Source organism: Schistocerca gregaria, chromosome 3, assembly GCF_023897955.1.
Source record: "Schistocerca gregaria isolate iqSchGreg1 chromosome 3, iqSchGreg1.2, whole genome shotgun sequence".
NCBI lineage: Eukaryota > Metazoa > Arthropoda > Insecta > Orthoptera > Acrididae > Schistocerca > Schistocerca gregaria.
The window spans coordinates 111,638,113-111,710,201 of NC_064922.1; positions in this window are offsets into that span (position 1 = coordinate 111,638,113).

Consider the following 72,089-nt stretch of genomic DNA (forward strand, 5'->3'; position numbering starts at 1 on the left):
TTCAATAATAAAATCTCCAGCTGATATCTTTCCGAGCAACTAAAACAGCTACGATAACCAGATGTACGTCCTCCTGGGGGCCAAGTTGCTTGTTTCCGACGCACGACTGACAGTTAGTTGTAACCCACGCGCCATCATAATGACTATGGAACGGACAAACTGTGTCGCGATTCAATAATTCAGTCTCCAGCTGACTTCCTTCCGAGCAACAAACACAGCTACGGTAACCAGATGTACGTCCTCCTGGGGGCCAAGTTGCTTGATTCCGACGCACCACTGATAGTTAGTTGTAACCTACACTCCCTCATTATGACTATGGAATGGACAAATTGCGTCGCGATTCAATAATTCAGTCTCCAGCTGACTTCTTTAGGAGCAACAAACACAGCTACGGTAACCAGATGTACGTCCTCGTGGGGGCCAAGTTGCTAGTTTCCGACGCACCACTGATAGTTAGTTGTAACCCACGCGCCCTCATTATGACTATGGAATGGACAAATTGCGTCGCGATTCAAAAATACAGTCTCCAGCTGACATCTTTCCGAGCAACTAACACAGTTACGGTATCCAGATGTACGTCTTCCTGGGAGCCAAGTTACTTGTTTCCGACGCACCACTGATAGTTAGTTGTAACCCACGCGCCCTCATAACGACTATGAAACGGACAAATTGCGTCGTGATTCAATAATAAAGTCTCCAGCTGACATCTTTCCGAGCAACTAACACAGCTACGGTAACCAGATGTACGTCCTCCTGGGGGCCAAGTTGCTTGTTTCCGACGCACGACTGACAGTTAGTTGTAAACCACCCGCCCTCATAATGACTATGGAACGTACAAACTGTGTCGCGATTCAATAATTCAGTCTGAAGCTGACTTCCTTCCGAGCAACAAACACAGATACGGTAACCAGATGTACGTCCTCCTGGGGGCCAAGTTGCTTGTTTCCGACGCACCACCGATAGTTAGTTGTAACCCACACTCTCTCATTATGACTATGGAATGGACAAACTGCGTCGCGATTCAATAATTCAGTCTCCAGCTGACTTCTTTAGGAGCAACAAACACAGCTACGGTAACCAGATGTACGTCCTCGTGGGGGCCAAGTTGCTAGTTTCCGACGCACCACTGATAGTTAGTTGTAACCCACGCGCCCTCATAACGACTATGGAACGGACAAATTGCGTCGTGATTCAATAATTAAGTCTCCAGCTGACTTCCTTCCGAGCAACTAACACAGCTACGTTAACCACATGTACATCCTCCTGGGTGCCAAGTTGCTTGTTTCCGACGCACCACTGACAGATAGTTTTAATCCAAGCGCCCTCATAATGACTATGGAACGGACAAATTGCGTCGCGATTCAATAATTCAGTCTCACGCTGACTTCCTTCCGAGCAACTAACACAGCTACGGTAACCAGATGTACGTCCTCCTGGGGGCCAAGTTGCTTGTTACCGACGCACAGCTGACTGTTAGTTGTAACCCACGCGCCCTCATAATGACTAAGGAACGGACAAATTGCGTCGCTATTCAATAATTCAGTCTCCAGCTGACTTCCTTCCGAGCAACTAATACAGCTACGGTAACCAGATGTACGTCCTCCCGGGGGCCAAGTTGCTTCTTTCCGGCGCACAACTGACAGTTTGTGTTATCCCACGCGCCCTCATAATGACTATGGAACGGACAAATTGCGTCGCTATTCAATAATTCAGTCTCCAGCTGACTTCCTTCCGAGCAACTAACACAGCTACGGTAACCAGATGTACGTCCTCCTGGGGGCCAAGTTGCTTGTTACCGACGCACAGCTGACTGTTAGTTGTAACCCACGCGCCCTCATAATGACTAAGGATCGGGGAAATTGCGTCGTGATTAAATAATAAAATCTCCAGCTGATATCTTTCCGAGCAACTAACACAGCTACGATAACCAGATGTACGTCCTCCTGGGGGCCAAGTTGCTTGTTTCCGACGCACGACTGACAGTTGTAACCCACGCGCCCTCATAATGACTATGGAACGGACAAACTGTGTCGCGATTCAATAATTCAGTCTCCAGCTGACTTCCTTCCGAGCAACAAACACAGCTACGGTAACCAGATGTACGTCCTCCTGGGGGACAAGTTGCTTGTTTCCGACGCACCACTGATAGTTAGTTGTAACCCACACGCCCTCATTATGACTATGGAATGGACAAACTGCGTCGCGATTCAATAATTGAGTCTCCAGCTGACTTCTTTAGTAGCAACAAACACAGCTACGGTAACCAGATGTACGTCCTCCTGGAGGCCAAGTTGCTAGTTTCCGACGCACCACTGATAGTAAGTTGTAACCCACGCGCCCTCATTATGACTATGGAATGGACAAATTGCGTCGCGATTCAAAAATACAGTCTCCAGCTGACATCTTTCCGAGCAACTAACACAGTTACGGTATCCAGATGTACGTCCTCCTGGGAGCCAAGTTACTTTTTTCCGACGCACCACTGACAGTTAGTTGTAACCCACGCGCCCTCATAACGACTATGGAACGGACAAATTGCGTCGTGATTAAATAATTAAGTCTCCAGCTGACTTCCTTCCAAGCAACTAACACAGCTACGGTAACCACATGTACATCCTCCTGGGTGCCAAGTTGCTTGTTTCCGACGCACCACTGACAGATAGTTTTAATCCAAGCGCCCTCATAATGACTATGGAACGGACAAATTGCGTCGCGATTCAATAATTCAGTCTCACGCTGACTTCTTTCCGAGCAACTAATGCAGCTACGGTAACCAGATGTACGTCCTCCTGGGGGCCAAGTTGCTTCTTTCCGACGCACAACTGACAGTTAGTTGTATCCCACGCGCCCTCATAATGACTATGGAACGGACAAATTGCGTCGCTATTCAATAATTCAGTCTCCAGCTGACTTCCTTGCGAGCAACTAACACAGCTACGGTAACCAGATGTACGTCCTCCTGGGGGCCAAGTTGCTTGTTAGCGACGCACAGCTGACTGTTAGTTGTAACCCACGCGCCCTCATAATGACTATGGATCGGGGAAATTGCGTCGTGATTCAATACTAAAATCTCCAGCTGATATCTTTCCGAGCAACAAAAACAGCTACGATAACCAGATGTACGTCCTCCTGGGGGCCAAGTTGCTTGTTTCCGACGCACGACTGACAGTTAGTTGTAACCCACGCACCCTCATAATGACTATGGAACGGACAAACTGTGTCGCGATTCAATAATTCAGTCTCCAGCTGACTTCCTTCGAGCAACAAACACAGCTACGGTAACCAGATGTACGTCCTCCTGGGGGCCAAGTTGCTTGTTACCGACGCACCACTGACAGTTAGTTGTAACCCACGCGCCCTGATAATGACTATGGAACGGACAAATTGCGTCGCGATTCAATAATTCAGTCTCCCGCTGACGTCTTTCCGAGCAACCAATACAGCTTCGGTAACCAGATGTACGTCCTCCTGGGGGCCAAGTTGCTTCTTTCCGACGCACAACTGACAGTTAGTTGTATCCCACGCGCCCTCATAATGACTATGGTATGGACAAATTGCGTCGCGATTCAATAATTCAGTCTCCAGCTGACTTCTTTGCGAGCAACTAACACAGCTACGGTAACCACATGTACGTCCTCCTGGGAGCCAAGTTACTTGTTTACGACGCACCACTGACAGTTAGTTGTAACCCACGCGCCCTCATAACGGCTATGGAATGGACAAATTGCGTCGTCATTCAATAATAAAGTCTCCAGCTGACATCTTTCCGAGCAACTAACACAGCTACGGTAACCAGATGTACGTCCTCCTGGGGGCCAAGTTGCTTCTTTCCGACGCACAACTGACAGTTAGTTGTATCCCACGCGCCCTCATAATGGCTATGGAACGGGCAAATTGCGTCGCGATTCAATAATTCAGTCTCCAGCTGACTTCCTTCCGAGCAACTAACACAGCTACGGTAACCAGATGTACGTCCTCCTGGGGGCCAAGTTGCTTGTTACCGACGCACAGCTGACTGTTAGTTGTAACCCACGCACCCTCATAATGACTATAGATCGGAGAAATTGCGTCGTGATTCACTAATAATATCTCCAGCTGATATATTTCCGAGCAACTAACACAGCTACGATAACCAGATGGACGTCCTCCTGGGGGCCAAGTTGCTTGTTTCCGACGCACGACTGACAGTTAGTTGTAACCCACGTGCCCTCATTATGACTATGGAACGGAAAGACTGTGTCGCGATTCAATAATTCAGGCTCCAGCTGACTTCCTTCCGAGCAACAAACACAGCTACGGTAACCAGATGTACGTCCTCCTGGGGGGGAAGTTGCTTGTTTCCGACGCACCACTGATAGTTAGTTGTAACCCACACGCCCTCATTATGACTATGGAATGGACAAACTGCGTCGCGATTCAATAATTCAGTCTCCAGCTGACTTCTTTAGGAGCAACAAACACAGCTACGGTAACCAGATGTACGTCCTCCTGGGGGCCAAGTTGCTTTTTACCGACGCACTGCTGACTGTTAGTTGTAACCCACGCACCCTCATAATGACTATAGATCGGAGAAATTGCGTCGTGATTCAATAATAAAATCTCCAGCTGATATCTTTCCGAGCAACTAACACAGCTACGATAACCAGATGTACGTCCTCCTGGGGGCCAAGTTGCTTGTTTCCGACGCACGACTGACAGTTAGTTGTAACACACGCGCCCTCATAATGACTATGGAACGGACAAACTGTGTCGCGATTCAATAATTCAGTCTCCAGCTGACTTCCTTCCGAGCAACAAACACAGCTACGGTAACCAGATGTACGTCCTCCTTGGGGACAAGTTGCTTGTTTCCGACGCACCACTGATAGTTAGTTGTAACCCACACGCCCTCATTATGACTATGGAATGGACAAACTGCGTCGCGATTCAATAATTGAGTCTCCAGCTGACTTCTTTAGGAGCAACAAACACAGCTACGGTAACCAGATGTACGTCCTCCTGGGGGCCAAGTAGCTAGTTTCCGACGCACCACTGATAGTAAGTTGTAACCCACGCGCCCTCATTATGACTATGGAATGGACAAATTGCGTCGCGATTCAAAAATACAGTCTCCAGCTGACATCTTTCCGAGCAACTAACACAGTTACGGTATCCAGATGTACGTCCTCCTGGGAGCCAAGTTACTTGTTTCCGACGCACCACTGACAGTTAGTTGTAACCCACGCGCCCTCATAACGACTATGGAACGGACAAATTGCGTCGTGATTAAATAATTAAGTCTCCAGCTGACTTCCTTCCAAGCAACTAACACAGCTACGGTAACCACATGTACATCCTCCTGGGTGCCAAGTTGCTTGTTTCCGACGCACCACTGACAGATAGTTTTAATCCAAGCGCCCTCATAATGACTATGGAACGGACAAATTGCGTCGCGATTCAATAATTCAGTCTCACGCTGACTTCTTTCCGAGCAACTAATACAGCTACGGTAACCAGATGTACGTCCTCCTGGGGGCCAAGTTGCTTCTTTCCGACGCACAACTGACAGTTAGTTGTATCCCACGCGCCCTCATAATGACTATGGATCGGGGAAATTGCGTCGTGATTCAATAATAAAATCTCCAGCTGATATCTTTCCGAGCAACAAAAACAGCTACGATAACCAGATGTACGTCCTCCTGGGGGCCAATTTGCTTGTTTCCGACGCACGACTGACAGTTAGTTGTAACCCACGCGCCCTCATAATGACTATGGAACGGACAAACTGTGTCGCGATTCAATAATTCAGTCTCTAGCTGACTTCCTTCGAGCAACAAACACAGCTACGGTAACCAGATGTACGTCCTCCTGGGAGCCAAGTTACTTGTTTCCGACGCACCACTGACAGTTAGTTGTAACCCACGCGCCCTCATAACGACTATGGAATGGACAAATTGCGTCGTCATTCAATAATAAAGTCTCCAGCTGACATCTTTCCGAGCAACTAAGACAGCTATGGTAACCAGATATACGTCCTCCTGGGGGACAAGTTGCTTGTTTCCGACGTACGACTGACAGTTAGTTGTAACCCACGCGCCCTCATAATGACTATGGAAGAGACAAATTGCGTCGTGATTCAATAATTCAGTCTCAGGCTGACTTCTTTCCGAGCAACTAATACAGCTACGGTAACCACATGTACGTCCTCCTGGGTGCCAAGTTGCTTGTTTCCGACGCACCACTGACAGATAGTTGTAATCCAAGCGCCCTCATAATGACTATTGAACGGCCAAATTGCGTCGCGATTCAATAATACAGTCTCAAGCTTACATCTTCCCGAGCAACTAACCCAACTACGTCAACCAGCTGTACGTGCTGCTGGGGGCCAAGTTGCCTGTTACCGACGCACAGCTGACAGTTAGTTGTAACCCACGAGCCCTCATAATGACTATGGATCAGACAAATTGCGTCGTGATTCAGTAATAAAATCTCCAGCTGACATCTTTCCGAGCAACTAACACAGCTACGATAACCAGATGTACGTCCTCCTGGGGGCCAAGTTGCTTGTTTCCGACGCATGACTGACAGTTAGTTGTAACTCACGCGCCCTCATAATGACTATGGAACGGACAAACTGCGTCGCGATTCAATAATTCAGTCTCCAGCTGACTTCTTTCCGAACATTTAACACATCTACGGTAACAAGATGTACGTCCTCCTGGGGTTCAAGTTGCTAGTTTCCGACGCACCACTGATAGTTAGTTGTAACCCACGCACCCTCATAACGACTATGAAACGGACAAAATGCGTCGTGATTCAATAATAAAGTCTCCAGCTGACATCTTTCCGAGCAACTAACACAGCTACAGTAACCAGATGTACGTCCTCCTGGGGGCCAAGTTGCTTGTTTCCGACGCACGACTGACAGTTAGTTGTAACCCACGCGCCCTCGTAATAACTATGGAACGGACAAATTGCGTCGCGATTCAATAATTCAGTCTCCAGCTGACTTCTTTCCGAGCGACTAACACAGCTACGGTAACCACATGTACGTCCTCCTGGGGGCCAAGTTGCTTGTTTATGACGCACCACTGACAGTTAGTTGTAACCCACGTGCCCTCATTATGACTATGGAACGGACAAATTGCGTCGTGATTCGAAAATACAGTCTCCAGCTGAGATCTTTCCGAGCAACTGACACAGCTACGGTAACCAGATGTACGTCCTCCTGGGGGCCAAGTTGCTTGTTTCCGTCGCACCACTGACAGTTAGTTGTAACCCACGAGCCCTCATAATGACTATGGAACGGACAAATTGCCTCGCGATTCAATAATACAGTCTCCAGCTGACATCTTTCCGAGCAACTAACACAGCTACGGTAACCAGATGTACGTCCTCCTGGGGGCCAAGTTGCTTGTTTCCGACGCACGACTGACAGTTAGTTGTAACCCACGCGCCATCATAATGACTATGGAACGTACAAATTGCGTCGCGATTCAATAATTCAGTCTCTTGGTGACATCTTTCCGAGCAACTAACACAGCTACGGTAACCAGAGGTACGTCCTCCTGGGGGCCAAATTGCTAGTTGCCGACGCACGACTAAAAGTTAGTTGTAACCCACCCGCCCTCATAATGACTATGGAACGTACAAATTGCGTCGCGATTCAATAATTCAGTCTCCAGCTGACGTCATTCCCAGCAACTCACACAGCTACGGTAAAGAGAGGTACTTCCTCCTGGGGGCCAAATTGCTTGATCCGACGCACGACTAACAGTTATTTGTAACCCACACGCCCTCATAATGAATATGGAACGGACAAATTGCGTCGCGATTCAATAATTCAGTCTCCAGCTGACTTCTTTCCGAGCAACTAACACAGCTACGGTAACCACATGTACGTCCTCCTGGGTGCCAAGTTGCTTGTTTCCGACGCACCACTGACAGATAGTTTTAATCCAAGCGCCCTCATAATGACTATGGAACGGACAAATTGCGTCACGATTCAATAATTCAGTCTCACGATGACTTCTTTCCGAGCAACTAATACAGCTACGGTAACCAGATGTACGTCCTCCTGGGGGCCAAGTTGCTTCTTTCCGACGCACAACTGACAGTTAGTTGCATCCCACGCGCCCTCATAATGACTATGGAACGGGCAAATTGCGTCGCGATTCAATAATTCAGTCTCCAGCTGACTTCCTTCCGAGCAACAAACACAGCTACGGTAACCAGATGTACGTCCTCCTGGGTGCCAAGTTGCTTGTTTCCGACGCACCACTGATAGTTGGTTGTAACCCACACGCCCTCATTATGACTATGGAATGGACAAATTGTGTCGCGATTCAATAATTCAGTCTCCAGCTGACTTCTTTCCGAGCAACTAACACAGCTACGGTAACCACATGTACGTCCTCCTGGGTGCCAAGTTGCTTGTTTCCGACGCACCACTGACAGATAGTTTTAATCCAAGCGCCCTCATAATGACTATGGAACGGACAAATTGCGTCACGATTCAATAATTCAGTCTCACGCTGACTTCTTTCCGAGCAACTAATACAGCTACGGTAACCAGATGTACGTCCTCCTGGGGGCCAAGTTGCTTCTTTCCGACGCACAACTGACAGTTAGTTGCATCCCACGCGCCCTCATAATGACTATGGAACGGACAAAAGTGCGTCGCGATTCAATAATTGAGTCTCCAGCTGACTTCTTTCCGAGCGACTAAGACAGCAACGGTAACCAGATGTACGTCCTCATGGGGGCCAAGTTGCTTGTTTATGACGCACCACTGACAGTTAGTTGTAACCCACGCGCGCTCATTATGACTATGCAACGGACAAATTGCGTCCTGATTCAAAAATACAGTCTCCAGCTGAGATCTTTCCGAGCAACTGACACAGCAACGGTAACCAGATGTACGTCCTTCTGGGGGCCAAGTTGCTTGTTACCGACGCACCACTGACAGTTAGTTGTAACCCACGTGCCCTGATAATGACTATGGAATGGACAAATTGCGTCGCGATTCAATAATTCAGTCTCCAGCAGACTTCTTTCCGAGCAAATAACACAGCTACGGTAACTAGATATACGTCCTACTGGGGCCAAGTTGCTTGTTTCCGACGCACCACTGACAGTTAGTTGTAACCCACGCGCCTTCATAATGACTATTGAACGGCCAAATTGCGTCGCGATTCAATAATTCAGTCTCAGGCTGACTTCTTTCCGAGCAACTAATACAGCTACGGTAACCAGATGTAGGTCCTCCTGGGAGCCAAGTAGCTTGTTTCCGACGCAATACTGACAGTTAGTTGTAACCCACGCGCCCTCATAATGACTATGGAACGGACAAATTGCGTCGCGATTCAATAATACAGTCTCAAGCTGACATCTTCCCGAGCAACTAACCCAGCTACGTCAACCAGCTGTACGTCGTCCTGGGGGCCAAGTTGCTTGTTTCCGACGCACCACTGCTAATTAGTTGTTATCCACACGCCCTCATAATGACTATGGAACGGACAAATTGCGTCGCGATTCAATAATTCAGTCACCAGCTGACATCCTTCCGAGCAAGTAGCACAGCTACTGTAACCAGAGGTACGTCCTCCTGGGGCCAAGTTGCCTGTTACCGACGCTCAGCTGACAGTTAGTTGTAACCCACGCGCCCTCATAATGACTATGGAACGTAAAATTGCGTAGCGATTCAATAATTCAGTATCTAGTTGACTTCTTTCTGAGCAACTAATACAGCTACGGTAACCAAATGTACGTCCTCCTGTGAGACAAGTAGCTTGTTTCCGATGGACAACTGACAGTTAGTTGTAACCGAAGTGCCCTCATAATGACTATGGAACGGACAAAGTGCGTCGCGATTCAATAATTCAGTCTTCAGCTGACTTCTTTCCGAGCAACTAACACAGCTACGGTAACCACATGTACGTCCTCCTGAGTGCCAAGTTGCTTGTTTCCGACTCACCACTGACAGATAGTTGTAATCAAAGCGCCCTCATAATGACTATGGAACGGCCATATTGCGTCGCGATTCAATATTTCAGTCTCAGGCTGCCTTCTTTCCGAGCAACTAATACAGCTACGGTAACCAGATGTACGTCCTCCTGGGAGCCAAGTTGCTTGTTTCCGACGCACAACTGACAGTTGGTTGTAACCCACGCGCCCTCATAATGACTATGGAATGGACAAATTGCGTCGCGATTCAGAAATTCGGTCTCCAGCTGACTTCTTTCCGAGCAACTAACCCAGCTACGACAACCAGATGTACGTCGTCCTGGGGGCCAAGTTGCTTGTTTCCGACGCACCACTGACAATTAGTAGTTACCCACACGCTCTCATAATGACTATGGAAAGCACAAATTGCGTCGCGAATCAATAATTCAGTCTCTAGCTGTCTTCTTTCAGAGCAACTAACACAGGTACGGTAATCAGTTGTATGTCCTCCTGGGGTCAAGTTCCTTGTTTCCGACGCACCACTGACAGTCAGTTGTAACCCACGCGCCCTCATAATGACTATGGAACGTAAAATTGCGTAGCGATTCAATAATTCAGTATCTAGTTGACTTCTTTCTGAGCAACTAATACAGCTACGGTAACCAAATGTACGTCCTCCTGTGAGACAAGTAGCTTGTTTCCGATGGACAACTGACAGTTAGTTGTAACCGAAGTGCCCTCATAATGACTATGGAACGGACAAAGTGCGTCGCAATTCAATAATACAGTCTCCAGCTCACTTCTTTCCGAGCAACCAACACAGCTACGGTAACCAGATGTACGTCCTCCTGGGAGCCAAGTTACTTGTTTCCGACGCACCACTGACAGTTAGTTGTAACCCACTTGCCCTCATAATGACTATGAAACGGACAAATTGCGTCGCGATTCAATAATTCAGTCTCCAGCTGACTTCTTTCCGAGCAACTAACACCGCTACGGTAACCAGATGTACGTCCTCCTGGGGGCCAAGTTGCTTGTTTTCGACGCACCACTGATGGTTAGTTGTAACCCACTTGCCCTCATTATGACTATGGAACGGACAAATTGCGTCGCGATTCAAAAATACAGTCTCCAGATGACTTTTTCCGAACAACTAACACAGCTACGGTAACCAGATGTACGTCCTCCTGGGGGCCAAGTTGCTTGTTTCCAACGCACCACTGAAAGTTAGTTGTAACCCACGCGCCCTCATAATGACTATGGAACGGACAAATTGCGTCGCGATTCAATAATTCATTCTCCAGGTGACATTTTTCCAAGCAACTAACACAGCTACGGTAACCAGATGTACGTCCTCCTGGGTGCCATGTTGCTTATTTCCGACGCACCACTGACACTTAGTTGTAACCCACGCGCACTCATAATGACTATGGAACGGACAAATTGCGTCGCGATTCAATAATTCAGTCTGCAGCTGACATCTTTCCGAAAAACTAACACAGCTACGGTAACCAGATGTACGTCCTAATGGGGGCCAAGTTGCTTGTTTCCGACGCACCACTGACAATTAGTTGTTACCCACACGCCCTCATAATGACTATGGAACGCACAAATTGCGTCGCGATTCAATAATTCTGTCTCTAGCTGTCTTCTTTCCGAGCAACTAACACAGGTACGGTAACCAGATGTATGTCCTCCTGGGGTCAAGTTGCTAGTTTCCGACGCACCACTGACAGTTATTTGTAAGCCACGCTCCCTCATAATGACTATGGAACGTGAAATTGCGTCGCAATTCAATAATACAGTCTCCAGCTCACTTCTTTCCGAGCAACCAACACAGCTACGGTAACCAGATGTACGTCCTCCTTGGAGCCAAGTTACTTGTTTCCGACGCACCACTGACAGTTAGTTGTAACCCACGCGAGCTCATAATGACTATGTAACGGACGAATTGCGTCGTAATTCAATAATAAAGTCGCCAGGTGACTTCATTCCGAGCAACTAACACAGCTACGGTAACCAGATGTACGTCCTCCGGGGGGCCAAGTTGCTTTTTTCCGACGCACGACTGACAGTTAATTGTAACCCACGCGCCCTCATAATGACTATGGAACGGACAAATTGCGTCGCGATTCAATAATTCAGTCTCCAGCTGACTTCTTTCCGAGCAACTAACACCGCTATGGTAACCAGATGTACGTCTTCCTGGAGGACAAGTTGCTTGTTTTCGACGCACCACTCATGGGTAGTTGTAACCCACTTGCCCTCATTATGACTGTGGAACGGACAAATTGCGTCGCGATTCAAAAATAGTCTCCAGCTGACATCTTTCCGAGCAATTAACACAGCTACAGTAACCAGAGGTACGTCCTCGTGGGGGCCAAATTGCTTGTTTCCGACGCACGACTAACAGTTAGTTGTAACCCACACGCCCTCATAATGAATATGGAACAGACAAATTGCGTCGCGATTCAATAATTCAGTCTGCAGCTGACATCTTTCCGAAAAACTAACACAGCTACGGTAACCAGATGTACGTCCTCCTGGGGGCCAAGTTGCTTCATTCCGACGCACGACTGACAGTTAGTTGTATGCCACGCGCCCTCATAATGACTATGGAACGGACAAATTGCGTCGCGATTCAATAATTCAGTCTCCAGCTGACTTCCTTTCGAGCAACCAACACAGCTACGGTAACCAGATGTACGTCCTCCTGGGGGCGAAGTTGCTTGTTACCGACGCACCACTGACAGTTAGTTGTAACCCACGCGCCCTCATAATGACTATGGAACGCACAAATTGCGTCGCGATTCAATAATTCAGTCTATAGCTGACTTCTTTCCGAGCAACTAACACAGGTACGGTAACCAGATGTATGTCTTCCTGGGGTCAAGTTGCTTGTTTCCGACGCACCACTGACAGTTAGTTGTAAACCACGCGCCCTCATAATGACTATGGAACAAACAAATTGCGTCGTGATTCAATAATAAAGTCTCCAGCTGACATCATTCCGAGCAACTAACACAGCTACGGTATCCAGATGTACGTCCTCCTGGGGGACAAAATGCTTGTTTACGACGCACCACTGACAGTAAGTTGTAACCCACGCGCCCTCATAATAACTATGGAATGGACAAAGTAAGTCGCGATTCAATAATTCAGTCTCCAGCTGACTTCTTTAAGAGCAACTAACACAGCTACGGTAACCAGATGTACGTCCTCCTGGGGGCCAAGTTGCTTGTTTCCGACGCACCACTGATGGTTAGTTGTAACCTACTTGCCCTCATTATGACTATGGAATGGACAAATTTCGTCGCGATTCAATAATTCAGTCTCCAGCTGACTTCCTTCCGAGCAACTAACACATATACGGTAACCAGATGTACGTCCTAATGGGGGCCAAGTTGCTTGTTTCCGACGCACCACTGACAATTAGTTGTTACCCACACGCCCTCATAATGACTATGGAACGCACAAATTGCGTCGCGATTCAATAATTCTGTCTCTAGCTGTCTTCATTCCGAGCAACTAACACAGGTACGGTAACCAGATGTATGTCCTCCTGGGGTCAAGTTGCTAGTTTCCGACGCACCACTGACAGTTATTTGTAAGCCACGCTCCCTCATAATGACTATGGAACGTGAAATTGCGTCGCAATTCAATAATACAGTCTCCAGCTCACTTCTTTCCGAGCAACCAACACAGAAACGGTAACCAGATGTACGTCCTCCTTGGAGCCAAGTTACTTGTTACCGACGCACCACTGACAGTTAGTTGTAACCCACGCGCCCTCATAATGACTATGTAACGGACGAATTGCGTCGTAATTCAATAATAAAGTCGCCAGGTGACTTCATTCCGAGCAACTAACACAGCTACGGTAACCAGATGTACGTCCTCCGGGGGGCCAAGTTGCTTTTTTCCGACGCACGACTGACAGTTAGTTGTAACCCACGCGCCCTCATAATGACTATGGAACGGACAAATTGCGTCGCGATTCAATAATTCAGTCTCCAGCTGACTTCTTTCCGAGCAACTAACACCGCTACGGTAACCAGATGTACGTCCTCCTGGAGGACAAGTTGCTTGTTTTCGACGCACCACTCATGGGTAGTTGTAACCCACTTGTCCTCATTATGACTGTGGAACGGACAAATTGCGTCGCGATTCAAAAATAGTCTCCAGCTGACATCTTTCCGAGCAATTAACACAGCTACAGTAACCAGAGGTACGTCCTCGTGGGGGCCAAATTGCTTGTTTCCGACGCACGACTAACAGTTAGTTGTTACCCACACGCCCTCATAATGAATATGGAACAGACAAATTGCGTCGCGATTCAATAATTCAGTTTGCACTTGACATCTTTCCGAAAAACTAACACAGCTACGGTAACCAGATGTACGTCCTCCTGGGGGCCAAGTTGCTTCATTCCGACGCACGACTGACAGTTAGTTGTATGCCACGCGCCCTCATAATGACTATGGAACGGACAAATTGCGTCGCGATTCAATAATTCAGTCTCCAGCTGACTTCCTTCCGAGCAACCAACACAGCTACGGTAACCAGATGTATGTCTTCCTGGGGTCAAGTTGCTTGTTTCCGACGCACCACTGACAGTTAGTTGTAAACCACGCGCCCTCATAATGACTATGGAACAAACAAATTGCGTCGTGATTCAATAATAAAGTCTCCAGCTGACATCATTCCGAGCAACTAACACAGCTACGGTAACCAGATGTACGTCCTCCTGGGGGACAAAATGCTTGTTTACGACGCACTACTGACAGTAAGTTGTAACCCACGCGCCCTCATAATAACTATGGAATGGACAAAGTAAGTCGCGATTCAATAATTCAGTCTCCAGCTGACTTCTTTAAGAGCAACTAACACAGCTACGGTAACCAGATGTACGTCCTCCTGGGGGACAAAATGCTTGTTTACGACGCACCACTGACAGTAAGTTGTAACCCACGCGCCCTCATAATAACTATGGAATGGACAAAGTAAGTCGCGATTCAATAATTCAGTCTCCAGCTGACTTCCTTAAGAGCAACTAACAAAGCTACGGTAACCAGATGTACGTCCTCCTGGGGGCCAAGTTGCTTGTTTCCGACGCACCACTGATGGTTAGTTGTAACCTACTTGCCCTCATTATGACTATGGAATGGACAAATTTCGTCGCGATTCAATAATTCAGCGTCCAGCAGACTTCTTTCCGAGCAACTAACACACCTACGGTAACCAGAGGTACGTCCTCCTGGGGGCCAAATTGCTTGTTTCCGACGCACGACTAACAGTAAGTTGTAACCCACGCGCCCTCATAATGAATATGGAACGGACAAATTGCGTCGCGATTCAATAATTCAGTCTCCAGCTGACTTCCTTCCGAGCAACTAACACATATACGGTAACCAGATGTACGTCCTAATGGGGGCCAAATTGCTTGTTTCCGACGCACCACTGACAATTAGTTGTTACCCACATACCCTCATAATGACTATGGAACGCACAAATTGCGTCGCGATTCAATAATTCTGTCTCTAGCTGTCTTCTTTCCGAGCAACTAACACAGGTACGGTAACCAGATGTATGTCCTCCTGGGGTCAAGTTGCTAGTTTCCGACGCACCACTGACAGTTATTTGTAAGCCACGCTCCCTCATAATGACTATGGAACGTGAAATTGCGTCGCAATTCAATAATACAGTCTCCAGCTCACTTCTTTCCGAGCAACCAACACAGCTACGGTAACCAGATGTACGTCCTCCTTGGAGCCAAGTTACTTGTTTCCGACGCACCACTGACAGTTAGTTGTAACCCACGCGCCCTCATAATGACTATGTAACGGACGAATTGCGTCGTAATTCAATAATAAAGTCGCCAGGTGACTTCATTCCGAGCAACTAACACAGCTACGGTAACCAGATGTACGTCCTCCGGGGGGCCAAGTTGCTTTTTTCCGACGCACGACTGACAGTTAGTTGTAACCCACGCGCCCTCATAATGACTATGGAACGGACAAATTGCGTCGCGATTCAATAATTCAGTCTCCAGCTGACTTCTTTCCGAGCAACTAACACCGCTACGGTAACCAGATGTACGTCCTCCTGGAGGACAAGTTGCTTGTTTTCGACGCACCACTCATGGGTAGTTGTAACCCACTTGCCCTCATTATGACTGTGGAACGGACAAATTGCGTCGCGATTCAAAAATAGTCTCCAGCTGACATCTTTCCGAGCAATTAACACAGCTACAGTAACCAGAGGTACTTCCTCGTGGGGGCCAAATTGCTTGTTTCCGACGCACGACTAACATTTAGTTGTAACCCACACGCCCTCATAATGAATATGGAACAGACAAATTGCGTCGCGATTCAATAATTCAGTCTCCAGCTTACTTCTTTCCGAGCAACTAACACAGCTACGGTAACCACATGTACGTCCTCCTGGGTGCCAAGTTGTTTGTTTCCGACGCACGACTTACAGTTAGTTGTAACCCACGCGACCTCATAATGACTATGAGACGGACAAGTTGCATCGTGATTCAATAATAAAGTCGCCAGCTGACATTATTCCGAGCAACTAACACCTCTACGGTAATTAGATGTACGTCCTCCTGGGGCCAAGTTGCTTGTTTCCGACGCACCACTGACAGTTAGTTGTAACCCACGCGCCCTCATAATGACTATGGAACGTAAAATTGCGTAGCGATTCAATAATTCAGTATCACGCTGACTTCTTTCTCAGCAACTAATGCAGCTAAGGTAACCAGATGTACGGTCTCCTGTGAGACAAGTAGCTTGTGTCCGATGCACAACTGACAATTAGTTGGAACCGACGTGCCCTCATGATGACTATGGAACGAACAAAATGCGTCGCAATTCAATAATACAGTCTCCAGCTCACTTCATTCCGAGCAACTAACACAGCTACGGTAACCATATGTAAGTCCTCTTGGGGCCAAGTTGCTTGTTTCCGACGCACCACTTATAGTTAGTTGTAACCCACGCGTTCTCATAATGACTATGGAACGGACAAATTGCGTCGCGATTCAATAATTCAGTCTCCAGCTGACTTCTTTAGGAGCAACTAACACAGCTACGGTAACCAGATGTACGTCCTCCTGGGTGCCAAGTTGCTTGTTTCCGACGCACCACTGACAGATAGTTGTAACCCACGCGCACTCATAATGACTATGGAACGGACAAATTGCGTCGCGATTCAATAATTCAGTCTCGGGCTGACTTCCTTCCGAGCAACTAACACAGATACGGTAACCAGATGTACATCCTCCTGGGGGCCAAATTGCTTGCTTCCGACGAACGACTGACAGTTAGTTGTAACCCACGCGTCATCTTAATGACTATGGAATGGACAAGTCACATCGCGATTCAAAAATACAGTCTGCAGCTGACTTCTTTCCGAGCAACTAACACAGCTACGGTAACCAGATGTACGTCCTCCTGGGGGCCAAGTTGCTTGTTTCCGACGCACCACTGACAGTTAGTTGTAACCCACCGGCCATCATAATGACTATGGAATAGACAAATTGCGTCGCGATTCAATAATTCAGTCTCCAGCTAAATTCTTTCCGAGCAAATAACACAGCTACGGTAACCAGATGTACGTCCTCCTCGGAGCCAAGTTGCTTGTTTCCGACGCACAACTGACAGTTAGTTGTAACCCACGCGCCCTCACAATGACTATGGAAGAGACAAATTGCGTCGCGATTCAATAATTCAGTCTCCAACTGACTTCCTTCCGAGCAACTAACACAGCTACGGTTACCAGATGTAAGTCCTCCTGGGGGCGAAGTTGCTTGTTACCGACGCACCACTGACACTTAGTTGTAACCCACGCGCCTTCATAATGACTATGGAACGAACAAATTGCGTCGTGATTCAATAATATAGTCTCCAACTGACATCATTCCGAGCAACTAACACCGCTACGGTAACCAGATGTACGTCCTCCTGGGTGCCAAAATGCCTGTTTACGACGCACCACTGACACAGTAAGTTGTAACCCACGCGCCCTCATAATAACTATGGAATGGACAAATTGCGTCGCGATTCAATAATTCAGTCTCCAGCTGACTTCTTTAAGAGCAACTAACACAGCTACGGTAACCAGATGTACGTCCTCCTAAGGGCCAAGTTGCTTGTTTCCTACGCACAACTGATGGTTAGTTGTAACCTACTAGCCCTCATCATGACTATGGAATGGACAAATTGCGTCGCGATTCAAAAATGCAGTCTCCAGCTGACATCTTTCCGAGCAACCAACACAGCTACGGTAACCAGATGTACGTCATCCTGGGGGCCAAGTTGCTTGTTTCCGATGCACCACTGATAGTTAGTTGTAACCCACGCGCCCTCATAATGACTATGGAACGGAAAATTGCGTCGCGATTCAATAATTCAGTCTCCAGCTGACTTATTTCCGAGCAACTAACACAGCTACGGTAACCACATGTACGTCCTCCTGGGTGCCAAGTTGTTTGTTTCCGACGCACGACTAACAGTTAGTTGTAACCCACGCGACCTCATCATGACTATGAGACGGACAAATTGCATCGTGATTCAATAATAAAGTCGCCAGCTGACATTTTTCCGAGCAACTAACACCTCTACGGTAATTAGATGTACGTCCTCCTGGGGGCCAAGTTGCTTGTTTCCGACGCACCACTGACAGTTCGTTGTAATCCACGCGCCCTCATAATGACTATGGAACGTAAAATTGCGTAGCGATTCAATAATTCAGTATCTAGCTGACTTCTCTCTGAGCAACTAATACAGCTACGGTAACCAGATGTACGTCCTCCTGTGAGACAAGTAGCTTGTTTCCGATGCACAACTGACAATTAGTTGGAACCGACGTACCCTCATGATGACTATGGAACGAACAAAATGCGTCGCAATTCAATAATACAGTCTCCAGCTCACTTCATTCCGAGCAACTAACAGAGCTACGGTAACCATATGTACGTCCTCTTGGGGCCAAGTTGCTTGTTTCCGACGCACCACTGATAGTTAGTTGTAACCCACGCGTTCTCATAATGACTATGGAACGGACAAATTGCGTCGCGATTCAATAATTCTTTCTCCAAGTGACATCTTTCCAAACAACTAACACAGCTACGGTAACCAGATGTACGTCCTCCTGGGGGCCAAGTTGCTTGTTTCCGACGCACAACTCACAGTTAGTTCAAACCCACGCGCCCTCATAATGACTATGGAAGAGACAAATTGCGTGGCGATTCAATAATTCAGTCTCCAGCTGACTTCCTTCCGAGCAACTAACACAGCTACGGTTACCAGATGTACGTCCTCCTGGGGGCGAAGTTGCTTGTTACCGACGCACCACTGACAGTTAGTTGTATCCCAAGCGCCCTCAAAATGACTATGGAACGGACAAATTGCGTCGCGATTCAATAATTCGGACTCCAGCTGACTTCTTTCCGAGCAACTAACCCAGCTACGTCAACCAGATGTACGTCGGCCTGGGGTTGCAAGTTGCTTATTTCCGTCGCACCACTGACAATTAGTTGTTACCCACACGCCCTCATAATGACTATGGAACGCACAAATTGCGTCGCGATTCAATAATTCACTCTCTAGATGACTTCTTTCCGAGCAACTAACACAGGTACGGTAACCAGGTGTATGTCCTCCTTGGGTCAAGTTGCTTGTTTCCGACACACCACTGACAGTTATTTGTAACCCACGCGCCCTCATAATGACTATGGAACGTAAAATTGCATCGTGATTCAAAAATAAAGTCTCCAGCTGACATCATTCCGAGCAACTAACACAGCTACGGTAACCAGATGAACGTCCTCCTGGGGGTCAATATGCTTGTTTACGACGCACCACTGACAAAAAGTTGTAACCCACGCGCCCTCATAATAACTATGGAATGGACAAATTGCGTCGCGATTCAATAATTCAGTCTCCAGCTGACTTCTTTAAGAGCAACTAACACAGCTACGGTAACCATATGTACGTCCACCTGGGGGCCAAGTTGCTTGTTTCCGACGCACCACTGACAGTTAGTTGTAACCCACCGGCCCTCATAATGACTATGGAATAGACAAATTGCGTCGCGATTCAATAATTCAGTCTCCAGCTGAATTCTTTCCGAGCAACTAACACAGCTACGGTAACCAGATGTACGTCCTCCTCGGAGCCAAGTTGCTTGTTTCCGACGCACAACTGACAGATAGTTGTAACCCACGCGCCCTCATAATGACTATGGAAGAGACAAATTGCGTCGCGATTCAATAATTCAGTCTCCAACTGACTTCCTTCCGAGCAACTAACACAGCTACGGTTACCAGAAGTAAGTCGTCCTGGGGGCGAAGTTGCTTGTTACCGACGCACCACTGACAGTTAGTTGTAAACCACGCGCCCTCATAATGACTATGGAACGGACAAATTGCATTGCGATTCAAAAATTCAGTCTCCAGCTGACCTCTTTCCGAGCAACTAACCCAGCTACGGTAACCAGATGTACGTCGTCCTGGGGTCAAGTTGCTTGTTTCCGACGCACCACTGACAGTTAGTTGTAAACCACGCGCCTTCATAATGACTATGGAACGAACAAATTGCGTCGTGATTCAATAATATAGTCTCCAACTGACATCATTCCGAGCAACTAACACAGCTACGGTAACCAGATGTACGTCCTCCTGGGTGCCAAAATGCCTGTTTACGACGCACCACTGACACAGTAAGTTGTAAGCCACGCGCCCTCATAATAACTATGGAATGGACAAATTGCGTCGCGATTCAATAAATCAGTCTCCAGCTGACTTCTTTAAGAGCAACTAACACAGCTACGGTAACCAGATGTACGTCTTCCTAAGGGCCAAGTTGCTTGTTTCCTACGCACAACTGATGGTTAGTTGTAACCTACTAGCCCTCATTATGACTATGGAATGGACAAATTGCGACGCGATTCAAAAATGCAGTCTCCAGCTGACATCTTTCCGAGCAACCAACACAGCTACGGTAACCAGATGTACGTCATCCTGGGGGCCAAGTTGCTTGTTTCCGATGCACCACTGATAGTTAGTTGTAACCCACGCGCCCTCATAATGACTATGGAACGGAAAATTGCGTCGCGATTCAATAATTCAGTCTCCAGCTGACTTATTTCCGAGCAACCAACACAGCTACGGTAACCAGATGTACGTCCTCCTGGGAGACAAGTTACTGGTTTCCGACGCACCACTGACAATTAGTTGTAACCCACGCGCCCTCATAATGACTATGGAACGGACAAATTGCGTCGTGATTCAATAATAAAGTCTCCAGCTGACATCTTTCCGAGCAACTAACACAGCTATGGTAACCAGATGTACGTCCTCCGGGGTTCCAAGTTGCTTGTTTGCGACGGACGACTGACAGTTAGTTGTAACCCACGTGCCCTCATAATGACTATGGAATGGACAAATTGCGTCGTGATTCAATAATTCAGTTTCCAGCAGACTTCTTTCAAAGCAACTAACATAGCTACGATAACCAGATGTACGTCCTCCTGGGGCCAAGTTGCTTGTTTCCGACGCACCACTGATAGTTAGTTGTAACCCAAGCGTTCTCATAATGACTATGGAACGGAGAAATTGCGTTGCGATTCAATAATTCATTCTCCAGCTGACTTCTTTCCGAGCAACTAACACAGCTACGGTAACCAGATGTACGTCCTCCTGGGGGCCAAGTTGCTTGTTTCCGTCCCACCACTGACAGTTAGATGTAACCCACGCGCCCTCATAATGACTATGGAATGGACAAATTGCGTCGCGATTCAATAATTCAGTCTCCAGCAGACTTCTTTCCGAGCAACAAACACATCTACGGTAACCAGATGTACGTCCCCCTGGGGGCCAATTTGCTGCTTACTGATGCACGACTGACAGTTAGTTGTAACCCACGCGCTCTCATAATGACTATGGAATGGACAAATTGCGTCGCGATTCAATAATTCAGTCTCCAGCTGACTTATTTCCGAGCAACCAACACAGCTACGGTAACCAGATGTACGTCCTCCTGGGAGACAAGTTACTGGTTTCCGACGCACCACTGACAATTAGTTGTAACCCCCGCGCCCTCATAATGACTATGGAACGGACAAATTGCGTCGTGATTCAATAATAAAGTCTCCAGCTGACATCTTTCCGAGCAGCTAACACAGCTACGGTAACCAGATGTACGTCCTCCGAGGTTCCAAGTTGCTTGTTTCCGACGGACGACTGACAGTTAGTTGTAACCCACGTGCCCTCATAATGACTATGGAACGGACAAATTGCGTCGCGATTCAATAATTCTGTCTCCAGCAGACTTCTTTCCGAGCAACTAACACAGCTACGGTAACCAGATGTACGTCCTCCTCGGAGCCAAGTTGCTTGTTTCCGACGCACAACTGACAGTTAGTTCAAACCCACGCGCCCTCATAATGACTATGGAAGAGACAAATTGCGTCGCGATTCAATAATTCAGTCTCCAGCTGACTTCCTTCCGAGCAACTAACACAGCTACGGTTACCAGATGTACGTCCTCCTGGGGGCGAAGTTGCTTGTTACCGACGCACCACTGACAGTTAGTTGTATCCCAAGCGCCCTCAAAATGACTATGGAACGGACAAATTGCGTCGCGATTCAATAATTCGGTCTCCAGCTGACTTCTTTCCGAGCAACTAACCCAGCTACGACAACCAGATGTACGTCGTCCTGGGGTTGCAAGTTGCTTGTTTCCGTCGCACCACTGACAATTAGTTGTTACCCACACGCCCTCATAATGACTATGGAACGCACAAATTGCGTCGCGATTCAATAATTCACTCTCTAGATGACTTCTTTCCGAGCAACTAACACAGGTACGGTAACCAGATGTATGTCCTCCTGGGGTCAAGTTGCTTGTTTCCGACACACCACTGACAGTTATTTGTAACCCACGCACCCTCATAATGACTATGGAACGTAAAATTGCATCGTGATTCAAAAATAAATAAAGTCTCCAGCTGAATTCTTTCCGAGCAACTAACACAGCTACGGTAACCAGATGTACGTCCTCCTCGGAGCCAAGTTGCTTGTTTCCGACGCACAACTGACAGTTAGTTGTATACCCACGCGACCTCATAATGACTATGGAAGAGACAAATTGCGTCGCGATTCAATAATTCAGTCTCCAACTGACCTGCTTCCGAGCAACAAACACAGCTACGGTTACCAGATGTACGTCCTCCTGGGGGCGAAGTTCTTGTTTCCGACGCACCACTGACAGTTAGTTGTAAACCACGCGCCTTCATAATGACTATGGAACGAACAAATTGCGTCGTGATTCAATAATATAGTCTCCAGCTGACATCATTCCGAGCAACTAACACAGCTACGGTAACCAGATGTACGTCCTCCTGGGTGCCAAAATGCTTGTTTACGACGCACCACTGACACAGTAAGTTGTAACCCACGCGCCCTCATAATAACTATGGAATGGACAAATTGCGTAGCGATTCAATAATTCAGTCTCCAGCTGACTTCTTTAAGAGCAACTAACACAGCTACGGTAACCAGATGTACGTCGTCCTAAGGGCCAAGTTGCTTGTTTCCGACGCACAACTGATGGTTAGTTGTAACCTACTTGCCCTCATTATGACTATGGAATGGACAAATTGCGTCGCGATTCAAAAATGCAGTCTCCAGCTGACATCTTTCCGAGCAACCAACACAGCTACGGTAACCAGATGTATGTCATCCTGGGGGCCAAGTTGCTTGTTTCCGATGCACCACTGATAGTTAGTTGTAACCCACGCGCCCTCATAATGACTATGGAACGGAAAATTGCGTCGCGATTCAATAATTCAGTCTCCAGCTGACTTATTTCCGAGCAACCAACACAGCTACAGTAACCAGATGTACGTCCTCCTGGGAGACAAGGTACTGGTTTCCGACGCACCACTGACAATTAGTTGTAACCCACGCGCCCTCATAATGACTATGGAACGGACAAATTGCGTCGTGATTCAATTATAAATTCTCCAGCTGACATCTTTCCGAGCAACTAACACAGCTACGGTAACCAAATGTACGTCCCCTGGGGTTCCAAGTTGCTTGTTTCCGACGGACGACTGACAGTTAGTTGTAACCCACGTGCCCTCAAAATGACTATGGAACGGACAAATTGCGTCGCGATTCAATAATTCTGTCTCCAGCAGACTTCTTTCCGAGCAACTAACACAGCTATGGTAACCAGATGTGTGTCCTCCTGGGGGCCAAGTTGCTTGTTTACGACGCACCACTGACAGTTAGTTGTAACCCACGCGCCCTCATAATAACTATAGAAAGCACAAATTGCGTCGCGATTCAATAATTCAGTCTCCAGGTGACTTCCTTCCGAGCAACTAACACAGCTACGGTAACCAAATGTACGTCCTCCTGGGGGCAAAGTTGCTTGTTACCGACGCACCACTGACAGTTAGTTGTAACCCACGCGCCCTCATAATGGCTATGGAATGGACACATTGCTTCGCTATTCAATAATTCAGTCTACAGAAGACTTCTTTCCGAGCAACTAACATAGCTACGGTAACCAGATGTACGTCTTCCTGGGGCCAAGTTGCTTGTTTCCGACGCACCACTGACAATTAGTTGTAACTCACGCGCACTCATAATAACTATGGAACGGACAAATTGCGTCCGCGAAACAATATTTCAGTCTCCAGCTGACTTCTTTCCGAGCAACTAACACAGCTACGGTAACCAGATGTACGTCCTCCTGGGGGCCAAATTGCTTGTTTCCGACGGACGACTGACAGTTAGTTGTAACCCACGTGCCCTCATAATGACTATAGAACGGACAAATTGCGTCGCGATTCAATAATTCTGTCTCCAGCAGACTTCTTTCCGAGCAACTAACACAGCTACGGTAACCAGATGTACGTCCTCCTGGGGGCCAAGTTGCTTGTTTACGACGCACCACTGACAGTTATTTGTAACCCACGTGCCCTCATAATAACTATGGAAAGGACAAATTGCGTCGCGATTCAATAATTCAGTCTCCAGCTGACTTCTTTCCCAGAACTAACACAGCTACGGTAACCAGATGTACGTCCTCCTGGGAGCCAAGTTGCTTGTTTACGACGCACCACTGACAGTTAGTTGTAACCCAGGCGCCGTCATAATAACAATGGAATGGACAAATTGCGTCGCGATTCAATAATTCAGTCTCCAGCTAACATCTTTCCGAGCAACTAATACAGCTACGGTAACCGGATGTACGTCCTCCTGGGGAACAAGTTGCTTGTTTCCGACGCACCACTGATAGTTAGTTGTAACCCACGTGCCCTCATTATGACTATGGAACGGACAAATAGTTTCGCGATTCAAAAATACAGTCTCCAGCTGACATCTTTCCGAGCAAGTAACACAGCTATGGTAACCAAATGTACGTCCTCCTGTTGCCAAGTTGCTTGTTTCCGACGCACCACTGACAGTTAGTTGTTACCTACGCGTTCTCATAATGACTATGGAACGGACAAATTGCGTCGCGATTCAATAATTCAGTCTCCAGGTCTCTTCCTTCCGAGCAACTAACACACCTACGGTAACCAGATGTACGTCCTCCTGGGGGCAAAGTTGCTTGTTACCGACGCACCACTGACAGTTAGTTGTAACCCACGCGCCCTCATAATGGCTATGGAATGGAAAAATTGCGTCGCTATTCATTAATTCAGTCTCCAGCAGACTTCTTTCCGAGCAACTAACATAGCTACGGTAACCAGATGTACGTCCTCCTGGGGCCAAGTTGCTTGTTTCCGACGCACCACTGATAGTTAGTTGTAACCCACGCGTTCTCATAATGACTATGGAACGGAGAAATTGCGTCGCGATTCAATAACTCATTCTCCAGCTGACATCTTTCCGAGCAACTAACACAGCTACGGTAACCAGATGTACGTCCTCCTGGGGGCCAAATTGCTTGTTTCCGACGAACGACTGACAGTTAGTTGTAACCCACTCGCCCTCATAATGACTATGGAACGGACAAATTGCGTCGCGATTCAATAATTCAGTCCCAGCTGACTTCTTTCCGAGCAACTAACACAGCTACGGTAACCAGATGTACGTCCTCCTGGGGGCCAAATTGCTTGTTTCCGACGAACTACTGACAGTTTGTTGTAACCCACGCGCCCTCATAATGACTATGGAATGGACAAATTGCGTCGCGATTCAATAATTCAGTCCCAGCTGACCTCTTTCCGAACAACTAACAGAGCTACAGTAACCAGATGTACGTCCTCCTGGGAGCCAAGTTGCTTCTTTTTGACGCACAACTGACGGTTAGTTGTAACCCACACGCCCTCATAATGAATATGGAATGGACAAACTGCGTCGCGATTCAATAAAACAGTCTCCAGCTGACATCTTTCCGAGCAACTAACACAGCTACGGTAACCAGATGTACGTACTCCTGGGGGCCAAGTTGCTTCTTTCCGATGCACGACTGACAGTTAGTTGTATCCCACGCGCCCTCATAATGACTATGGAACGGAGAAATTGCTTCGCGATTCAATAATTCTGTCTCCAGCAGACTTCTTTCCGAGCAACTAACACAGCTACGGTAACCAGATGTACGTCCTCCTGGGGGCCAAGTTGCTTGTTTACGACGCACCACTGACAGTTATTTGTAACCCACGCGCCCTCATAATAACTATGGAAAGGACAAATTGCGTCGCGATTCAATAATTCAGTCTCCAGCTGACTTCTTTCGGAGAACTAACACAGCTACGGTAACCAGATGTACGTCCTCCTGGGAGCCAAGTTGCTTGTTTACGACGCACCACTGACAGTTAGTTGTAACCCCGGTGCCGTCATAATAACAATGGAATGGACAAATTGCGTCGCGATTCAATAATTCAGTCTCCAGCTAACATCTTTCCGAGCAACTAATACAGCTACGGTAACAGGATGTACGTCCACCTGGGGTACAAGTTGCTTGTTTCCGACGCACCACTGATAGTTAGTTGTAACCCACGTGCCCTCATTATGACTATGGAACGGACAAATAGTTTCGCGATTCAAAAATACAGTCTCCAGCTGACATCTTTCCGAGCAAGTAACACAGCTATGGTAACCAAATATACGTCCTCCTGTTGCAAAGTTGCTTGTTTCCGACGCACCACTGACAGTTAGTTGTAACCTACGCGTTCTCATAATGACTAGGGAATGGACAAATTGCGTCGCTATTCAATAATTCAGTCTCCAGTAGACTTCTTTCCGAGCAACTAACATGGCTACGGTAACCAGATGTAAGTCCTCCTGGGGGCCAATTTGCTTCTTTCCGATGCACAACTGACAGTTAGTTGCAACCCACGCGCCCTCATAATGACTATGGAACGGACAAATTGCGTCGCGATTCAATAATTCAGTCTCCAGGTCTCTTCCTTCCGAGCAACTAACACACCTACGGTAACCAGATGTACGTCCTCCTGGGGGCAAAATTGCTTGTTACCGACGCACCACTGACAGTTAGTTGTAACCCACGCGCCCTCATAATGGCTATGGAATGGACAAATTGCGTCGCTATTCAATAATTCAGTCTCCAGCAGACTTCTTTCCGAGCAACTAACATAGCTACGGTAACCAGATGTACGTCCTCCTGGGGGCCAAATTGCTTGTTTCCGACGAACGACTGACAGTTAGTTGTAACCCACTCGTCCTCATAATGACTATGGAACGGACAAATTGCGTCGCGATTCAATAATTCAGTCCCAGCTGACTTCTTTCCGAGCAACTAACACAGCTACGGTAACCAGATGTACGTCCTCTGGGGGTCCAAGTTGCTTGTTTCCGACGCACCACTGATAGTTAGTTGTAACCCACGCGTTCTCATAATGACTATGGAACGGAGAAATTGCGTCGCGATTCAATAATTCAATCTCCAGCTGACTTCCTTCCAAGCAACTAACACAGCTACGGTAACCAGATGTACGTCCTCCTGGGGGCCAAATTGCTTGTTTCCGACGAACTACTGACAATTAGTTGTAACTCACGCGCACTCATTATGACTATGGAACGGACAAATTGCGTCGCGATTAAAAAATACAGTCTCCAGCTGACATCTTTCCGAGCAACTAACACAGCTACGGTAACCAGATGTACGTCCTCCTGGGGGCCAAGTTGCTTGTTTCCGTCCCACCACTGACAGTTAGTTGTAACCCACGCGCCCTCATAATGACTATGGAATGGACAAATTGCGTCGCGATTCAATAATTCAGTCTCCAGCAGACTTCATTCCGAGCAACAAACACAGCTACGGTAACCAGATGTACGTCCCCCTGGGGGCCAATTTGCTGCTTACTGATGCACGACTGACAGTTAGTTGTAACCCACGCGCTCTCATAATGACTATGGAACGGACAAATTGCGTCACGATTCAATAATTCTGTCTCCAGCTGACTTCCTTCCGAGCAAGTAACACAGCTACGGTAACCAGATGTACGTCCTCCTGGGTGCCAAATTGCTTGTTTCCGACGAACGACTAACAGTTAGTTGTATCCCACGCGTCCTTATAATGTCTATGGAACGGACAAATTGCGTCGCGATTCAATAATTCAGTCTCCAGCAGACTTCTTTCCGAGAACTAACACAGCTACGGTAACCAGATGTACGTCCTCCTGGGAGCCAAGTCGCTTATTTATGACGAACTACTGACAGTTTGTTGTAACCCACGCGCCCTACTAATGACTATGGAACGGAAAATTGCGTCGCGATTCAATAATTCAGTCTCCAGCTATCTTCTTTCCGAGCAACCAACACAGCTACGATAACCGGATGTACGTCCTCCTGGGGGACAAGTTGCTTGTTTCCGACGCACCACTGATAGGTAGTTGTAACCCACGTGCCCTCATTATGACTATGGAACAGACAAATAGCTTCGCGATTCAAAAATACAGTCTCCAGATGACATCTTTCCGAGCAACTAACACAGCTATGGTAACCAAATGTACGTCCTCCTGGGGGCAAAGTTAATTGTTTCCATCGCACCACTGACAGTTAGTTGTAACCCACGCGCCCTCATAATGACTATGGAATGGACAAATTGCATCGCGATTCAATAATTCAGTCTCCAGCAGACTTCTTCCCGAGCAACTAACATAGCTACGGTAAAATGATGTACGTCCTCCTGTTGCCAAGTTGCTTGTTTCCGACGCACCACTGACAGTTAGTTGTAACCTACGCGTTCTCATAATGACAATGGAATGGACAAATTGCGTCGCTATTCAATAATTAGGTCTCCAGCAGACTTCTTTCCGAGCAACTAACATAGCTACGGTAACCAGATGTAAGTCCTCCTGGGGGCCAATTTGCTTCTTTCCGATGCACAACTGACAGTTAGTTGCAACCCACGCGCCCTCATAATGACTATGGAACGGACAAATTGCGTCGCGATTCAATAATTCAGTCTCCAGGTCTCTTCCTTCCGAGCAACTAACACAGCTACGGTAACCAGATGTACGTACTCCTGGGGGCAAAGTTGCTTGTTACCGACGCACCACTGACAGTTAGTTGTAACCCACGCGCCCTCATAATGGCTACGGAATGGACAAATTGCGTCGCGATTTAATAATTCAGTCCCAACTGACTTCTTTCCGAGCAACTAACATAGCTACGGTAACCAGATGTACGTCCTCCTGGGGCCAAGTTGCTTGTTTCCGACGCACCACTGATAGTTAGTTGTAACCCCCGCGTTCTCATAATGACTATGGAACGGAGAAATTGCGTCGCGATTCAATAACTCATTCTCCAGCTGACATCTTTCCGAGCAACTAACACAGCTACGGTAACCAGATGTACGTCTTCCTGGGGGCCAAATTGCTTGTTTCCGACGAACGACTGACAGTTAGTTGTAACCCACTCGTCCTCATTATGACTATGGAACGGACAAATTGCGTCGCGATTTAATAATTCAGTCCCAACTGACTTCTTTCCGAGCAACTAACACAGCTACGGTAATAAGATGTACGTCCTCTGGGGGGCCAAGTTGCTTGTTTCCGACGCACCAATGATAGTTAGTTGTAACCGACGTGCCCTCATTATGACTATGGAACGGACAAATAGCGTCGCGATTCAAAAATACAGTCTCCAGCTGACATCATTTCGAGCAACTAACACAGCTACGGTAACCAGATGTACGTCCTCCTGGGGGCCAAGTTGCTTGTTTCCGACGCACCACTGATAGTTGTAAACCACTCGCCCTCATAATGACTATGGAACGGAAAATTGCGTCGCGATTCAATAAATCAGTCTCCAGCTGACTTCTTTCCGAGCAACCAACACCGCTACGGAAACCAGATTTACGTCGTCCTGGGTGCCAAGTTACTTGTTTCGGACGCACCACTGACAATTAGTTGTAACCCACGTGCCCTCATAATGACTATGGAATGGACAAATTGCGTCGCGATTCAATAATTCAGTCTCCAGCTGACATCCTTCCGAGCAACTAACACAACTACGGTAACCAGATGTACGTTCTCCTGGAGGCCAAATTGCTTGTTTCCGACGAACGACTGACAGTTAGTTGTAATCCACACGCCCTCATAATGACTATGGAATGGACAAATTGCGTCGCGATTCAATAATTCAGTCTCCAGCTGACATCCTTCCGAGCAACTAACACAACTACGGTAACCAGATGTACGTTCTCCTGGAGGCCAAATTGCTTGTTTCCGACGAACGACTGACAGTTAGTTGTAACCCACAAGCCCTCATAATGACTATGGAACAGACAAATTGCGTCACGATTCAATAATTCAGTCTCCAGCTGACTTCCTTCCGAGCAACTAACACAGCTACGGTAACTAGATGTACGAACTCCTGGGTGACAAGTTGCTTGTTTCCGACGCACCACTGACAGATAGTTGTAACCCACGCCCACTCATAATGACTATGGAATGGACAAATTGCGTCGCGATTCAATAATTCAGACTCTAGCTGACATCTTTCCGAGGAACTAACACAGCTATGTAACCAGATGTACGTCCTCCTGGGAGCCAAGCTGCTTGTTTGCGACGAACGACTGACAGTTAGTTGCAACCCACGCGCCCTCATAATGAGTATAGAATGGACAAATTGCGTCGCGATTCAATAATTCAGCCCAGCTGAGTTCTTTCCGAGCAACTAACACAGCTTCGGTAACCAGATGTACGTCCACCTGGGGGCCAAGTTGCTTGTTTCCGACGCACCACTGATAGGTAGTTGTAACCCACGCGCGCTCATAATGACTATGGAATGGACAAACTGCGTCGCGATTCAATAAAACAGTCTCCACCTGACATCTTTCCGAGCAACTAACACAGCTACGGTAACCAGATGTACTTCCTCCTGGGGGCCAAGTTGCTTGTTACCGACGCACCACTGACAGTTAGTTGTAACCCACGGGAACTCATAATGACTATGGAATGGACGAATTGCGTCGCGATTCAATAATTCAGTCTCCAGCAGACTTCTTTCCGAGCAACTAACACAGCTACGGTAACCAGATGTACGTCCTCCTGGGTGCCAAGTTGCTTGTTTCCGACGCACCACTGACAGATAGTTGTAACCCACGCACACTCATAATGACTATGGAACGGACAAATTGCGTCGCAATTCAATAAATCAGTCTCGGGCTGACTTCTTTCTGAGCAACTAATACAGCTACGGTAACCAGATGTACGTCCTCCTGGGAGCCAAGTAGTTTGCTTCCTAAGCACAACTGACAGTTAGTTGTAACCGACGTGCCCTCATAATGACTATGGGATGGACAAATTGCCTCGCGATTCAATAATTCAGTCTCCAGCTGACACCTCTCCGAGCAACTAACACAGCTACGGTAACCAGATGTATGTCCTCCTGGGGGCCAAGTTGCTTCATTCCGATGCACGACTGACAGTTTGTTGTATCCCACGCGCCCTCATTGTGACTAGGGAGTGGACAAATCGCATCGCGATTCAAAAGTACAGTCTCCAGCTGACTTCCTTCCGAGCAACTAACACAGCTACGGTAACCAGATGTACGTCCTCCTGGGGGCCAAATTGCTTGTTTCCGACGAATGACTGACAGTTAGTTGTAACCCACGCGCCCTCATAATGAGTATAGAATGGACAAATTGCGTCGCGATTCAATAATTCAGCCCAGCTGACTTCTTTCCGAGCAACTAACACAGCTATGGTAACCAGATGTACGTCCTGCTTGGGGGCAAGTTGCTTGTTTCCGACGCACCACTAATAGTTAGTTGTAACCCACGCGCCCTCATTATGAGTATGGAATGGACAAATTGCGTCGCGATTCACAAATACAGTCTAAAGGTGACATCTTTCCGAGCACCTAACACAGCTACGGTAACCAGATGTACGTCCTCCTGGGGGCCAAGTTGTTTGTTTCCAACGCACCACTGACAGTTAGCTGTAACCCACGCGCCCTCATAATGACTGTGGAACAGAAAATTGCGTCGCGATTCAATAATTCAGTCTCCATCTGACTTCCTTCCGAGTAACCAACGCAGATACGTTAACCAGATGTACGCCCACCTGGGAGCCAAGTTGCTTGTTTCCGACGCACCACTGACAGTTATTTGTAACCGAAACGCCCTCATAATGACTATGGAACGGACAAATTTCGTAGCGATTCAATAATACAGTCTCCAGCTGACATCTTTGGGAGCAACTAACACAGCTACGGTAACCAGATGTACGTCCTCCTGGGGGCCAAGTTGCTTGTTTCCCACGCACCACTGACAGTTAGTTGTAACACACGGGCCCTCATAATGATTATGGAACAGACAAATCGTGCCGCAATTCAATAATTCAGTCTCCAGCTGACTTCTTTCCGAGCAACTAACAGAGCTACGGTAAACAGATGTACGTACTTCTGGGAGCCAATTTGCTTGTTTCCGACGCACAACTGACAGTTACTTGTAACTCAGGCGCCCTCATAATGAATAATGAACGGACAAATTGCGTCGCGATTCAATAAAACAGTCTCCAGTTGACATCTTTCCGAGCAACTAACACAGCTACGGTAACCATTTGTACATCCTCCTGGGGGCCAAGTTGCTTGTTTCCGACGCACCGCTGACAGTTAGTTGTACTCCACGCGCCCTCATAATGACTATGGATTGGACTAATTGCGTCGCGATTCAATAATTCAGTCTCCAGCTGACTTCTTTAAGAGCAACAAACACAGCTACGGTAACCAGATGTACGTCCTCCTGGGGGACAAGTTGCTTGTTTCCGACGCACCACTGACAGTTAGTTGTAACCGAAGCGCCCTCATAATGACTATCGAACGGACAAATTGCGTAGCGATTTAATAATACAGTCTCCAGCTGACATCCTTCGGAGCAACTAACACAGCTATGGTAACCAGATGTACGTCCTCCTGGGACCAAGTTGCTTGTTTCCGACGCACCACTGATAGTTAGTTGTAACCCACGCGTTCTCATAATGACTATGGAACTGACAAATTGGGTTGGGATTCAATAATTCATTCTCCAGCTGACATCTTTCCGAGCAACTAACACAGCTACAGTAACCAGATGTACGTCCTCCTGGGGGCCAAGTTGTTTGTTTGCAACGCACCACTGACAGTTAGCTGTAAACCACGCATCCTCATAATGACTATGGAATGGAAAATTGCGTCGCGATTCAATAATTCAGTCTCCAGCTGACTTCTTTCCGAGTAACCAACACAGATACGGTAACCAGATGTCCATCCTCCTGGGAGCCAAGTTGCTTGTTTCCGACGCACCACTGACAGTTAGTTGTAACCGAAGCGCCCTCATAATGACTATCGAACGGACAAATTGCGTAGCGATTCAATAATACAGTCTCCAGCTGACATCTTTCGGAGCAACTAACACAGCTACGGTAACCAGATGTACGTCCTCCTGGGGCCAAGTTGCTTGTTTCCGACGCACCACTGATAGTTAGTTGTAACCCACGCTTTCTCATAATGACTATGGAATGGACAAATTGCGTCGCGATTCAATAATTCATTCTCCAGCTGACATCTTTCCGAGCAACTAACACAGCTACGGTAACCAGATGTACGTCCTCCTGGGGCCAAATTGCTTGTTTCCGCCGAACGACTGACAGTTAGTTGTAACCCACGGGCCCTCATAATGCCTATAGAATGGACAAATTGCGTCGCGATTCAATAATTCAGCCCAGCTGCCTTCTTTCCGAGCAACTAACACAGCTACGGTAACCAGATGTACGGCCTCCTGGGTGCCAAGTTGCTTGTTTCCGACGCACCACTGACTGTTAGTTCTAACCCACGCTCCCTCATAACGGCTATGGAATGCACAAATTGCGTCGCGATTCAAAAATACAGTCTCCAGCTGACATCTTTCCGAGCAACTAACAAAGCTACGGTAACCAGATGTACGTCCTCCTGGGGCCGAGTTGCTTGTTTCCGACGCACCATTGATAGTTAGTTGTAACCCACGCTTTCACATACTGACTATGGAACGGACAAATTGCGTCGCGATTCACTAATTCGGTCTCCAGCTGACTTCTTTAAGAGCAACTAACACAGCTACGGTAACCAGATGTACGTCCTCCTGGGGGCCAAGTTGCTTGTTTCCGAAGCACCACTGATAGTTAGTTGTAACCCACATGCCCTCATTATGACTATGGAACGGACAAATTGCGTCGCGATTCAAAAATACAGTCTCCAGATGACATCTTTCCGAGCAACTAACACAGCTACGGTAACCAGATGTACGTCCTCCTGGTGGCCAAGTTGCTTGTTTCCGTCGCACCACTGACAGTTAGTAGTAACACACGCGCCCTCATAATGACTATGGAACGGACAAATTGCGTCGCGATTCAGTAATTCAGTCTCCAGCTGACTTCTTTCCGAGCAACTAACACAGCTACGGTAAACAGATGTACGTCCTTCTGGGAGCCAATTTGCTTGTTTGCGACGCACAACTGACAGTTACTTGTAACTCACGCGCCCTCATAATGACTATGGAACAGACAAATTGCGTCTCGATTCAATAAAACAGTCTCCAGCTGACATCTTTCCGAGCAACTAACACAGCTACGGTAACCAGATGTACGTCCTCCTGGGGGCCAAGTTGCTTGTTTCCGTCGCACCACTGACAGTTAGTTGTACACCACGCGCCCTCATAATGACTATGGATTGGACAAATTGCGTCGCGATTCAATAATTCAGTCTCCAGCTGACTTCCTTCTGAGCAACTAACACAGCTACGGTAACCACATGTACGTCCTCCTGGAGGCCAAATTGCTCTTTTCCGACGAACGACTGACAGTTAGTTGTTACCCACACGCCCTCATAATGACTATGGAACGGACAAATTGCGTCGCGATTCAATAACTCAGTCTCGGGCTGACTTCTTTCCGAGCAACTAATATAGCTACGGTAACCAGATATACGTCCTCCTGGGAGCCAAGTAGCTTGCTTCCGAAGCACAACTGACAGTTAGTTGTAACCGACGTGCCCTCATAATGACTATGGAACGGACAAATTGCGTCGCGATTCAATAATTCAGTCTCCAGCTGACTTCTTTAAGAGCAACAAACACAGCTACGGTAACCAGATGTACGTCCTCCTGGGGGACAAGTTGCTTGTTTCCGACGCACCACTGATAGTTAGTTGTAACCCACGTGCCCTCATTATGACTATGGAATGGACAAATTGTGTCGCGATTCACAAATACAGTCTCCAGCTGACATCTTTCCGAGCAACTAACACAGCTACGGTAACCATTCACAAATACAGTCTCCAGCTGACATCTTTCCGAGCAACTAACACAGCTACGGTAACCAGATGTACGTCCTCCTGGGTGCCAAGTTGCTTGTTTCCGACGCACCTCTGACTGTTAGTTGTAACCCACGCGCCCTCATAACGACTATGAATTGCGTCGCGATTCAAAAATACATTCTCCAGCTGACATCTTTCCGAGCAACTAACAAAGCTACGGTAACCAGATGTACATAATCCTGGGGCCGAGTTGCTTGTTTCCGACGCACCATTGATAGTTAGTTGTAACCCACGCGTTCTCATAATGACTATTGAACGGACAAATTGCGTCGCGATTCAATAATTCAGTCTCCAGCTGACTTCTTTAAGAGCAACTAACACAGCTACGGTAACCAGATGTACGTCCTCCTGGGTGCCAAGTTGCTTGTTTCCGACGCACCACTGACAGATAGTTGTAACCCACGCGCACTCATAATGACTATGGAACGGACAAATTGCGTCGCGATTCAATAATTCAGTCTCGGGCTGACTTCCTTCCGAGCAACTAACACAGCTACGGTAACCAGATGTACATCCTCCTGGGGGCTAAATCGCTTGCTTCCGACGAACGACTGACAGTTAGTTGTAACCCATGCATCATCATAATGACTATGGAATGGACAAATCGCATCGCGATTCAAAAATACAGTCTCCAGCTGACATCTCTCCGAGCAACTAACACAGCTACGGTAACCAGATGTACGTCCTCCTGGGGGCCAAGTTTCCTTCTTTCCGATGCACGACTGACAGTTAGTTGTATCAAAAGCGCCCTGATTATGACTAGGGAGTGGACAAAATGCCTCGCGATTCAAAAATACAGTCTCCAGCAGACTTCCTTCCGAGCAACTAACACAGCTACGGTAACCAGATGTACGTCCTCCTGGGGGCCTAATTGCTTGTTTCCGACGAACGACTGACTGTTAGTTGTAACCCACGCGCCCTCATAATGTCTATAGAATGGACAAATTGCGTAGCGATTCACAAATACAGTCTCCAGCTGACATCTTTCAGAGTAACCAACACAGCTACGGTAACCAGATGTACGTCCTCCTGGGGGCCAAGTTGCTTGTTTCCGACGCACCACTGACAGTTAGTTGTAACACACGGGCACTCATAATGATTGTGGAACAGACAAATTGTGCCGCGATTCAATAATTCAGTCTCCAGCTGACTTCCTTCCGAGTAACTAACACAGCTACGGTAAACAGATGTACGTCCTTCTGGGAGCCAATTTGCTTGTTTCCGACGCACAAGTGACAGTTACTTGTAACTCACGTGCCCTCATAATGACTATGGTACGGAATAATTGCGTCGCGATTCAATAAAACCGTCTCCAGCTGACATCTTTCCAAGCAACTAACACAGCTACGGTAACCAGACGTACGTCCTCCTGGGGGCCAAGTTGCTTGTTTCCGTCGCACCACTGACAGTTAGTTGTACACCATGCGCCCTCATAATGACTATGGATTGGACAAATTGCGTCGCGATTCAATAATTCAGTCTCCAGCTGACTTCCTTCTGAGCAACTAACACAGCTACGGTAACCACATGTACGTCCTCCTGGAGGCCAAATTGCTTGTTTCCGACGAACGACTGACAGTTAGTTGTAACCCACGCTCCCTCATAATGACTATGGAACGGGCAAATTGCGTCGCGATTCAATAATCCAGTCTCCAGCTGACTTCTTTCCGAGTAACTAACACAGCTACGGTAACCAGATATACGTCCTCCTGGGTGCCAAGTTGCTTGTTTCCGACGCACCACTGACAGATAGTTGTAACCCACTCGCACTCATAATGACTATGGAACAAACAAATTGCGTCGCAATTCAATAATTCAGTCTCGGGCTGACTTCTTTCCGAGCAACTAATACAGCTACGGTAACCAGATGTGCTTCCTCCTGGGAGCCAAGTAGCTTGCTTCCGAAGGACAACTGACAGTTAGTTGTAACCGACGTGCCCTCATAATGACTATGGAATGGACAAATTGCGTCGCGATTCAATAATACAGTGTCCAGCTGACACCTCTCCGAGCAACTAACACAGCTACGGTAACCAGATGTACGTCCTCCTGGGGGCCAAGTTGCCTCTTTCCGATGCAAGACTGACAGTTAGTTGTATCCCACGCGCCCTCATTATGACTAGGGAGTGGACAAATCGCATCGCGATTCAAAAGTACAGTCTCCAGCTGACTTCCTTCCGAGCAACTAACACTGCTACAGTAGCCAGATGTACGTCCTCCTGGGGGCCAAATTGCTTGTTTCCAACGAACGACTGAAAGTTACTTGTAACCCACGCGCCTTCATTATGACTATGGAATGGACAAATTGCGTCGCGAATCACAAATACAGTCTACAGCTGACATCTTTCCAAGCACCTAACACAGCTACGGTACCCAGATGTACGTCCTCCTGGGGGCCAAGTTGCTTGTTTCCGACGCACCACTGATAGTTAGTTGTAACCCACGCGCCTTCATAATGACTATGGAATGGACAAATTGCGTCGCGATTCACAAATACAGTCTCCAGCTGACATCTTTCCGAGCACCTAACACAGCTACGGTAACCAGATGTACGTCCTCCTTGGGGCCAAGTTGTTTGTTTCCAACGCACCACTGACAGTTAGCTGTAAACCACGCGCCCTCATAATGACTATGGAACGGAAAATTGTGTCGCGATTCAATGATTCAGTCTCCAGCTGACTTCTTTCCGACTAACCAACGGAGATACGGTAACCAGATGTACGCCCACCTGGGAGATAAGTTGCTTGTTTCCGACGCACCACTGACAGTTAGTTGTAACCGAAGCGCCCTCATAATGACTATGGAACCGACAAATTTCGTAGCGATTCAATAATACAGTCTCCAGCTGTCATCTTTGGGAGCAACTAACACAGCTACGGTAACCAGATGTACGTCCTCCTGGGGGCCAAGTTGCTTGTTACCGACGCACCACTGACAGTTAGTTGTAACACACGGGCCCTCATAATGATTATGGAACAGACAAATTGTGCCGCAATTCAATAATTCAGTCTCCAGCTGACTTCTTTCCGAGCAATTAACACAGCTACGGTAACCATCTGTACGTCCTCCTGGGGGCCAAGTTGCTTGTTTCCGACGCACCGCTGACAGTTAGTTGAACCCCACGCGCCCTCATAATGACTATGGATTGGACAAATTGCGTCGCGATTCAATAATTCATTCTCCAGCTGACATCTTTCCGAGCATCTAACACAGCTACGGTAACCAGATGTACGTCCTCCTGGGGGCCAAATTGCTTGTTTCCGCCGAACGACTGACAGTTAGTTGTAACCCACTCGCCCTCATAATGCCTATAGAATGGACAAATTGCGTCGCGATTCAGTAATTCAGCCCAGCTGACTTCTTTCCGAGCAACTAACACAGCTACGGTAACCAGATGTACGTCCTCCTGGGTGCCAAGTTGCTTGTTTCCGACGAACGACTGACAGTTAGTTGTTACCCACACGCCCTCATAACGACTATGGAATGCACAAATTGCGTCGCGATTCAAAAATACATTCTCCAGCTGACATCTTTCCGAGCAACTAACAAAGCTACGGTAACCCGATGTACATAATCCTGGGGCCGAGTTGCTTGTTTCCGACGCACCATTGATAGTTAGTTGTACCCACGCGTTCTCATAATGACTATTGAACGGACAAATTGCGTCGCGATTCAATAATTCAGTCTCCAGCTGACTTCTTTAAGAGCAACTAACACAGCTACGGTAACCAGATGTACGTCCTCCTGGGTGCCAAGTTGCTTGTTTCCGACGCACCACTGACAGATAGTTGTAACCCACGCGCACTCATAATGACTATGGAACGGACAAATTGCGTCGCGATTCAATAATTCAGTCTCGGGCTGACTTCCTTCCGAGCAACTAACACAGATACGGTAACCAGATGTACATCCTCCTGGGGGCCAAATTGCTTGCTTCCGACGAACGACTGACAGTTAGTTGTAACCCACGCGTCATCTTAATGACTATGGAATGGACAAGTCGCATCGCGATTCAAAAATACAGTCTGCAGCTGACTTCTTTCCGAGCAACTAACACAGCTACGGTAACCAGATGTACGTCCTCCTGTTGGCCAAGTTGCTTCTTTCCTATGCACGACTGACAGTTAGTTGTATCCCAAGCGCCCTCATGATGACTAGGGAGTGGACAATTTGCGTCGCGATTCAATAATTCAGTCTCCAGCTGACTTCTTTAAGAGCAACAAACACAGCTACGGTAACCAGATGTACGTCCTCCTGGGGGACAGGTTGGTTGTTTCCGATGCACCACTGACAGTTAGTTGTAACCGACGTGCCCTCATAATGACTATGGAATGGACAAATTGCGTCGCGATTCAATAATACAGTGTCCAGCTGACACCTCTCCGAGCAACTAACACAGCTACGGTAACCAGATGTACGTCCTCCTGGGGGCCAAGTTGTTTGTTTCCAACGCACCGCTGACAGTTAGCTGTAAACCACGCGCCCTCATAATGACTATGGAATGCACAAATTGCGTCGCGATTCAAAAATACATTCTCCAGCTGACATCTTTCCGAGCAACTAACAAAGCTACGGTAACCAGATGTACATAATCCTGGGGCCAAGTTGCTTCTTTCCGATGCACGACTGACAGTTAGTTGTATCCCAAGCGCCCTGATTATGACTAGTGAGTGGACAAATTGCCTCGCGATTCAAAAATGTAGTCTCCAGGAGACTTCCTTCCGAGCAACTATCACAGCTACGGTAACCAGATGTACGTCCTCCTGGGGGCCTAATTGCTTGTTTCCGACGCACCACTGAGAGTTAGTTGTAACACACGGGCAGTCATAATGATTGTGGAACAGACAAATTGTGCCGCGATTCAATAATTCAGTCTCCAGTTGACTTCCTTCCGAGCAACTAACACAGCTACGGTAAACAGATGTACGTCCTTCTGGGAGCCAATTTGCTTGTTTCCGACGCACAAGTGACAGTTACTTGTAACTCACGCGCCCTCATAATGACTATGGAACGAAATAATTGCGTCGCGATTCAATAAAACAGTCTCCAGCTGACATCTTTCCAAGCAACTAACACAGCTACGGTAACCAGATGTACGTCCTCCTGGGGGCCAAGTTGGTTGTTTCCGTCGCACCACTGACAGTTAGTTGTACACCACGCGCCCTCATAATGACTATGGATTGGACAAATTGCGTCGCGATTCAATAAACCAGTCTCCAGCTGACTTCCTTCTGAGCAACTAACACAGCTACGGTAACCACATGTACGTCCTCCTGGAGGCCAAATTGCTTGTTTCCGACGAACGACTGACAGTTAGTTGTAACCCACGCTCCCTCATAATGACTATGGAACGGGCAAATTGCGTCGCGATTCAATAATTCAGTCTCCAGCTGACTTCTTTCCGAGCAACTAACACAGCTACAGTAACCAGATGTACGTCCTCCTGGGTGCCAAGTTGCTTGTTTCCGACGCACCACTGACAGATAGTTGTAACCCACTCGCACTCATAATGACTATGGAATGGACAAATTGCGTCGCGATTCAATAATTCAGTCTCCAGCTGACTTCTTTCCGAGTAACCAACGCAGATACGGTAACCAGATGTACGCCCACCTGGGAGCCAAGTTGCTTGTTTCCGACGAACGACTGACAGTTACTTGTAACCCACGCGCCTTCATTATGACTATGGAATGGACAAATTGCGTCGCGATTCACAAATACAGTCTCCAGCTGACACCTTTCCGAGCACCTAACACAGCTACGGTAACCAGATGTACGTCCTCCTGGGGGCCAAGTTGCTTGTTTCCGACGCACCACTGATAGTTAGTTGTAACCCACGCGCCTTCATTATGACTATGGAATGGACAAATTGCGTCGCGATTCAATAATTCAGTCTCCAGCTGAATTCTTTCCGAGTAACCAACGCAGATACGGTAACCAGATGTGCGCCCACCTGGGAGCCAAGTTGCTTGTTTCCGACGCACCACTGACAGTTAGTTGTAACCGAAGCGCCCTCATAATGACTATGGAACCGACAAATTTCGTAGCGATTCAATAATACAGTCTCCAGCTGACATCTTTCCGAGCATCTAACACAGCTACGGTAACCAGATGTACGTCCTCCTGGGGGCCAAATTGCTTGTTTCCGCCGAACGACTGACAGTTAGTTGTAACCCACTCGCCCTCATAATGAATATAGAATGGACAAAATGCGTCGCGATTCAATAATTCAGCCCAGCTGACTTCTTTCCGAGCAACTAACACAGCTACGGTAACCAGATGTTCATCCTCCTGGGTGCCAAGTTGCTTGTTTCCGACGAACGACTGACAGTTAGTTGTTACCCACACGCCCTCATAACGACTATGGAATGCACAAATTGCGTCGCGATTCAAAAATACATTCTCCAGCTGACATCTTTCCGAGCAACTAACAAAGCTACGGTAACCAGATGTACATAATCCTGGGGCCGAGTTGCTTGTTTCCGACGCACCATTGATAGTTAGTTGTACCCACGCGTTCTCATAATGACTATTGAACAGACAAATTGCGTCGCGATTCAATAATTCAGTCTCCAGCTGACTTCTTTAAGAGCAACTAACACAGCTACGGTAACCAGATGTACGTCCTCCTGGGTGCCAAGTTGCTTGTTTCCGACGCACCACTGACAGATAGTTGTAACCCACGCGCACTCATAATGACTATGGAACGGACAAATTGCGTCGCGATTCAATAATTCAGTCTCGATCTGACTTCCTTCCGAGCAACTAACACAGATACGGTAACCAGATGTACATCCTCCTGGGGGCCAAATTGCTTGCTTCCGGCGAACGACTGACAGTTAGTTGTAACCCACGCGTCATCTTAATGACTATGGAATGGACAAGTCGCATCGCGATTCAAAAATACAGTCTGCAGCTGACTTCTTTCCGAGCTACTAACACAGCTACGGTAACCAGATGTACGTCCTCCTGGGGGCCAAGTTGCTTCTTTCCTATGCACGACTGACAGTTAGTTGTATCCCAAGCGCCCTCATTATGACTAGGGAGTGGACAATTTGCGTCGCGATTCAATAATTCAGTCTCCAGCTCACTTCTTTAAGAGCAACAAACACAGCTACGGTAACCAGATGTACGTCCTCCTGGGGGACAGGTTGGTTGTTTCCGATGCATCACTGATAGTTAGTTGTAACCCACGTGCCCTCATTATGACTATGGAATGGACAAATTGCGTCGCGATTCACAAATACAGTCTCCAGCTGACATCTTTTTCGAGCACCTAACACAGCTACGGTAACCAGATGTACGTCCTCCTGGGGGCCAAGTTGTTTGTTTCCAACGCACCGCTGACAGTTAGCTGTAAACCACGCGCCCTCATAATGACTATGGAATGCACAAATTGCGTCGCGATTCAAAAATACATTCTCCAGCTGACATCTTTCCGAGCAACTAACAAAGCTACGGTAACCAGATGTACATAATCCTGGGCCAAGTTGCTTCTTTCCGATGCACGACTGACAGTTAGTTGTATCCCAAGCGCCCTGATTATGACTAGGGAGTGGACAAATTGCCTCGCGATTCAAAAATATAGACTCCAGGAGACTTCCTTCCGAGCAACTAACACAGCTACGGTAACCAGATGTACGTCCTCCTGGGGGCCTAATTGCTTGTTTCCGACGCACCACTGACAGTTAGTTGTAACACACGGGCAGTCATAATGATTGTGGAACAGACAAATTGTGCCGCGATTCAATAATTCAGTCTCCAGTTGACTTCCTTCCGAGCAACTAACACAGCTACGGTAAACAGATGTACGTCCTTCTGGGAGCCAATTTGCTTGTTTCCGACGCACAAGAGACAGTTACTTGTAACTCACGCGCCCTCATAATGACTATGGAACGGAATAATTGCGTCGCGATTCAATAAAACAGTCTCCAGCTGACATCTTTCCAAGCAACTAACACAGCTACGGTAACCAGATGTACGTCCTCCTGGGGGCCAAGTTGGTTGTTTCCGTCGCACCACTGACAGTTAGTTGTACACCACGCGCCCTCATAATGACTATGGATTGGACAAATTGCGTCGCGATTCAATAAATCAGTCTCCAGCTGACTTCCTTCTGAGCAACTAACACAGCTACGGTAACCACATGTACGTCCTCCTGGAGGCCAAATTGCTTGTTTCCGACGAACGACTGACAGTTAGTTGTAACCCACGCTCCCTCATAATGACTATGGAACGGGCAAATTGCGTCGCGATTCAATAATTCAGTCTCCAGCTGACTTCTTTCCGAGCAACTAACACAGCTACAGTAACCAGATGTACGTCCTCCTGGGTGCCAAGTTGCTTGTTTCCGACGCACCTCTGACAGATAGTTGTAACCCACTCGCACTCATAATGACTATGGAATGGACAAATTGCGTCGCGATTCAATAATTCAGTCTCCAGCTGACTTCTTTCCGAGTAACCAACACAGATACGGTAACCAGATGTACGCCCACCTGGGAGCCAAGTTGCTTGTTTCTGACGAACGACTGACAGTTACTTGTAACCCACGCGCCTTCATTATGACTATGGAATGGACAAATTGCGTCGCGATTCACAAATACAGTCTCCAGCTGACACCTTTCCGAGCACCTAACACAGCTACGGTAACCAGATGTACGTCCTCCTGGGGGCCAAGTTGCTTGTTTCCGACGCACCACTGATAGTTAGTTGTAACCCACGCGCCTTCATTATGACTATGGAATGGACAAATTACGTCGCGATTCAATAATTCAGTCTCCAGCTGACTTCTTTCCGAGTAACCAACGCAGATACGGTAACCAGATGTGCGCCCACCTGGGAGCCAAGTTGCTTGTTTCCGACGCACCACTGACAGTTAGTTGTAACCGAAGCGCCCTCATAATGACTATGGAATCGACAAATTTCGTAGCGATTCAATAATACAGTCTCCAGCTGACATCTTTCCGAGCATCTAACACAGCTACGGTAACCAGATGTACGTCCTCCTGGGGGCCAAATTGCTTGTTTCCGCCGAACGACTGACAGTTAGTTGTAACCCACTCGCCCTCATAATGAATATAGAATAGACAAAATGCGTCGCGATTCAATAATTCAGCCCAGCTGACTTCTTTCCGAGCAACTAACACAGCTACGGTAACCAGATGTTCATCCTCCTGGGTGCCAAGTTGCTTGTTTCCGACGAACGACTGACAGTTAGTTGTTACCCACACGCCCTCATAACGACTATGGAATGCACAAATTGCGTCGCGATTCAAAAATACATTCCCCAGCTGACATCTTTCCGAGCAACTAACAAAGCTACGGTAACCAGATGTACATAATCCTGGAGCCGAGTTGCTTGTTTCCGACCCACCATTGATAGTTAGTTGTAACCCACGCGTTCTCATAATGACTATTGAACGGACAAATTGCGTCGCGATTCAATAATTCAGTCTCCAGCTGACTTCTTTAAGAGCAACAAACACAGCTACGGTAACCAGATGTACGTCCTCCTGGGGGACAGGTTGGTTGTTTCCGATGCAGCACTGATAGTTAGTTGTAACCCACGTGCCCTCATTATGACTATGGAATGGACAAATTGCGTCGCGATTCACAAATACAGTCTCCAGCTGACATCTTTCCGAGCACCTAACACAGCTACGGTAACCAGATGTACGTCCTCCTGGGGGCCAAGTTGCTTGTTTCCGACGCACCACTGATAGTTAGTTGTAACCCATGCGCCTTCATTATGACTATGGAATGGACAAATTGCGTCGCGATTCAATAATTCAGTCTCCAGCTGACTTCTTTCCGAGTAACCAACGCAGATACGGTAACCAGATGTGCGCCCACCTGGGAGCCAAGTTGCTTGTTTCCGACGCACCACTGACAGTTAGTTGTAACCGAAGCGCCCTCATAATGACTATGGAACCGACAAATTTCGTAGCGATTCAATAATACAGTCTCCAGCTGACATCTTTCCGAGCATCTAACACAGCTACGGTAACCAGATGTACGTCCTCCTGGGGGCCAAATTGCTTGTTTCCGCCGAACGACTGACAGTTAGTTGTAACCCACTCGCCCTCATAATGAATATAGAATGGACAAAATGCGTCGCGATTCAATAATTCAGCCCAGCTGACTTCTTTCCGAGCAACTAACACAGCTACGGTAACCAGATGTTCATCCTCCTGGGTGCCAAGTTGCTTGTTTCCGACGAACGACTGACAGTTAGTTGTTACCCACACGCCCTCATAACGACTATGGAATGCACAAATTGCGTCGCGATTCAAAAATACATTCCCCAGCTGACATCTTTCCGAGCAACTAACAAAGCTACGGTAACCAGATGTACATAATCCTGGAGCCGAGTTGCTTGTTTCCGACGCACCATTGATAGTTAGTTGTACCCACGCGTTCTCATAATGACTATTGAACGGACAAATTGCGTCGCGATTCAATAATTCAGTCTCCAGCTGACTTCTTTAGGAGCAACTAACACAGCTACGGTAACCAGATGTACGTCCTCCTGGGTGCCAAGTTGCTTGTTTCCGACGCACCACTGACAGATAGTTGTAACCCACGCGCACTCATAATGACTATGGAACGGACAAATTGCGTCGCGATTCAATAATTCAGTCTCGGGCTGACTTCCTTCCGAGCAACTAACACAGATACGGTAACCAGATGTACATCCTCCTGGGGGCCAAATTGCTTGCTTCCGACGAACGACTGACAGTTAGTTGTAACCCACGCGTCATCTTAATGACTATGGAATGGACAAGTCACATCGCGATTCAAAAATACAGTCTGCAGCTGACTTCTTTCCGAGCAACTAACACAGCTACGGTAACCAGATGTACGTCCTCCTGGGGGCCAAGTTGCTTCTTTCCTATGCACGACTGACAGTTAGTTGTATCCCAAGCGCCCTCATTATGACTAGGGAGTGGACAATTTGCGTCGCGATTCAATAATTCAGTCTCCAGCTGACTTCTTTAAGAGCAACAAACACAGCTACGGTAACCAGATGTACGTCCTCCTGGGGGACAGGTTGGTTGTTTCCGATGCATCACTGATAGTTAGTTGTAACCCACGTGCCCTCATTATGACTATGGAATGGACAAATTGCGTCGCGATTCACAAATACAGTCTCCAGCTGACATCTTTCCGAGCACCTAACACAGCTACGGTAACCAGATGTACGTCCTCCTGGGGGCCAAGTTGTGTGTTTCCAACGCACCGCTGACAGTTAGCTGTAAACCACGCGCCCTCATAATGACTATGGAATGCACAAATTGCGTCGCGATTCAAAAATACATTCTCCAGCTGACATCTTTCCGAGCAACTAACAAAGCTACGGTAACCAGATGTACATAATCCTGGGGCCAAGTTGCTTCTTTCCGATGCACGACTGACAGTTAGTTGTATCCCAAGCGCCCTGATTATGACTAGGGAGTGGACAAATTGCCTCGCGATTCAAAAATATAGTCTCCAGGAGACTTCCTTCCGAGCAACTAACACAGCTACGGTAACCAGATGTACGTCCTCCTGGGGGCCTAATTGCTTGTTTCCGACGCACCACTGACAGTTAGTTGTAACACACGGGCAGTCATAATGATTGTGGAACAGACAAATTGTGCCGCGATTCAATAATTCAGTCTCCAGTTGACTTCCTTCCGAGCAACTAACACAGCTACGGTAAACCGATGTACGTCCTTCTGGGAGCCAATTTGCTTGTTTCCGACGCACAAGTGACAGTTACTTGTAACTCACGCGCCCTCATAATGACTATGGAACGGAATAATTGCGTCGCGATTCAATAAAACAGTCTCCAGCTGACATCTTTCCAAGCAACTAACACAGCTACGGTAACCAGATGTACGTCCTCCTGGGGGCCAAGTTGGTTGTTTCCGTCGCACCACTGACAGTTAGTTGTACACCACGCGCCCTCATAATGACTATGGATTGGACAAATTGCGTCGCGATTCAATAAATCAGTCTCCAGCTGACTTCCTTCTGAGCAACTAACACACCTACGGTAACCACATGTACGTCCTCCTGGAGGCCAAATTGCTTGTTTCCGACGAACGACTGACAGTTAGTTGTAACCCACACTCCCTCATAATGACTATGGAACGGGCAAATTGCGTCGCGATTCAATAATTCAGTCTCCAGCTGACTTCTTTCCGAGCAACTAACACAGCTACAGTAACCAGATGTACGTCCTCCTGGGTGCCAAGTTGCTTGTTTCCGACGCACCACTGACAGATAGTTGTAACCCACTCGCACTCATAATGACTATGGAATGGACAAATTGCGTCGCGATTCAATAATTCAGTCTCCAGCTGACTTCTTTCCGAGTAACCAACGCAGATACGGTAACCAGATGTACGCATACCTGGGAGCCAAGTTGCTTGTTTCCGACGAACGACTGACAGTTACTTGTAACCCACGCGCCTTCATTATGACTATGGAATGGACAAATTGCGTCGCGATTCACAAATACAGTCTCCAGCTGACACCTTTCCGAGCACCTAACACAGCTACGGTAACCAGATGTACGTCCTCCTGGGGGCCAAGTTGCTTGTTTCCGACGCACCACTGATAGTTAGTTGTAACCCACGCGCCTTCATTATGACTATGGAATGGACAAATTGCGTCGCGATTCAATAATTCAGTCTTCAGCTGACTTCTTTCCGAGTAACCAACGCAGATACGGTAACCAGATGTGCGCCCACCTGGGAGCCAAGTTGCTTGTTTCCGACGCACCACTGACAGTTAGTTGTAACCGAAGCGCCCTCATAATGACTATGGAACCGACAAATTTCGTAGCGATTCAATAATACAGTCTCCAGCTGACATCTTTCCGAGCATCTAACACAGCTACGGTAACCAGATGTACGTCCTCCTGGGGGCCAAATTGCTTGTTTCCGCCGAACGACTGACAGTTAGTTGTAACCCACTCGCCCTCATAATGAATATAGAATGGACAAAATGCGTCGCGATTCAATAATTCAGCCCAGCTGACTTCTTTCCGAGCAACTAACACAGCTACGGTAACCAGATGTTCATCCTCCTGGGTGCCAAGTTGCTTGTTTCCGACGAACGACTGACAGTTAGTTGTTACCCACACGCCCTCATAACGACTATGGAATGCACAAATTGCGTCGCGATTCAAAAATACATTCTCCAGCTGACATCTTTCCGAGCAACTAACAAAGCTACGGTAACCAGATGTACATAATCCTGGGGCCGAGTTGCTTGTTTTCGACGCACCATTGATAGTTAGTTGTACCCACGCGTTCTCATAATGACTATTGAACGGACAAATTGCGTCGCGATTCAATAATTCAGTCTCCAGCTGACTTCTTTAAGAGCAACTAACACAGCTACGGTAACCAGATGTACGTCCTCCTGGGTGCCAAGTTGCTTGTTTCCGACGCACCACTGACAGATAGTTGTAACCCACGCGCACTCATAATGACTATGGAACGGACAAATTGCGTCGCGATTCAATAATTCAGTCTCGGGCTGACATCCTTCCGAGCAACTATTACAGATACGGTAACCAGATGTACATCCTCCTGGGGGCCAAATTGCTTGCTTCCGACGAACGACTGACAGTTAGTTGTAACCCACGCGTCATCTTAATGACTATGGAATGGACAAGTCGCATCGCGATTCAAAAATACAGTCTGCAGCTGACTTCTTTCCGAGCAACTAACACAGCTACGGTAACCAGATGTACGTCCTCCTGGGGGCCAAGTTGCTTCTTTCCTATGCACGACTGACAGTTAGTTGTATCCCAAGCGCCCTCATTATGACTAGGGAGTGGACAATTTGCGTCGCGATTCAATAATTCAGTCTCCAGCTCACTTCTTTAAGAGCAACAAACACAGCTACGGTAACCAGATGTACGTCCTCCTGGGGGACAGGTTGGTTGTTTCCGATGCATCACTGATAGTTAGTTGTAACCCACGTGCCCTCATTATGACTATGGAATGGACAAATTGCGTCGCGATTCACAAATACAGTCTCCAGCTGACATCTTTCCGAGCACCTAACACAGCTACGGTAACCAGATGTACGTCCTCCTGGGGGCCAAGTTGTTTGTTTCCAACGCACCGCTGACAGTTAGCTGTAAACCACGCGCCCTCATAATGACTATGGAATGCACAAATTGCGTCGCGATTCAAAAATACATTCTCCAGCTGACATCTTTCCGAGCAACTAACAAAGCTACGGTAACCAGATGTACATAATCCTGGGGCCAAGTTGCTTCTTTCCGATGCACGACTGACAGTTAGTTGTATCCCAAGCGCCCTGATTATGACTAGGGAGTGGACAAATTGCCTCGCGATTCAAAAATATAGTCTCCAGGAGACTTCCTTCCGAGCAACTAACACAGCTACGGTAACCAGATGTACGTCCTCCTGGGGGCCTAATTGCTTGTTTCCGACGCACCACTGACAGTTAGTTGTAACACAAGGGCAGTCATAATGATTGTGGAACAGACAAATTGTGCCGCGATTCAATAATTCAGTCTCCAGTTGACTTCCTTCCGAGCAACTAACACAGCTACGGTAAACAGATGTACGTCCTTCTGGGAGCCAATTTGCTTGTTTCCGACGCACAAGTGACAGTTACTTGTAACTCACGCGCCCTCATAATGACTATGGAACGGAATAATTGCGTCGCGATTCAACAAAACAGTCTCCAGCTGACATCTTTCCAAGCAACTAACACAGCTACGGTAACCAGATGTACGTCCTCCTGGGGGCCAAGTTGGTTGTTTCCGTCGCTCCACTGACAGTTAGTTGTACACCACGCGCCCTCATAATGACTATGGATTGGACAAATTGCGTCGCGATTCAATAAATCAGTCTCCAGCTGACTTCCTTCTGAGCAACTAACACAGCTACGGTAACCACATGTACGTCCTCCTGGAGGCCAAATTGCTTGTTTCCGACGAACGACTGACAGTTAGTTGTAACCCACGCTCCCTCATAATGACTATGGAACGGGCAAATTGCGTCGCGATTCAATAATTCAGTCTCCAGCTGACTTCTTTCCGAGCAACTAACACAGCTACAGTAACCAGATGTACGTCCTCCTGGGTGCCAACTTGCTTGTTTCCGACGCACCACTGACAGATAGTTGTAACCCACTCGCACTCATAATGACTATGGAATGGACAAATTGCGTCGCGATTCACAAATACAGTCTCCAGCTGACACCTTTCCGAGCACCTAACACAGCTACGGTAACCAGATGTACGTCCTCCTGGGGGCCAAGTTGCTTGTTTCCGACGCACCACTGATAGTTAGTTGTAACCCACGCGCCTTCATTCTGACTATGGAATGGACAAATTGCGTCGCGATTCAATAATTCAGTCTCCAGCTGACTTCTTTCCGAGTAACCAACGCAGATACGGTAACCAGATGTGCGCCCACCTGGGAGCCAAGTTGCTTGTTTCCGACGCACCACTGACAGTTAGTTGTAACCGAAGCGCCCTCATAATGACTATGGAACCGACAAATTTCGTAGCGATTCAATAATACAGTCTCCAGCTGACATCTTTCCGAGCATCTAACACAGCTACGGTAACCAGATGTACGTCCTCCTGGGGGCCAAATTGCTTGTTTCCGCCGAACGACTGACAGTTAGTTGTAACCCACTCGCCCTCATAATGAATATAGAATGGACAAAATGCGTCGCGATTCAATAATTCAGCCCAGCTGACTTCTTTCCGAGCAACTAACACAGCTACGGTAACCAGATGTTCATCCTCCTGGGTGCCAAGTTGCTTGTTTCCGACGAACGACTGACAGTTAGTTGTTACCCACACGCCCTCATAACGACTATGGAATGCACAAATTGCGTCGCGATTCAAAAATACATTCCCCAGCTGACATCTTTCCGAGCAACTAACAAAGCTACGGTAACCAGATGTACATAATCCTGGAGCCGAGTTGCTTGTTTCCGACGCACCATTGATAGTTAGTTGTAACCCACGTGCCCTCATTATGACTATGGAATGGACAAATTGCGTCGCGATTCACAAATACAGTCTCCAGCTGACATCTTTCCGAGCACCTAACACAGCTACGGTAACCAGATGTACGTCCTCCTGGGGGCCAAGTTGTTTGTTTCCAACGCACCACTGACAGATAGCTGTAAACCACGCGCCCTCATAATGACTATGGAACGGAAAATTGAGTCGCGATTCAATAATGCAGTCTCCAGCTAACATCTTTCCGAGCAACTAACACAGCTACGGTAACCAGATGTACGTCCTCTTGGGGGCCAAGTTGCTTGTTTCCGTCGCACCACTGACAGTTAGTTGTACACCACGCGCCCTCATAATGACTATGGAACGGGCAAATTGCGTCGCGATTCAATAATTCAGTCTCCAGCTGACTTCTTTCCGAGCAACTGACACAGCTACGGTAACCAGATGTACGTCCTCGTGGGGCCAAGTTGCTTGTTTCCGACACCCCATTGATTGTTAGTTGTAACCCACGCGTTCTCATAATGACTATGGAACGGACAAATTGCGTCGCGATTCAATAATTCATTCTCCAGGAAAAAGCATTCCGAGCAACTAACACAGCTACGGTAACCACATGTAGTCCTCCTGGAGGCCAAATTGCTTGTTTCCGACGAACGACTGACAGTTAGTTTGAACTCACACGCCCTCATAATGACTATGGAATGGACAAATTGCGTCGCGATTCAATAATTCAGTCTCCAGCTGTCTTCTTTAAGAGCAACAAACACAGCTACAGTAACCAGATGTACGTCCTCCTGGGGCCAAGTCAGTTGTTTCCGACGAACCACTGATAGTTAGTTGTAACCCACGCGCCCTCATAATGAATATGGAACGGATAAATTGCGTCGCGATTCAATAATTCAGTCTCCAGCTGACATCATTCCGAGCAACTAACACAGATACGGTAACCAGATGTACGTCCTCCTGAGGGCCAAATTGCTTGTTTCCGACGAACGACTGACAGTTAGTTGTAACCCACACGCCCTCATAATGACTATGGGACCGTCAAATTGCGTCACGATTCAATAATTCAGTCTCCAGCTGACTTCTTTCCGAGCAACTAACACAGCTACGGTAACCAGATGTACGTCCTTCTGGGAGCCAAGTAGCTTGTTTCCGACGCACAACTGACAGTTAGTCGAAACCGTCGTGCCCTCATAATGACTATGGAACGGACATATTGCGTCGCGATTCAATAATTCAGTCTCCAGCTGACTTCGTTCCGAGTAACCAACACAGATACGGTAACCAGATGTACGTCCTCCTGGGAGCCAAGTTGCTTGTTTCCGATACACCACTGACTGTTAATTGTAACCGAAGCGCCCTCATAATGACTATGGAACGGACAAATTGCGTCGCGATTCAATAATACAGTCTGCAGCTGACATCTTTCCGAGCAACTATCACAGCTACGGTAACCACATGTACGTCCTCCTGGGGGCCAAGTTGCTTGTTTCCGACGCACCACTGACAGTTAGTTGTAGCCCACGGGTCCTCATAATGACTATGGAACGGACAAATTGCGTCGCGATTCAATAATACAGTCTCCAGCTGACATCTTTCGAGCAACTAACACAGCTACGGTAACCAGATGTATGTACTCCTGGGGCCAAGTTGCTTCTTTCCGGCACACCACCGAGAGTTAGTTGTAACCCACACACCCTCATAAAGACTATGGAATGCACAAATTGCGACGCGATTCAATAATTCAGTCTCCAGCTGACTTCTTTCCAAGCAACTAACACAGCTACGGTATCCAGATTTACTTCCTCCTGGGGGCCAAGTTGCTTGTTTCCGACGCACCACTGATAGTTAGTTGTAGTCCACGCGCCCTCATCATGACTATGGAATGGACAAATTGCGTCGTGATTCACAAATACTTTCTCCAGCAGACATCATTCCGAGCAACTAACACAGCTACAGTAACCAGATGTACGTCCTCCTGGGGGCCAAGTTGTTTGTTTCCAACGCACCACTGACAGTTAGCTGTAAACCACGCGCCCTCATAATGACTATGGAACGGACAAATCGCGTCGCGATTCAATAATTCAGTCTCCAGCTGACTTCCTTCTGAGCAACTAACACAGCTACGGTAACCAGATGTACATCCTCCTGGGGGCAAAGTTGCTTGTTACCGACGCCCACTGACATTTAGTTGTAACCCACGCACCCTCATAATGACTATGGAATGAACAAATTGCGTGGCGATTCAATAATGCAGTCTCCAGCAGACTTCTTTCCGAGCGACTAACACAGCTACGGTAACCAGATGTACGTCCTCCTGGCGGCCAAGTTGCTTGTTTCCGACGCACCACTGATAGTTAGTTGTAACCCACGCGTTTTCATAATGACTATGGAACGGGCAAATTGCGTCGCGATTCAATAATTCAGTCTCCAGCTGACTTCCTTCCGAGCAACTAACACAGCTACGGTAATTATTTGTACGTCCTCCTAGGGGCCAAGTTGGTTGTTTCCGTCGCACCACTGACAGTTAGTTGTAACGCACGCGCCCTCATAATGACTATGGAACGGACAAATTACGTCGCGATTCAAAAATTCAGTCTCCAGCTGACTTCGTTCCGAGTAATCAACACAGATACGGTAACCAGATGTACGTCCTCCTGGGAGCCAAGTTGCTTCTTTCCGATGCACCACTGACAGTTAGTTGTAACCGAAGCGCCCTCATAATGACTATGGAACGGACAAATTGCGTAGCGATTCAATAATACAGTCTCCAGCTGACATCTTTTGGAGAAACTAACAGAGCTACAGTAACCAGATGTACGACCTCGTGGGGGCCAAGTTGCTTGTTTCCGACGCACCACTGACAGTTAGTAGTTCCCCACGCGCCCTCGTAATGACTCTGGAACGGACAAATTGCGTCGCGATTCAATAAAACAGTCTCCAGCAGACATCATTACGAGCAACTAACACAGCTACGGTAACCATTTGTACGTCCTCCTGGGGGCCAAGTTGCTTGTTTCCGACGCACCACTGACATTTAATTGTACCCCACGCGCCCTCATAATGACAATGGAATGGACAAATTGCGTCGCGATTCAATAATTCAGTCTCCAGCAGACTTATTTCCGAGCGACTAACACAGCTATGTCAACCAGATGTACGTCCTCCTGGGGCCAAGTTGCTTGTTTCCGACGAACCACTGATAGTTAGTTTTAACCCACGCGCCCTCATAATGACTAACGAACAGACAAACTGCGTCGCGATTTAATAATGCAGTCTCCAGCTGAAATCTTTCCGAGCCACTAACACAGCTACTTTAACCAGTTTTACGTCCTCCTAGGGGCCAAATTGCTTGTTTCCGACGAACGACTGACAGTTAGTTGTAACCCACGCGCCCTCATAATGACTATGGGACCGACAAATTGCGTCGCGATTCAATAATACCGTCTCCAGCTGACTTCTTTCCGAGCAACTAACACAGCTACGGTAACCAGATGTACGTCCTCCTGGGTGCCAAGTTGCTTGTTTCCGACTCACCACTGACAGATAGTTGTAACCCAAGCGCCCTCATAATGGCTATGAAACGGACAAATGACGTCGCGATTCAATAATTCAGTCTCAGGCTGACTTCTTTCCGAGCAACTAATACAGCTACGGTCACCAGATGTACGTCCTCCTGGGAGCCAAGTAGCTTGTTTCGGACGCACAACTGACAGTTAGTTGTAACCGACGTGCCCTCATAATGACTATGGAACGGACAAATTGCGTCGCGAGTTAGTAATACAGTGTCTAGCTGACATCATTCCGAGCAACTACCACAGCTACGGTAACCAGATGTACGTCCTCCTGGGGTCCAAGTTGCTTGTTTCCGACGTACCACTGGCAGTTAGTTGTAACCCACGCGTCATCATAAAGACTATGGAATGGACAATTCGCATTGCGATTCAAAAATACAGTCTCCAGCTGACATCTTTCCGAGCAACTAACACAGCTACGGTAACCAGATGTACGTACTCCTGGGGCCAAGTTGCTTCTTTCCGACACACTACTGACAGTTAGTGTAACCCACATGCCCTCATAATGACTATGGAATGCACTAATTGCGTCGCGATTCAAAAATACAATCTCAAGCTGACATCTTTCCGAGCAACTAACACAGCTACGGTAACCAGATGTACGTCCTCCTGAGGGCCAAGTTGCTTTTTTCCAACGCACCACTGACAGTTACTTGTAAACCACTCGCTCTAATAATGACTATGGAACGGACAAATTGCGTCGCGATTCAATAATTCAGTCTCCAGCTGACTTCTTTCCGAGCAACTAACACAGCTACAGTATCCAGATTTACTTCCTCCTAAGGGCCAAGTTGCTTGTTTCCGACGCACCACTGACAGTTAGTTGTAACCCACGCGCCCTCATTATGACTATGGAATGGACAAATTGCGTCGCGATTCACAAATACAGTCTCCAGCTGACATCTTTCCGAGCAACTAACACAGCTACGGTAACCAGATGTACGTCCTCCTGGGGGCCAAGTTTTTTGTTTCCAACGCACCAGTGACAGTTAGCTGTAAACCACGCGGCCTCATAATGACTATGGAACGGAAGATTGCGTCACGATTCAATAATTCAGTGTCCAGCTGACTTCATTCCGAGTAACCAACACAGATACGGTAACCAGGTGTACGTCCTCCTGGGAGCCAAGTTGCTTGTTTCCGACGCACCACTGACAGTTAGTTGTAACCGAAGCGCCCTCATAATGAATATGGAACGGACAAATTGCGTCGCGATTCAATAATTCAGTCTATAGAAGACCTCTTTCCGAGCGACTAACACAGCTACGGTAACCAGATGTACGTCCTCCTGGGGCCAAATTGCTTGTTTCCGACGAACCACTGATAGTTTTAACACACGCGCCCTCATAATGACTAAGGAATGGACAAATTGCGTCGCGATTTAATAATGCAGTCTCCAGCTGACATCTTTCCGAGCCACTAACACAGCTACGGTAACCATTTGTACGTCCTCCTGGGGGCCAAGTTGCTTGTTTCTGACGCACCACTGACAGTTAGTTGTACCCCACGCGCCCTCATAATGACTATGGAATGGACAAATTGCGTCGCGATTCAATAATTCAGTCTATAGCAGACTTCTTTCCGAGCGACTAACACAGCTACAGTAACCAGATGTACGTCCTCCTGGGGCCAAATTGCTTGTATCCGACGAACCACTGATAGTTTTAACCCACGCGCCCTCATAATGACTAAGGAATGGACAAATTGCGTCGCGATTTAATAATGCAGTCTCCAGCTGACATCTTTCCGAGCCACTAACACAGCTACGGTAACCAGTTGTACGTCCTCCTAGGGGCCAAATTGCTTGTTTCCGACGAACGACTGACAGTGAGTTGTAAGCCACGCGCCCTCATAATGACTACGGGACGGACAAATTGCGTCGCGATTCAATAATACAGTCTCCAGCTGACTTCTTTCCGAGCAACCAACACAGCTACGGTAACCAGATGTACGTCCTCCTGGGGCTAAGTTTCTTGTTTCCGAAGCACCACTGACAGTTAGTTGTAATCCACAAGCTCTCATAATGACTATGGAATGCACAAATTGCGTCGCGATTCAAAAATACAGTCTCCAGCTGACATCTTTCCGAGCAACTAACACAGTTACGGTAACTAGATGTACGTCCTCCTGGGGGCCAAGTTGCTTGTTTCCGACGCACCACTGACAGTTAGTTGTAACCCAAGGGCCCTCATAATGACTATGGAACAGACAAATTGTGCCGCGATTCTATAATTCAGTCTCCAGCTGACTGCTTTCCGAGCAACTAACTCAGCAACGGTAACCAGATGTACGTCTTCCTGGGAGCCAATTTGCTTGTTTCCGACGAACAACTGACAGTTAGTTGTAACCCACGCGCCCTCATAATGACTATGGAACGGACAAATTGCGTCGCGATTCAATAATTCAGTCTCCAGCTGACATCCTTCCGAGCAACTAACACAGCTACGGTAACCAGATGTACGTCCTCCTGGGGGCCAAGTTGCTTGTTTCCGACGCACCACTGACAGTTAGTTGTAACCCACGTGCCCTCATAATGTCTATGGAATGCACAAATTGCGTCGCGATTCAATAATTCATTCTCCAGCAGACTTATTTCCGAGCAACTAACACAACTACGGTAAACAGATGTACGTCCTGCTGGGAGCCAATTTGCTTGTTTCCGACGCACAACTGACAGTTACTTGTAACCCACTCGCCCTCATAATGACTATGGAACGGACAAATTGCGTCGCGATTCAATAAAACAGTCTCCAGCTGAGATCTTTCCGAGCAACTAACACAGCTACGGTAACCATTTGTACGTCCTCCTGGGGGCCAAGTTGCTCGTTGCCGACGCACCACTGACAGTTAGTTGTACCCCACACGCCCTCATAATGACTATGGAATGGACAAATTGCGTCGCGATTCAATAATTCAGTCTCCAGCAGACTTCTTTCCGAGCGACTAACACAGTTACGGTAACCAGATGTACGTCCTCCTGGGGCCAAGTTGCTTGTTTCCGACGAACGACTGACAGTTAGTTGTAACCCACGCGCCCTCATAATGACTATGGGACGGACAAATTGCGTCGCGATTCAATAATACAGTCTCCAGCTGATTTCTTTCCGAGCAACTAACACAGCTACGGTAACCAGATGTACGTCCTCCTTTGTGCCAAGTTGCTTGTTTCCTACGCACCACTGACAGATAGTTGTAACCCAAGCGCCCTCATAATGACTATGGAACGGACAAATTGCGTCGCGATTCAATAATTCAGTCCCAGGCCGACTTCTTTCCGAGCAACTAATACAGCTACGGTCACCAGATGTACGCCCTCCTGGGTGCCAAGTTGCTTGTTTCCGACGCACCACTGACAGATGGTTGTAACCCACTCGCCCTCATAATGACTATGGAACGGACAAATTGCGTCGTGATTCAATAATGCAGTCTCCAGCTGACATATTTCCGAGCAACTAACACAGCTACGGTAACCACATGTACGTCCTCCTGGGGGCCAAGTTGCTTGTTTCCAACGCACCACTGACAATTAGCTGTAAACCACGCGCCCTCATAATGACTATGGAAAGGAAGATTGCGTCGCGATTCAATAATTCAGTCTCCAGCTGACTTCGTTCCGAGCAACCAACACAGATACGGTAACCCAATGTACGTCCTCCTGGGAGCCAAGTTGCTTTTTTCCGACGCACCACTGACAATTGTTTGAAACCCACGCGCCCTCATAATGACTATGCAATGGGCAAATTGCGTCGCGATTCAATAATTCAGTCTCCAGCTGACTTCTTCCGAGCAACTAACACAGCTACAGTAACCAGATATACGTAATCCTGGGGGCCAAGTTGGTTGTTTCCAACGCAGCACTGACAGTTAGCTGTAAACCACGCGCCCTCATAATGACTATGGAACGGAAGATTGCGTCGCGATTCAATAATTCAGTCTCCAGCTCACTTCGTTCCTAGCAACCAACACAGATACGGTAACCCAATGTACGTCCTAGTTTGAGCCAAGTTGGTTGTTTCCGACGCAACACTGACAGTTAGTTGTAACCCACGTGCCCTCATAATGACTATGGAATGGACAAATTGCGTCGCGATTCAATAATTCAGTATATAGCAGACTTCTTTTCGAGCAACTAACATAGCTACGGTAATCAGATGTACGTCCTCCTAGGGGACAAGTTGCTTGTTTCCAACGCACCACTGACAGTCAGCTGTAAACCACGCGCCCTCATAATGACTATGGAACCGAAAATTGTGTACCGATTGAATAATTCAGTCTCCAGCCGAATTCTTTCTGAGCAACTAACACAGATTCGGTAACCAGATTTCCATCCTCCTGGGAGCCAAGTTTCTTGTTTCCGACGCACCACTGACAATTGGTTGAAACCCATGCGCCCTCATAATGAGTATGCAACGGCAAATTGCGTCGCGATTCAATAATTCAGTCTCCAGCTGACTTCTTTCCGTGCAACTAACGCAGCTACGTTAACCAGATGTACGTCCTCCTGGGGGCCAAGTTGCTTGTTTTCAACGCACCACTGACAGTTAGTTGTAACCCACGCGCCCTCATAATGACTATGGAACAGACAAATTGCGTCCCAATTCAATAATTCAGTCTCCAGATGACTTCCTTCCGAGCAAGTAATACAGCTACGGTAACTAGATGTACGTCCTCCTGGGGGCCAAGTTACTTGTTTCCGACGCACCACTGACAGTTAGTTGTAACCCACGTCCCTCATCATGACTATGGAACAGACAAATTGCGCCGCGATGCATAATTCAGTCTCCAGCTAACTTCTTTCCGAGCAACAAACACAGCTACGGTAACCAGATGTACGTCCTCCTTGGGGCCCAGTTGCTTGTTTCAGACGCACCACTGATAGTTAGTTGTAACCCATGGGCCCTCATAATGACTATGGATTGGACAAATTGCGTCGCGATTGAATAATTCAATCTCCAGCTGACATCTTTCCGAGCAACTAACACAGCTATGGTAAAAAGATGTACGTCCTCCTGGGGGCCAAATTGCTTGTTTCCGACGAACGACTGACAGTTAGTTGTAACCCACGCGCCCTCATAATGGCTATGGAAAGGACAAATTGCGTCGCGATTCAATAATTCAGTCTCCAGCTGACATATTTCCGAGCAACTAACACAGCTACGGTAACCACATGTACGTCCTCCTGGGGGCCAAGTTGCTTGTTTCCAACGCACCACTGACAATTAGCTGTAAACCACGCGCCCTCATAATGACTATGGAATTAACAAATTGCGTCGTGATTCAAAAATACAGACTCCAGCTGGCATGTTTCCGAGCAACTAACACGGCTACGGTAACCAGATGTACGTCCTCCTGGGGGCCAAATTGCTTGTTTCCAACTCACCACTGAAACTCAGTTGTAACCCACGCGCCCTCATAATGACTATGGAACGGACAAATTGCGTCGCGATTCAGTAATGCAGTCTCCAGCTGACATCATTCCGAGCAACTAACAAAGCTACGGTAAACAGATGTACATCTTCCTGGGGGCCAAATTGCTTGTTTCCGACGAACGACTGACAGTTAGTTGTACCACACGCGCCCTCATAATGACTATGGAAAGGAAGATTGCGTCGCGATTCAATAATTCAGTATCCAGCTGACTTCGTTCCGAGCAACCAACACAGATACAGTAACCCAATGTACGTCCTCCTGGGAGCCAAGTTGCTTGTTTCCGACGCACCACTGACAATTGGTTGAAACCCACGCTCCCTCATAATGACTATGCAATGGGCAAATTGCGTCGCGATTCAATAATTCAGTCTCCAGCTGACTTCTTTCCGAGCAACTAACACAGCTACAGTAACCAGATGTACGTAACCCTGGGGGCCAAGTTGGTTGTTTAAACGCAGCACTGACAGTTAACTGTAAACCACGCGCAGTCATAATGACTATGGAATGGAAGATTGCGTCGCGATTGAATAATTCAGTCTCCAGCTGACTTCGTTCCGAGCAACCAACACAGATACGGTAACATAATGTGCGTCCTCCTGGGAGCCAAGTTGCTTGTTTTCGACGCACCACTGACAATTGGTTGAAACCCACGCTCCCTCATAATGACTATGCAATGGGCAAATTGCGTCGCGATTCAATAATTCAGTCTCCAGCTGACTTCTTTATGAGCAACTAACACAGCTACAGTAACCAGATGTACGTAATCCTGGGGCCAAGTTGGTTGTTTCCAACGCAGCACTGACAGTTAGCTGTAAACCACGCGCCCTCATAATGACTATGGAACGGAAGATAGCGTCGCGATCTAATAATTCAGTCTCCAGCTGACTTCGTTCCGAGCAACCAACACAGAAACGGTAACCCAATGTACGTCCTAGTTAGAGCCAAGTTGGTTGTTTCCGACGCACCACTGACAGTTAGTTGTAACCCACGAGGCCTCATAATGACTATGGAATGGGCAAATTGCGTCGCAATTCAATAATTCAGTCCCCAGCAGACTTCTTTCCGAGCAACTAATACAGCTACGGTAACTAGATGTACGTCCTCCTGGGGGCCAAGTTGCTTGTTTCCAACGCACTACTGACAGTTAGTTGTAGCCCACGGGCCCTCATAATGACTATGGAACAGACAAATTGGGCTGCGATTCAATAATTCAGTCTCCAGCAGAGTTCTTTCCGAGCAACTAACACAGCTACGGTAACCAGATGTACGTCCTCCTTGGGGGCCAAGTTGCTTGTTTCCGACGCACCACTGATAGTTAGTTGTAACCCACCTGCCCTAATAATGACTATGGATTGGACAAATTGCGTCGCGATTGAATAATTCAATCTCCAGCTAACATCTTTCCGAGCCACTAACACAGCTATGGTAAAAAGATGTACGTCCTCCTGGGGGCCAAATTGCTTGTTTCCGACGAACGACTGACAGTTAGTTGTAACCCACGCGCCCTCATAATGACTATGGAATTTACAAATTGCGTCGTGATTCAAAAATGCAGACTCCAGCTGGCATCTTTCCGAGCAACTAACACGGCTACGGTAACCAGATGTACGTCCACCTGGGGGCCAAGTTGCTTGTTTCCAACGCACCACTGAAAGTCAGTTGTAACCCACGCGCCCTTATAATGACTATGGAACGGACAAATTGCGTCGCGATTCAATAATGCAGTCTCCAGCTGACATCATTCCGAGCAACAAACAAAGCTACGGTAACCAGATGTACATCCTCCTGGGGCCCAAATTGCTTGATTCCGACGAACGGCGGACAGTTAGCTGTAACCCACGCGCACTCATAATGACTATGGAATGGACAAATTCCGTCGCGATTCAATAACTCTGTCTCCAGCAGACTTCTTTCCGAGCAATTAACACAGCTACAGTAACCAGATGTACGTAATCCTGGGGTCCAAGTTGCTTGTTTTCAACGCACCACGGACAGTTAGTTGTAACCCACGCGCCCTCATAATGACTATGGAACGGACAAATTGCGTCGCAATTCAATAATTTATTCACCAGCTGACTTCTTTCCGAGCAACAAACACAGCTACGGTAACCAGATGTACGTCCTCCTGTGGGCCAAGTTGCTTGGTACCGACGCACCACTGACAGTTAGTTGTAACACACGTGCCCTCATAATGACTATGGAATGGACAAATTGCGTCGTGATTCAATAATTCAGTCTCCAGCAGACTTCTTTCCGAGCAACTAACATAGCTACGGTAACCAGATGTACGTCCTCCTAGGGGACAAGTTGCTTGTTTCCAACGCACCACTGACGGTTAGCTGTAAACCACGCGCCCTCATAATAACTATGGAACCGAAAATTGTGTCGCGATTCAATAATTCAGTCTCCAGTCGACTTCTTTCCGAGCAACTAACACAGTTTCGGTAACCAGATGTCCATCCTCCTGGGAGCCAAGTTTCTTGTTTCCGACGCACCACTGACAGTTAGTTGTAACCCACGCGCCCTCATAATGACTATGGAACGGACAAATTGCGTATCAATTCAATAACTCAGTCTTCAGCTGACATCATTCCGAACAAATAACACAGCTACGTTAACCATTTGTACGTCCTCCTGGGGGCCAAGTTGCTTGATTCTGACGCACCACTGACAGTTAGTTGTAACCCACGCGCCCTCATAATGACTATGGAACGGACAAATTGCGTAGCAATTCAATAACTCAGTCTTCAGCTGACATCATTCCGAGCAAATAACACAGCTACGGTAACCATTTGTACGTCCTCCTGGGAGCCAAGTTGCTTGTTTCTGACGCACCACTGACAATTGGTTGAAACACACCCTCCCTCATAATGACTATGCAATGGGCAAATTGCGTCGCGATTCAATAACTCAGTCTCCAGCTGACTTCTTTCCGAGCAACTAACACAGCTACAGTAACCAGATGTACGTAATCCTGGGGGCCAAGTTGGTTGTTTCCAACGCAGCACTGACAGTTAGCTGTAAACCACGCGCCCTCATAATGCCTATGGAACGGAAGATTGCGTCGCGATTCAATAATTCAGTCCCCAGCTGACTTCGTTCCGAGCAACCAACACAGATACGGTAACCCAATGTACGTCCTAGTTTGAGTCAAGTTGGTTGTTTCCGACGCAACACTGACAGTTAGTTGTAAACCACGTGCCCTCATAATGACTATGGCATCGACAAATTGCGTCGCGATTCAATACTTCAGTATATAGCAGACTTCTTTCCGAGCAACTAACATCGCTACGGTAACCAGATGTACGTCCTCCTAGGGGACAAGTTGCTTGTTTCCAACGCACCACTGACAGTTAGCTGTAAACCACGCGCCCTCATAATGACTATGGAACCGAAAATTGTGTCGCGATTGAATAATTCAGTCTCCAGCCGACTTCTTTCCGAGCAACTAACACAGATTCGGTAACCAGATGTCCATCCTCCTGGGAGCCAAGTTTCTTGTTTCCGACGCACCACTGACAGTTAGTTGTAACCCACGCGCCCTCATAATGACTATGGAAAGGACAAATTGCGTCGCAATTCATTAACTCAGTCTTCAGCTGACATCATTCCGAGCAAATAACACAGCTACGGTAACCATTTGTACGTCCTCCTGGGGGACAAGTTGCTTGTTTCCAACGCACCACTGACAGTTAGCTAAAAACCACGCGCCCTCATAATGACTATGGAACCGAAAATTGTGTCGCGATTCAATAATTCAGTCTCCAGCTGACTTCTTTCCGTGCAACTATCGCAGCTACGTTAACCAGATGTACGTCCTCCTGGGGGCCAAGTTGCTTGTTTTCAACGCACCACTGACAGTTAGTTGTAACCCACGTGCCCTCATAATGACTATGGAATGGACAAATAGCGTCGCGATTCAATAATTCAGTCTCCAGCAGACTTCTTTCCGAGCAACTAACACAGCTACGGTAAAAAGATGTACGTCCTCCTGGTGGCCAAATTGCTTGTTTCCGACGAACGACTGACAGTTAGTTGTAACCCATGCGCCCTCATAATGACTATGGAACGGACAAATTGCGTCGCGATTCAATAATTCAGTCTCCAGCTGACTTCTTTCAAAGCAACAAACACAGCTACGGTAACCAGATGTACGCCCTCCTGGGTGCCAAGTTGCTTGTTTCCGACGAACGACTGACAGTTAGTTGTAACCCACGCGCCCTCATAATGACTATGGAATTAACAAATTGCGTCGTGATGCAAAAATACAGACTCCAGCTGGCATGTTTCCGAGCAACTACACGGCTACGGTAACCAGATGTACGTCCTCCTGGGGGCCATGTTGCTTGTTTCCAACGCACCACTGAAAGTCAGTTGTAACCCACGCGCCCTCATAATGACTATGGAACGGACAAATTGCGTCGCGATTTAATAATGCAGTCTCCAGCTGATATCTTTCCGAGCAACTAACAAAGCTACGGTAACCAGATGTACATCCTCCTGGGGGGCCAAATTGCTTGTTTCCGACGAACGACTGACAGTTAGTTGTACCACACGCGCCCTCACAATGACTATGGAATAGAAGATTGCGTCGCGATTCAATAATTCAGTCTCCATCTGACTTCGTTCCGAGCAACCAACACAGATACGGTAACCCAATGTACATCCTTCTGGGAGCCAAGTTGCTTGTTTCCGACGCACCACTGACAATTGGTTGAAACCCACGCTCCCTCATAATGACTATGCAATGGGCAAATTGCGTCGCGATTCAATAATTCAGTCTCCAGTTGACTTCTTTCCGAGCAACTAACACAGCTACAGTAACCAGATGTACGTAATCCTGGGGGCCAAGTTGGTTGTTTCCAACGCAGCACTCACAGTTAGCTGTAAACCACGCGTCCTCATAATGACTATGGAACGGAAGATTGCGTCGTGATTCAATAATTCAGTCTCCAGCAGACTTCGTTCCGAGCAACAAACACAGATACGGTAACCCAATGTACGTCCTAGTTTGAGCCGAATTGGTTGTTTGAGACGCAACACTGACAGTTAGTTGTAACCCACGTGCCCTCATAATGACTATGGAATGGACAAATTGCGTCGCGATTCAAAAATTCAGTATATAGCAGACTTCTTTCCGAGCAACTAACAGAGCTACGGTAACCAGATGGACGTCCTCCTAGGGGACAAGTTGCTTGTTTCCAACGCACCACTGACAGTTAGCTGTAAACCACGCGCCCTCTTAATGACTATGGAATAGACAAATTGCATCGCAATTCATTAACTCAGTCTCCAGATGACTTCCTTCCGAGCAACTAATACAGCTACGGTAACTAAATGTACGTCCTCCTGGGGCCAAGCTGCTTGTTTCTGACGCACCACTGACAGTTAGTTGTAACCCACGTCCCTCATAATGACTATGGAACAGACAAATTGCGCCGCGATTCAATAATTCAGTCTCCAGCTAACTTCTTTCCGAGCAACAAACAAAGCTACGGTAACCAGATGTACGTCCTCCTGGGGGCCAAGTTGCTTCTTTCCGACGCACCACTGATAGTTAGTTGTAACCCATAGGCCCTCATAATGACTATGGAATGGACAAATTGCGTCGCGATTGAATAATTCAGTCTCCAGGTGACATCGTTCCGAGCAACTAACACAGCTATGGTAACCAGATGTACGTCCTCCTGGGGGCCAAATTGCTTGTTTCCGACGAACGACTTACAGTTAGTTGTAACCCATGCGCCCTCATAATGACTATGGAACGGACAAATTGCGTCGCGATTCAATAATTCAGTCTCCAGCTGACTTCTTTCGGAGCAACTAACACAGCTACGGTAACCAGATGTACGCCCTCCTGGGTGCCAAGTTGCTTGTTTCCGACGAACGACTGGCAGTTAGTTGGTACCCACGCGCCCTTATAATGACTATGGAATTAACAAATTGCGTCGCGATTCAAAAATACAGACTCCAGCTGGCATCTTTCCGAGCAACTAACACGGCTACGGTAATCAGATGTACGTCCTCCTGGGAGCCAAGTTGCTTGTTTATAACGCACCACTGAAAGTTAGTTGTAACCCACGCGCCCTCATAATGGCTATGGAACGGACAAATTGCGTCGCGATTTAATAATGCAGTCTCCGGCTGACATTTTTCCCAGCAACTAACACAACTACGGTAACCAGATGTACGTCCTCCTGGGGGCCAAATTGCTTGCTTCCGACGAACGACTGACAGTTAGTAGTAACCCATGCGCACTCATAATGACTATGGAATGGACAAATAGCGTCTCGATTCAAAAATACAGTCTCCAGCTGAGATCTTTCCGAGCAACTAACACAGCTACGGTAACCAGATGTACGTCCTCCTGGGGGCCAAGTCTCTTGTTTTCAACGCACCACTGACAGTTAGTTGTAACCCACGAGGCCTCATAATGACTATGGAATGGACAAATTGCGTCGCAATTCAATATTTCAGCCTCCAGCAGACTTCTTTCCAAGCAACTAATACAGCTACGGTAACTAGATGTACATCCTCCTGGGGGCCAAGTTGCTTGTTTCCAACGCACCGCTGACAGTTAGTTGTAACCCACGGGCCCTCATAATGACTATGGAACAGACAAATTGGGCCGCGATTCAATAATTCAGTCTCCAGCAGACTTCTTTCCAAGCAACTAACACAGCTACGGTAACCAGATGTACGTCCTTTTGGGGGCCAAGTTGCTTGTTTCCGACGCACCACTGATAGTTAGTTGTAACCCACCTGCCCTCATAATGACTATGGATTGGACAAATTGCGTCACGATTGAATAATTCAATCTCCAGCTGACATCTTTACGAGCAACTAACACAGCTATGGTAAAAAGATGTACGTCCTCCTGGGGGCCAAATTGCTTGTTTCCGACGAACGACTGACAGTTAGTTGTAACACACGCGCCCTCATAATGACTATGGAACGGACAAATTGCGTCGCGATTCAATAATACAGTCTCCAGCTGACTTCTTTCAGAGCAACAAACACAGCTACGGTAACCAGATGTACGCCCTCCTGGGTGCCAAGTTGCTTGTTTCCGACGAAAGACTGACAGTTAGTTGTGACCCACGCGCCCTCATAATGACTATGGAATTAACAAATTGCATCGTGATTCAAAAATACAGACTGCAGCTGGCATCTTTCCGAGCAACTCACACGGCTACGGTAACCAGATGTACGTCCTCCTGGGGGCCAAGTTGCTTGTTTCCAACGCACCACTGACAGTTAGCTGTAAACCACGCGCCCTCATAATGACTATGGAAAAGAAGATTGCGTAGCGATTCAATAATTCAGTCTCCAGCTGACGTCGTTCCGAGCAACCTACACAGATACGGTAACCCAATGTACGTCCTAGTGAGAGGCAAGTTGCTTGTTTCCGACGCACCACTGACAATTGGTTGAAACCCACGCGCCCTCATAATGACTATGCAACGGGCAAATTGCGTCGCGATTCAAAAATTCAGTCTCCAGCTGACTTCTTTCCGAGCAACTAACACAGCTACGGTAACCAGATGTACGTCCTCCTGGGGGCCAAGTTGCTTGTTTTCAACGCACCACTGACAGTTAGTTGAAACCCACGTGCCCTCATAATGACTATGGAACGGACAAATTGCGTCGCAATTCAATAATTCAGTCTCCAGCTGACTTCTTTCCGAGCAACAAACACAGCTACGGTAACCAGATGTACGTCCTCCTGTGGGACAAGTTGCTTGGTACCGAAGCACCACTGACAGTTAGTTGTAATCCACGTGCCCTCATAATGACTTTGGAATGGTTAAATTGCGTCGCGATTGAATAATTCAGACTCCAGATGACTTCTTCCGAGCAACTAATACAGCTACGGTAACTAAATGTACGTCCTCCTGGGGGCCAAGCTGCTTGTTTCCGACGCACCACTGACAGTTAGTTGTAACCCACGTCCCTCATAATGACTATGGAACAGACAAATTGCGCCGCAATTCAATAATTCAGTCTCCAGCTAACTTCTATCCGAGCAACAAACACAGCTACGGTAATTAGATGTAAGTCCTCCTGGGGGCCAAGTTGCTTCTTTCCGACGCACCACTGATAGTTAGTTGTAACCCACCTGCCCTCATAATGGCTATGGATTGGAAAAATTGCGTCGCGATAGAATAATTCAATCTTCAGCTGACATCTTTCCGAGCAACTAACACAGCTATGGTAAAAAGATGTACGTCCTCCTGGGGGCCAAATTGCTTGTATCCGACGAACGACTGACAGTTAGTTGTAACACACGCGCCCTCATAATGACTATGGAACGGACAAATTGCGTCGCGAGTCAATAATACAGTCTCCAGCTGACTTCTTTCAGAGCAACAAACACAGCTACGGTAACCTGATGTACGCCCACCTGGGTGCCAAGTTGCTTGTTTCCGACGAACGACTGACAGTTAGTTGTGACCCACGTGCCCTCATAATGACTATGGAATTAACAAATTGCGTCGTGATTCAAAAATACAGTCTCCAGCTGGCATCTTTCCGAGCAACTAACACGGCTACATTAACCAGATGTACGTCCTCCTGGGGGCCTAGTTGCTTGTTTCTAACGCACCACTGAAAGTCAGTTGTAACCCACGCGCCCTAATAATGTCTATGGAACGGACAAATTGCGTCGTGATTCAATAATGCAGTCTCCAGCTGACATCTTTCCGAGCAACTAACAAAGCTACGGTAACCAGATGTACATCCTCCTGGGGGCCAAGTTGCTTGTTTCCGACGCACCACTGGGAATTAGTTGTAACCCACACGCCCTCATAATGACTATGGAACGGACAAATTGCGTCGCGATTCAATAACTCTGTCTCCAGCAGACTTCTTTCCGAGCAACTAACACAGCTACAATAACCAGATGTACGTCCTTCTGGGGGCCAAGTTGCTTGTTTCCGACGCACTACTGATAGTTAATTGTAACCCACGTGCCCTCATAATGACTATGGAATGGACAAATTGCTTCGCGATTCAATAATTCAGTCTCCAGCAGACTTCTTTCCGAGCAACTAACATAGCTACGGTAACCAGATGTACGTCCTCCTAGGGGACAAGTTGCTTGTTTCCAACGCACCACTGACGGTTAGCTGTAAACCACGCGCCGTCATAATGACTATGGAACCGAAAATTGTGTCGCGATTCAATAATTCAGTCTCCAGCCGACTTCTTTCCGAGCAACTAACACAGATTCGGTAACCAGATGTCCATCCTCCTGGGAGCCAAGTTTCTTGTTTCCGACCCACCACTGACAGTTAGTTGTAACCCACACGCCCTCATAATGACTATGGAATGGACAAATTGCGTATCAATTCAATAACTCAGTCTTCAGCTGACGTCATTCCGAGCAAATAACACAGCTACGGTAACCAGATGTACGTCCTCCTGGGGCCAAGCTGCTTGTTTCCGACGCACCACTGACAGTTAGTTGTAACCCACGTCCCTCATAATGACTATGGAACAGACAAATTGCGCCGCGATTCAATAATTCAGTCTCCAGCTAACTTCTTTCCGAGCAACAAACAAAGCTACGGTAACCAGATGTACGTCCTCCTGGGGGCCAAGTTGCTTCTTTCCGACGCACCACTGATAGTTAGATGTAACCCATAGGCCCTCATAATGACTATGGAATGGACAAATTGCGTCGCGATTGAATAATTCAGTCTCCAGGTGACATCGTTCCGAGCAACTAACACAGCTATGGTAACCAGATGTACGTCCTCCTGGGGGCCAAATTGCTTGTTTCCGACGAACGACTTACAGTTAGTTGTAACCCATGCGCCCTCATAATGACTATGGAACGGACAAATTGCGTCGCGATTCAATAATTCAGTCTCCAGCTGACTTCTTTCGGAGCAACTAACACAGCTACGGTAACCAGATGTACGCCCTCCTGGGTGCCAAGTTGCTTGTTTCCGACGAACGACTGGCAGTTAGTTGGTACCCACGCGCCCTCATAATGACTATGGAATTAACAAATTGCGTTGCGATTCAAAAATACAGACTCCAGCTGGCATCTTTCCGAGCAACTAACACGGCTACGGTAATCAGATGTACGTCCTCCTGGGAGCCAAGTTGCTTGTTTATAACGCACCACTGAAAGTTAGTTGTAACCCACGCGCCCTCATAATGGCTATGGAACTGACGAATTGCGTCGCGATTTAATAATGCAGTCTCCGGCTGACATTTTTCCCAGCAACTAACACAACTACGGTAACCAGATGTACGTCCTCCTGGGGGCCAAATTGCTTGCTTCCGACGAACGACTGACAGTTAGTAGTAACCCATGCGCACTCATAATGACTATGGAATGGACAAATAGCGTCTCGATTCAAAAATACAGTCTCCAGCTGAGATCTTTCCGAGCAACTAACACAGCTACGGTAACCAGATGTACGTCCTCCTGGGGGCCAAGTCTCTTGTTTTCAACGCACCACTGACAGTTAGTTGTAACCCACGAGGCCTCATAATGACTATGGAATGGACAAATTGCGTCGCAATTCAATATTTCAGCCTCCAGCAGACTTCTTTCCGAGCAACTAATACAGCTACGGTAACTAGATGTACGTCCTCCTGGGGGCCAAGTTGCTTGTTTCCAACGCACCACTGACAGTTAGTTGTAACCCACGGGCCCTCATAATGACTATGGAACAGACAAATTGGGCCGCGATTCAATAATTCAGTCTCCAGCAGACTTCTTTCCAAGCAACTAACACAGCTACGGTAACCAGATGTACGTCCTTTTGGGGGCCAAGTTGCTTGTTTCCGACGCACCACTGATAGTTAGTTGTAACCCACCTGCCCTCATAATGACTATGGATTGGCCAAATTGCGTCACGATTGAATAATTCAATCTCCAGCTGTTATCTTTACGAGCAACTAACACAGCTATGGTAAAAAGATGTACGTCCTCCTGGGGGCCAAATTGCTTGTTTCCGACGAACGACTGACAGTTAGTTGTAACACACGCGCCCTCATAATGACTATGGAACGGACAAATTGCGTCGCGATTCAATAATACAGTCTCCAGCTGACTTCTTTCAGAGCAACAAACACAGCTACGGTAACCAGATGTACGCCCTCCTGGGTGCCAAGTTGCTTGTTTCCGACGAAAGACTGACAGTTAGTTGTGACCCACGCGCCCTCATAATGACTATGGAATTAACAAATTGCATCGTGATTCAAAAATACAGACTCCAGCTGGCATCTTTCCGAGCAACTCACACGGCTACGGTAACCAGATGTACGTCCTCCTGGGGGCCAAGTTGCTTGT